A 72,089-nucleotide genomic window follows, 5' to 3' on the forward strand; every position below is an offset into this window, starting at 1 on the left:
GTTTTCAAAGATTATTTCTATCGACAGAACCGCAGCGCAGCCATGGGCGCGGCCTGCGTGCCCTCGTACACCAATCTCTTCTTGGGGTCCTGGGAGAGATCTATTTTTGGCGACGAGGGCCCGCCGGCCGCCTACCATGTGCTGTGCTGGCACAGATATATTGATGATGTTTTTTTCTTATGGGATGGGAGGGTGCGACAGCTCGAGGATTTCATGGAAACGCTGAATCAGAATTCTCTGAATATTCACCTTACGTATACATCTGACCCCAAGAGAGTTTCCTTTTTGGACATTACTTTTGAGGTTGACCATACTGGTCGTATTCAGACCGATGTATACCGCAAATCAACTTCGGTGAATACTTTGATTCATGCGTCTTCCTCTCACAATCCCCCTACAATTAGGGCCGTCCCGTTCGGACAGTTTCTCAGGATGAGGCGGGTCTACTCATCCGAGGCACAGGCCTTGGATTTAAAGGCAAAATTCAGCGCACGTGGTTACTTCATGTTAGGACTGGCGGAACACACCAAGTATAAGGTGAAATAATATAGGTGCGTTCGCAGTCCGGAGTCCACCGTGCAGGTGAAAACCTGCTGCTAGTAAATGGCAGCGCTATATGGCGGTGGAAGCAAACCCTGTTAAGCCACAGGACCGCAATACTGCACTAAAGAGTGCAAGCAAGAAGTCAGCGAACTCAGTCCCAAGACTCAGGGTAGAAGTCCGTTCTGACTGCTTGCGCACAACACCGCAACTGGGTGTAATAACAAAATAGTTTGAGAGCACCGAAGTGCAAACTGTGCTGTGCTGGCAGACACCACCAGACACCCGGACGTGGGTAGGAAGCACACTACTGGCACGTGGTGCCGCACTGACGGTCACAGCAATGGACGCTGATTCGTGTGTAAGACGTAGTGAGGTTAGTCGGGCGCTAGATAGCAGCCATACACCTTACGCGAACAGTCATACAATAGGGTAGGGGTATCCAAGGATGACTTGCACTCACAACAAACACACGTATGCAATTCTACACTAGCGCATGGCCGTGCGGTCATGCGAAGCTTATATAGCTGCTGCACGTTCAGGACCTTCCAATAAAGGACCAATGGGAACCGCTGCAGCATCTGAGCATGTGACCCTCGATCTCCAATGGGAGATCTCACCCTGGGCATGCTCAGAAGGGAAAAAGCAGGACTTAGTCCCAAAAGCATCAATTCGCTGCTGCCCAGCACTGGCATTAATGGCAAAAGATAAAAAAAAGCAACAGCAAGCCTAAGCACAGAGTGAGACTGAGCCAGACGCAAGGACCGACGTCTCCGCTGAGCAGGTTCCACTGCGGCAGGAGAAGAATGGGAGACCGCAGCAGAAATGGCCTGAGATTCCCCCTGTGCAGAAGCGGGAACTCGACCCCTAACACTCCAACAGTTATATAAAGAAGGGCTATCAGAGAGCCAGGGAAACTCCATGGGCGGATTTTTTGAGGCCATCTAGAACTCGAGTAATAAACAAAATTCCGGGGCCCATCAGATTTATCTCCACATACAATCACAATTGGGAGGACATGAGGCAGATCCTTAATAAGCACTGGTCAGTTTTGAGCACAGAACCGTCCCTGGGAGCAATTTTTGGTGGCTGTCCAGCTATGACAGCCAGGAGGTCTAAAAATCTTAAAGACCTCTTGGTCAATAGTCATTATGTTGCCCCCTTAACTAATCCATTTGGCTCTAGGGGCCCTATGTTGGGTTCCACTTCTTGCGGTCACTGTCTTGCCTGCGCAAATGTCCTACGCTGCAACACATTCTCCTCCTCTGATGGAAAAAGGCCTTTGATATCAGGCATCGAATTTCATGCAGTAGCTCAAATGTTATTTACTATGCAACTTGTGGTTGTTTTAAGATTTATATTGGGCTGACATCAAGGCAGTTGAGAGTACGGGTTCGAGAGCATGTGCGGGACATTTGCGCGGCCAAGACAGTGACCGATCTTTTCCTCCTTAAAACTATTCCACGCCATTTTTGGCAACATCATGGGTGTGAGCCATCCACATTTATGGTGAGAGGAATTGATGCCATTCATTTAGGGATTAGGGGTGGTAACTACAAGAAAATCTTAGCACAGACAGAAGTGAATCGTGAGACTGGACACTATGACTCCTAAGGGCCTGAATGAATCTTTATCATTTGCATAATTTCTTTGATCTAAATCTCCTTTTTGATACTTGCATTTTGTAGAATTGTCCGTTTCTGGGTACTCCTTTTCATGTACATATATGTGCATTTATTGTGACTTTATTTTCTATATATCCCTGTCTTTTGGTGTAGGGGGGCTTCAGTGTTTTTATATTATTTTTTATTGTTTTATTATTGTTAATTTTTTTTCTTTCTTTATTTGTATATATTGGTTTGTCAGCAGGTCTCTTTGGCTTTTTCTATGTTTAAACACAAGTGTATGACGGATGGCTGCAATATTGGAACTTACCACTGGATGTCTTCTTTCACCAACACCGACTTCCTGTTATGCATACATACATATGCACTGTTTCTGTTCATATATATATATACACTTGAACTGTGTTGATATATTTATTGTGTAATATGACTTATATATGTATCTACTGTGTGTGAGAGCTGAATATAATGGTGGATGGTTTTCCAGTGGCTGATTATATCTGCTAGCAGCATTATGTGTTTTCTCTTCACCTTTTCTCTATCTGTGATTGTGTGGGAGTGCGCATGCGCCCCGACGCTCTGCACTGCCAACATGTACCGGCGCGTCTCCTGGCCTCGCTCGCATGCATGGGGTTAATTTTTCTTTCCTCCCTGCTTGCGTAGTGATGTGTGGCACTCTGGTGCGCATGCACCGCAAAAACCACCTCCATTAGCCACCCGGACATCACATGTCCGGTCACATGGCCATAAAAGGTCCTGCTCTTCCTGGTAACCTCACTCCTCTTGATAAAGTGGTGCTTTTGCCATGCGAAACGCGCATCGAGGGTTCCCTATACCTGTACCCTGGGTCCTCCGGCTCTGCTCCTGGTAAGCTCTGCCTTCCTGGTGATTTCTGTCCGGTGGCACTAATGATTGAAATATGGACGTACAATGGCAACCTTACCATAGTAACTTAATCTGATGCACTGTCACTTTACCTATGGACTTGTGTAATTACTTATAGGGGCATGTGCAATGGTGGACTTCTTTGGGTATCTTTGTCTATCCTGTATCTATATTTTATTTAATATTGTGGTGTTATGATTAATATATTTATCTGAGATTATCTTTAATAATAAAAAAAATAACTTTTTACCTATTTGCTCCAGTCTTCTCCTTTTTCTATATACAGACGTGTGGGATCGTAATGCGGTCCAACCTAGCCCCGGCATATGCAAATCTATACATGGATCATTTTTAAAAAGAGTACATATATTCCAACCCCATCTTCCAACACCAGGCCCTTGCGTGGTATAGATATATTGACAACGTCTTTTGCATCTGGCAGGGTGACCAAACCAGCCTCCAGGAATTTTACAATTATATCAATACCGTCAGACCAGAATTAACATTAACATTATCATATCAGACTGATGCTGTCATATTCCTTGACACAAAGGTCCTCAAGGACACTAGAGGAACACTACGCACTGATATCTACACCAAACCCACAGATTGCAATAGCCTCCTCTTATACAGCAGCTGCCACCCTCAAGCAACAAAAAATATTCTCCTGAGATCTCAGTTCAAAAGGGTGATGAGGATTGTATCCAACCCTACAACTAGAGGAACTAGACTACATGAGATGGCGGAAAAATTTGGGGTCCGGAATTACCCACAACAACTCCTTGAAGCAGAGTCCATCAGGGCAACCAACGGAACTACAGTTAGCACAGTTAAAAGCAACAAGACACCTAGATTGCATTTTGTTCACAACCATCAACCATCTCTGCTTAGGGACCATAATCTAATTCGGAGACACTGGCCCCTCTTGAACAAAGCTTACCCCAATATCCAGCTATTCAAAAATCCACCACTTACGTGTACAAGACGCCCAAAGAACATAAGCGATAGGGTGGTTAGGGCTGACTTAGGATCATGTAAATCTACATTCAATAGGACCCATAGCGGACACAAAAGGACGGGCACATTCCCTTGTTTAAACTGCATGAGTTGTTCAAATATACTCAAAGGGAAAGAGGTGGTCCATCCACGAACAGGTAAATTTTATCCCATTAAGGACTACTACACCTGTGAGTTCAATTTTGTCATTTACATCATCAAATGTCCCTGTGGCCTGCTATATGTGGGTGAAACAACCCAAGCCATTAGGGACCGCATTTCAGGTCACAAATCGACAATCAGGTGTGAGAAAGCATGGTTACCCCTACCGGCACATTTTAAAGAGGCCAAACACAATGTAGACTGACTCAGGTTTCAGGTGAGAGAGAAGGTCCCAAGACCAAGGAGGGGATGCAACCATATCCAATTGTTAAAACAGAAGGAAGCATACTGGATCTATACCCTCGACACACTTCACCCTAAGCCACATATCCAAGCCCTTGCCTCCTCCTGTCGTCTCAAACTCAAAAATATTTCCCGGATCCGTGCTTTCCTTGACCGCAACACTGCAAAAACGCTAGTGCATGCCCTTATCATCTCCCGCCTCGACTACTGCAGCCTCCTACTCTCTGGACTCCCCTCTAGCACTCTGGCACCACTCCAATCCATCCTACACTCTGCTGCCCGACTAATCCACCTGTCCCCCCGCTATTCCCCAGCCTCTCCCCTGTGTCAAGCCCTTCACTGGCTTCCTATCGCCCAGAGACTCCAGTTCAAAACCCTCACAATGACATACAAAGCCATCCACAACCTGTCTCCTCCATACATCTGTGACATGGTCTCCCGGTACCTACCTACACGCGACCTCCGATCCTCCCAAGACCTCCTTCTCTACTCCCCTCTCATCTCTTCTTCCCATAACCGCATCCAAGACTTCTCCCGTGCTTCCCCCATACTCTGGAACTCTCTACCCCAACACATCAGACTTGCGCCTACCATAGAAACCTTCAGAAAGAACCTGAAGACTCATCTCTTCCGACAAGCCTACAGCCTGCAGTGATCCTCAACCTACTGAACAGCCGCACAGCCAGCTCTTCCCTCTCCTAGTGTATCCTCACCCACCCCCTGCAGACTGTGAGCCCTCGCGGGCAGGGTCCTCCCTCCTTATGTACTCGTGTGCCTTGTTATCTGCTCATGTTTAATGTATTTGTCTATATTTGCCCCGTATTCACATGTAAAGCGCCATGGAATAAATGGCGCTATAAAAATGTATAATAATAATAATAATAATAATAAAAGGGTCTCAATCGGGACATGGATTGGTTAATATAATAAACATTTGGTCTTTTTCTTCTAGATCAATTGACTTTCATGCACATGTAGTCTCGACTCATATCATATCTGAGATGGTAAGATTTAAAGTCCATAAACCCCGCATTCCCCCCCCCCCTTTTTTCTCTCTTCCCCATAGGCTTCTGCATATTTTTACTTTTATTTTCTTCATTTTTATTTCTATATTATCTCTCTACGATTTGGACTCCTCATACGTTTTTTACGCTTTTTTATTTAGCTCTGTTTTGCTGTTTGCATTATCTTGAATTCATCTATCTGCATCCATTTCATATGATTTTCATTTGATTTATTTATTTATTTACTTATCCCTACTTATTAATTTGTATGATTTTACACTCATTAATTCTTCTATCTTTATTTGTTCATTGAAGTTATGTATTCATCTTCATTTAGTAATTTATATTGCCTATTATGACTATTGTATTTTTCCTATATTTTTCATTACCTCCAGGCTTATTTTATAAATGTCCACAACGATTTAACAATGCAATTACTGTATATGCGATGCCTTATCCCCTCCTATACCCCTCCACTACTATGCTGCAATCATACCGCTTCATAACGCATTGAACTACATGAACGCTACCATGGCAACAAATAAACAATGCAGTAAGATGACAAGCAGCATTGGGAAGCGTTTTGCTCCCTACCGTCACTTCCGGTCACCAGACCAGCCAGCGCTTTATACAGTGCGGTGCCGCTGACATTACCTCTTCTGCTCACTAAGGCACAGATCTGCCAGCTCTCCCACTCAACCACCAATGTTGGCTTGCACAGGCACTCATTACTGGATACCGCCGAATGTAAGCTTTGCCTTCGATCCAGATAAGTACTATTTTATATACCATCATCGCACTTATCAATTTACACTTTTACCCCACAGCTTTAGGAGCGCATATAACTGTATTGTGGCCTCAGCACTATCCTCTCTCAATGGGGTAAATATGTATTTCCTTCAGTTCGGGTAAGTACCATTTCATATACTCCCATACTTTTCAGTAAAAATTCTATACTCCACAGCAGCATGAGCGCGTATCATTGATTACATTGCGGCCTCAGCACTTTCTTCACTCAATGTGGTAAATATCTATTCCTTTTTGATCTCCAACTCTCCATGGGTATCTATACAGACATCTGTTTCCCTTTTGCAGCCACATTACCACATATTATATCTATCCTGCAAATCCAGTGCACACTTCATCCAATGTGGTAAAACTTTATTTCATGTTATATTATTTTCATTCCTCCTCCATACCTCACAGTTACCATACCAGCTCTGCACATTACCTCATCTTATATCCCACTACTGATAACTTACCACATCTTTTTATTGCTTTATTTTCTGCTTTTGCATGGTCCACCATACCACTCTCGCTTCATCAATAAACACCATCTACAAGCGGGGTTTATGACACTTAGCAGGACATACTGTACCTATCAAATATATCTTCTTCCCCCCCAAAAAAAAAAAAAGAGGATGTACAAGCACGACTCCTTGATGCACCAATATAACGGTATGTCCTCTTTTCCATTTGTTCATTCTTGGTTCTTTTTATCTTACCATGTCATATAATTATATCTTGTATCAATCTTGATAATTCTTCTCGCCTAGCCTTTAATTGATGCTCTTACACTAATGATACGTGTTCCTTTATCAAATTGTGATCAGTTATTAACCATACTCATTCATGCTTTGATTCTCCCTGACATATTTTCATTCTCTTTGTAAATATGTATTAGGCTATGTGCACACGATGCAGATTTTGCTGCTGATCCGCAGCTGCAGATCTGCGGCAGTTTCCCATGAGTTTACAGTACAATGTAAACCTATGGGAAACCAAAAACGCTGTGCCCATGCTGCGGCAAAAAACGCGCGGAAATGCTGCGTTTTATTTTCCGCAGCATGTCAATTCTTTGTGCGGAATCCGCAGCATTTTTACATCTGCTCCAATAGAAAACTGCAGATGTAAATCTGCAGCGGAATCCGCAATAGAAAATGTAATAAATCCGCAGGAAAAACCGCTGCGGTTTTGCCCTGCGGATTTATCAAATCCACTGCGGAAAAATCAGCAGTGGACCATTCTACGTGTGCACATCCCCTCATATGCCTTGTGTTTATGGATTTCACTGTATATACTGTACATTATGTGTGTATTTTTTTCAGTGACATTGTGAACAAGGCTACAGTGTGGCCGAAACGTCAAGTTACCTGTCGCTTATTTCTTATAAATAAAATATTCACTTGAAGCAAAATTACCGTTATGAGTGCAGTGATTATAGACTTTACCTATTGATGGGACTATTGATTCCGTTCACTAGCACCGTACATCCAAACTCAAGTCGTGCCATTTGTTTCTTCTATGTGTCACACACCACATGGCCAGCTAGGGTTGTTAAATGTTACAATGACATTTCCTATTGAATGCATTTGTAGTGGTTGAAAGCAATGTTAAAGTTGAAAAACGCTTCAAAAACGCAGCATCTGAACTAAGCCTAAGTGGGAGAGGAAATTTTCAGGCTGGGGTTAAATATTTGGCCTTACAGGCAAGTGATTAACCTGCAAAGGATGTACCTTGACATAATTCCAAGCAAAACCCATTTTGGTTTAGTTTTCATGTGTTTTTTGTGACACCAGGAAAAATGGCATGAATCTAGGAAAAAAATTATTAAGGCTGTGAACTAGGAGTCAGGAATGCTTCCAGGGGCGATCCCCATGATGTCCCTGTGTCATTTGAGCATTGTTTCCATCATTTTCAGAAGTTTTTAGACCTTAAAAGGACCCCCGGGGGGGATAGCTGTAAAAATACTCAGGTCTCCCATAGACTTACATTGGGTTTGTTGTTCTGGCCGAGTACCCGAGTATTCCAATTTGCTCGACCCGAGCAACGAGCACCCGAGCATTTTAGTCCCACAGGACAGGACAGGAAGGTCGAGCGAGAAGATGTGGGTCTTCGTTGTTGCCCACTTTCACCTTGCCCACGGCCTCATCCTCTGGATGTACCATCACCATCACTTCCAGTTCTCTGTCCTTTGCCCCTTGTCTTAACCATTTTAAATGGAGTACTGTACTATTTCATATGCTTCAACAAAAAATGTCTTTATTACTAGCGAAATAATATGTGATCAGTATGCCTGCAAATCTACGATTTTTCAAACCCAAACACTAGGCAGGCCTCAGCCTGACCTAACAGACTGTATTCAATTCTTTTTTTTAAGCTAATTTATGCAAAATAGCGCTATATAGAATTTGAGTTTAACACAGCCAAAAAATAAGTACACCGGCTTCCAATGCCCAAACTTGGAGCACAGAGATATATGACGGCTGTAACGGAAATACCACACTGGCAAATCTGTGGCTTTCCAATTTTTTTATGCTAAATAGCTCTGTATAGAATTTGAGTATCACACAGCCAAATAATAAGTACACTGGCCTCCAATGCCAAAACTTGGAGCACATAGCTATATAACGGCTGTAAGGCTGCTGTCACACTAGCAGTATTTGGTCAGTATTTTACATCAGTATTTATAAGCCAAAACCAGGAGAGGAACAATTAGAGGAAAAGTATAATAGAAACATATGCACCACTTCTGTATTTATCACCCACTCCTGGTTTTGGCTTACAAATACTGATGTAAAATGCGACCAAATACTGCTAGTGTGATGGCAGCCTAACGGAAATACCACACTGTTAAATCTGTGGCCTTTCAAATTTTTTTATGCTAAATAGCGCTGTATAGAATTTGAGTATCACAAAGCCAAAAAATAAGTACACCAGCCTCCAATGTCCAAACTTGGAGCACAAAGATATATGATGGCTGTAATGGAAATACCGCACTGCCAAATCTGTGGCCTTTCAATTTTTTTTAGACTAAATAGCGTTGTATAGAATTTGAGTATCACACAGCCAAAAAAATAAGAACACCCGCCTCCAATGCCAAAACTTAAAGCAGAGATACATGACGGTTGATGGCTGTAACGGAGATACCACACTGGCAAATCTGTGGCCCTTCAATTTTTTTTATGCTAAATAGCGTTGTATAGAATTTGAGTATCACACAGCCAAAAAATAAGTACACCGGCCTCCAATGCCCAAACTTGGAGCACAGAGATCTATGACGGCTGTAACGGAAATACCACACTGGCAAATCTGTGGCCTTTCAATTTTTTTATGCTAAATGTTGCAGTATAGAATTTGAGTATCACACAGCAAAAAATAAGTACACGGGCCTCCAATGACCAAACTTGGTGTACGCAGATATATGAAGCCTTTTTCGGTGAATTTAAAACACCAAAAAAAAGGGGCATAAGGGTAGCACACACAACTATGCTACGTATGCCTGACAAACCATTAATTTTCAACAGTCATCAGTCTGACAGAACAGACTGTATATTTTTTTGGGGGGAGGGGTGAATTTGTGGAAAGAAAAATAAAAAAATCGGTATATAGACAGTAAATAAGCTGCAGCAGCAGGCAGTTATAGAGCTTTGGGAGGAATGCAGTGGAACCAATGGACGCACATACAGTACCTGTAGGCCTTGCACTGATGTGGATATGCTGTGCCCTGCTACCTAGCGCTGCAATATCGGGACCCACGAATTAGCCCTAAAAAGGACTGTTGGTTTTTCTGGAGTTGTGGAGGTAAGAGTTGCAGACCTACACTAACTCTAAAACCACGATTCTGACCCTTTCTCGGCAGCAGCTCTCCCTATTCTTGCTGAAGCTGGAACAGAATGCGGCGAGCAGGGTGGCGCCAGGTCTCTTATACTCGGGATGATGCTGTGCTGCCAAGCCAATCACTACACGACCAAAACAAAGATGGCTGCGGCATTTCATGGCCTGGCAAACAATGCCTGCACCATGTTTGGGTCTATAAAGTCCACCACAAAAGCGGGGTGGAGACTGCAGTTACCGCTTAATAATCCCGGAAATGCTTGCTGCTTGGCGAGTACCCCGAGTACCATGATACTCGGGCGAGTAACGAGTAGTGGCGAGCACGTTCACTCATCACTAATTAGGAACAATTTTCAATCACATTTATCCTGCATTCTACACTGACCACTTAGATAAGGGTTTCCATCTTAATCTAAAAATGACATGATTCATATGAAACCCTTGAGGCATCTATTTACTATTATGAGGCAACATAGTTTCTCTGTACTACATCTGGTCTCTGTTCAGCAGTGTTCCTCTTTACAGAGGTGCAGAAAACTGTGGCCAACAGTGCTTCTATGCACGCCTAAAAAACAAACAGCTGAATCTTTGGCGAGACGGGGTCCATAGTGTTAGGGCTATCGGAACACACCGAGTAAATATAAAGATAGTAATAAGGTGCGTTCACGGCCCGGAGTCCACCGTGCAGAGATGGAACCTGCTGCTAGCTAATGGGGGCACTATATGGCGTACTACACCAGAATAGACATGAGTTCTGTCAGTATGAACTGATGTGAACTTTTTGCTTCACAGAGTCGCAGGGAAACAAAGGAAATGCTGTGCCTGTTAGCAGTCACAGGGTGAACCAGATGTTCGCTAGTGGGATCCCTGAAACTCACCCCCACTACGCTGGTGAATGATCTTGCTCTGACACTCGGTGGCTTTTGAGCCCAAGCCTGAGGACGCCGTGAGTCAGATTCTGAGATCAAGCGGGAGTTCCCACCCTACACTGACCGGTAGTCAGGACAGAATAAAGATTACCGCACAGAGTGCGTAACCACGCTAACTAGGGCCAGGAAAGAATACTGATTGAGCACGGTGCCGCACTGGCGGTCACTGCTAACAGACGCAGTATCAAGTGCTAGATGTGTGGGAAATCATTGTCAGGCACTAGGTAGCTTCCACCATTCGCGAGCAGTCAACAACTCTAGGGATGGGAATGATTTGGAGCTTTCTTCCATCGACAGGCATACATCCACACACACACATTTGCAAGTTTATACTAGCGCATGGCCGAGCGGCCATGTGAACCTTTTATAGTAGTAGCGCTCTGGGACCTTCCTGATGGTCCAATAGGAGTCACAACAGGACCTGAGCATGTGACACCCGACCTCCAATCGTAGGTCGACCCATGGGCATACTGAGTCAGATGCTGAGATCAAGCGGGAGTTCCCACCTCACACTGACCGGTAGTCAGGACAGAATAAAGATTACCGCACAGAGTGCATAACCACCCTAACTAGGGCCAGGAAAGCATACTGATTGAGCATGGCGCCACACTGGCGGTCACTGCTAACAGATGCAGTATCATGTGCTAGATGTGCGGGAAATCACTGTCAGGCACTAGGTAGCTTCCACCATTTGCGAGCAGTCAACAACTCTAGGGATGGGAATGATTCGGAGCTTTCTTCCATCATCAGGCATACATCCAAACACACACACATTTGCAAGTTTATACTAGCGCATGGCCATGCAAACCTTTTATTGTAGTAGCGCTCCGGGACCTTACTGATGGTCCAATAGGTGTCACAACAGGACCTGAGCATGTGACCCCTGACAACCAATAGGAGGTCGACCCGTGGGCATACTCAGTATGCGAAAAGCAGGGCTTAGTCCCTGAAACACCTGCTCGCTGTTGATCAGTGCTGGCTATAAAGGCAGGACCTGGAAAAGCAGCAGTAACCAAGTGCACAGTATCAGCTTGAGCCAGATGTTGGGACCGACGTCTCCACTGAGCAGGCTCCACTGCGGCAGGAGGAAAATGGGAGACCGCAGCGGACATGGTACGAGATTCCACCTGTGAAGCAGCGGGTACTGAACACCTATCACATAGTGCCTCCATCTACCTCATTATAGGGAATCTTCCACTGGAGGTTCCATCTGAATCACATATTTCTGAAATCTACATGGAAACTCTGGTGTAAGTAAGCCGAGTCTTACTGAAATCTTTGGGAGGCAGAATGAACAAATCAACAGCAGGTGAAGCATTTGTTTTTTACACCATTTCTTTTGCGGTATAACTGATTAATAACTTTTTTCTTTGAGTCGGTGCCATTACAGCTATACCAAATTTTTATCAGATATTTATGTCTTACTGGTATTGTACACTAAAAGACTCTTTAATTTGCAAAATAAAATTTTTGAATCTCCATATTTTGAGAGCTATAATTTTTAATTATTTTTGTCGACAGAGTCATGTAAGGGCTTGTTTTTTGTAAGATGAGTTGACATTTTTATTGGTACCATTTTTTGGCACATAATATTTTTCGTTAGCTTTCTGTTCCGATTTTTGTGAGGCAGAAAGAACAAAAACCGGCAATTCAATAAAATGCTTTTAGGGATTTTTTTATGCCAGTCACCAAATGGTAAAAGTGATAAGGCAGCTTTATTATGTGTGTAATTTCGATTGCAGCTATACCATATTTATATCTTTTTTTTCTGCTTTGCCGCTTTAACACAATAAAACTGTTTGACAGAAAAAATAATTGTTTTTGCATTGCTATATTCTTAGTACTATACATTATTTATTTCTCCGGTGATGGAGCTATCTGGCAGCTTGTTTTTTGAGGTACAAGATAACATTTTCAGCCATAACATTTTTATTTACATTTGACTTTTTTATTGCATTTTTTTCCACTTTGTTTCCTGGTATGATGATTAAAGCACAGTTTTTTTTTCTCTTTTTATTAATATTTGTTATGAAGTTCACAGAAGATGGTGGCACAGTTTTATCTGAAGGGAGAGGGTACCCCTCCATCTCTCTTACTCTTAAATGCTGTGATCACTATCAATAGCATCATTTAGAGAGCTTAATGGGCTGAGGTGGTGCAGTGACAGGCAAGGATTGGCTTTCACTTAAGCCGAGCTACCGGTATCAACTGTGTGGCCACTGCTCTTGTGCTCCTGTGCTCACATGATCACCATGATGTATGTTTAAGTGATTTTGTGGGAACACATGACTTAAACTTACGTGAAATGTTGTGAAGAGGCTAAATAAAATAATGTCATCAACTCACAGTCACACGGATTGTAGTCAACCAACTCCCTAACACTTGAATCTCTGGATTATTATTCACAGACTGTTACTACCACTCCTATTTTCAATCTGTTTCTGCACTTTAGTTGTAAAACAAATTAGCTCTTTTTCAATCCCTATGTGGATCGAGCCATATGTACTGACCTCGCATCCTTATAATGTAAAAGCCTAAAATACCGCTGCTTGACTATCCCCAATCTTTTATACTTGATATGGTTATGGTTATTCCTTCTGATTGGTTGCACTATACCATGTGATTATATTTGCTTTTCTGTACTAAAATGCATTTTATTTTTGCCTACGTATGTTTGAATTATTACTTTTTATGTCCCTTGTTTTGTTTCTGAGCTGTGTGATATGGTAGTTTAGTTGATCTGCAAAAATAAAAAAAAGTCATATTGATATCTTACCACCAGTGAAAACTATAAGAAAATGCACTCCAAAGACTTGTTCCACTGGCACTCGATAAAGATTGTCAAAAGGAATTTCCAATTTAAAACCACTATTACATAATTTCACTCATCTATGCTTCTTACAAAAAAGAAAAACAATAAAAATAATGATCAAAAGCTGAAATTCTCATCCACTTCTTGCAACGCGTTTTCAACTCACAGCAAACAGAAATAAAAATGACCCCAGGAGTTGTCAGTCTCGATTGAGCTTCCAGATCAATGACATCTTCTTTTTCTCTAACTTGTTTCTGAGTAAGGTTTAAGAAAATAAAAAACACAATGCTGGAGGGTGAGCTCTGCTCCAAGTGAACCCCTCCTCTCTCTTACATACTCCTTGTCTTTATTATGCCACTGATGTGTTGCACCCACCCAAACTGCAATAACAAACCCCTGTAGTTCCACTTGCAGAAACTAGCTGCCAATCTATAATGTTCCTAGCGATGATTAATCTGATAAATAATAAATATATCAATCTACTCTATCAGACAAGGACAAATTCTCACCAGCGGGGAGGCACAAAGCATCTCTTATAGCTGCCTATAGTGCTGAAATTAATTATTTAATGTTTAATTCTTGGGGAAATGAGAAAGTTCTGATTAATGTTGTCCAGTGTCATTTCTCGCTTGTTTGATATGTGTCACATAATTTTTCCTTGGCAATAGCTCAGAAGAAGCCAGAGGCTATTGTCATCGGTTTCAGCCACTGAAATTTAAAGATTAAATTAAACTATATTTTAGGATAAGAATTGCTTTTTAAAATAGTTAACTTTATGATCATATGCCAAGCTGAGCTATAATGAAAGATTCAATATTATCAGTAATGAACAAGCGAATAACATTTTAATGGTTGAACTTATTGTATAAAAGTAGTGAATTATTTAATCAAAACGAAAGAGATTTGTTGCTATATTTTTATGTTTTTCAGACCTATTATAAGATTATAAAAAATGTATTGCTATCTTATATATTTATGACTTATTTACAGTATACACAACACATTTGAGACAGGTGAGGCTCCCTCTTCTATTGAAGTCTATGGAAGGTAGATTTTAAACCAACAGAACACAGCTTTTTTTATACTCACATAAACTATAATGGGGAGAGAGCCGAATCCAAGAACAGCCACCTCCCAATTGATGTATCTAGATAATGTTGCAACAATGAATCACTAAATAATAGTGTTGAGCGATGCCGTCCGATACTTGAAAGTATCAGTATCGGATAGTATCGGCCGATACCCGAAAAATATCGGATATCGCCGATACCGATATCCGATACCAATACAAGTCAATGGGACATCAAGTATCGGAAGGTATTCTCATGGTTCCCAGGGTCTGAAGGAGAGGAAACTCTCCTTCAGGCCCTGGGATCCATAGGGATGTGTAAAATAAAGACTAAAAATAAAAAATATTGATATGCTCACCTCTCCGGCGGCCCCTGGACATCACGCTGCTAACCGGGAGGCTTCTTTGTTTAAAATGCGCGCCTTTAGGACCTGCGAATGACGTCCCGGCTTCTGATTGGTCGCGTGCCGCCCATGTGACCGGCACGCGACCAATCAGAAGCCGCGACGTCATTCGCAGGTCCTTAATTCCTAGAATTAGGAGTTTTTGTGAATGAGAATGACGTCGCGGCTTCTGATTGGTCACGTGGCGGTCACATGGGCGGCACGCGACCAATCAGAAGCCGCGACGGAACCTGAAACCTTCAGACGGAACCTGAAAACCCATCTCTTCAAGAAAGCCTACAGCCTGCAATAACCATTCTGCCACCTCGCCATCGCCAGAGCTGCCGCCTCGCCATCGCCAGAGCCGCCGCCTCGCCCCTACCTTCTGTCTCTTCCCCACTTTCCCATAGAATGTAAGTCCACAAGAACAGGGTCCTCTCCCCTCTGTACCAGTCTGTCACTGTATACCTGCTTACTGTAATCGATATTTATAACCCTGTATGTAACCCCTTTCTCATGTACAGCACCATGGAATTAATGGTGCTATATAAATTAATAATAATAATTATAATAATAATGAAAAATGATAGTATTTCTAAGATTTCTAAGAACTCTTGCATTACAAGAATTTGCCATGCATAATTTTGCTGTCAGATGTTTTTCATATACCGTATTTTCCGGCGTATAAGATGACTGGGCGTATAAGACGACCCCCCAACTTTTCCAGTTAAAATATAAAATCTTAAAAATCGGGGGTCTTCTTATACGCCGTATGTCATCTTATACGGCCGGTGACTAATGTGCCTTTTTTTTGGGGGGGGAGTGGTCCCGATGACGGAGGGGGCGTCTCACAGGGAAGTGTGAGTATGCCCCATTACCTCATATTGTAGCTGCAGCGTCAGCGTGGGGTGCTGGGGAGCGGCGGCGGCTGCTCCTTTGTGCCGCGTGGGTGCTGTGGGGCGGCGGTTCCTTTTGGTACAGTGCCGGGGCTCTGTGCTGTGGGGCAGCAGCGGGGGCGGCAGCGGCGGCGTATCTTCAGGGAGAGTCAGTCGGGGCTCCTCCGGCATCTCCCGAAATCCCGGAGGCGCCGGCAGCTCCATTGCTGCGATGCGGTGGCCTCCGGGAAAATGGCCGCTGGGGGCGGCGCAGGCTCAGATTCAGATCTCGTCTCCCGAGATCTCAGGACGAGATCTGAATCTGAGCCTGTGCCGCCCCCAGCGGCCATTTTCCCGGAGGCCACCGCATCGCAGCAATGGAGCTGCCGGCGCCTCTGGGATTTCGGGAGATGCCGGAGGAGCCCCGACTGACTCTCCCTGAAGATACGCCGCTGCTGCCGCCCCCGCTGCTGCCCCACAGCACAGAGCCCCGGCACTGTACCAAAAGGAACCGCCGCCCCACAGCACCCACGCGGCACAAAGGAGCAGCCGCCGCCGCTCCCCAGCACCCCACGCTGACGCTGCAGCTACAATATGAGGTAATGGGGCATACTCACACTTCCCTGTGAGACGCCCCCTCCGTCATCGGGACCACTCCCCCCCACCCACCATAGATACCCGGCGTATAAGACGACCCCCGACTTTTAAGAAGATTTTCAGGGGTTAAAAAGTCGTCTTATACGCCGGAAAATACGGTATATATATATATATATATATATATTTATATATATACATATAGATATATATATATATATATATACACACAAATATAATAATAATATATATAACATAAAATAAAATCCTAGAACATATAAACTACCTTAATGATCGATGACATTCCTTTCTAAATCAGCATACTGTATATATACACACACACACACACACATATATATATATATATATATAAATATATATATATATGTACTGGATGGTAGCCCGAATCTAACGCATCGGGTATTCTAGAATATGTATGCATAGTGTATAACAGCCCACGTAGTGTATAGCACAGCCCACGTAGTATATAGCACAGCCACATAGTATATTGCACAGCCACGTAGTATACTGCACAGCTCACAGAGTATATTGCATAGCCCATGTAGTATATTGCACAGCCCACATAGTATATTGCACAGCCCACGTAGTATATTGCACAGCCCACGTAGTATATTGCACAGCCCATGCAGTATATTGCACAGCCCACGTAGTATATTGCACAGCCCATGTAGTATATTGCACAGCCCATGTAGTATATATCAATGTGGGCATCATATTCCTGTTAAAAAAAAAGAATTAAAATAAAAAATAGTTATATACTCACCTTCCGTTGGCCCCCGGATCCAGGCAAAGCGGTTACCGGTGCTCCTCGTGCACTCCGGTCTCAAGAGTGCATTGCGGTCTCGCGAGATGATGACATAGCGGTCTCGCAAGACCGCTACATCATCATCTCGCAAGATCGCAATGCATGGAGCGGTCATCGGAGCGTCGCGAGGAGTGGAAAAGGCCTTTTCTGGATCCGAGGGGCCGACGGACGGTGAGTATATAACAATTTTTTTTTATTATTATTTTTAACATTAGATCTTTTTACTATTGATGCTGCATAGGCAGCATCAATAGTAAAAAGTTGGTCACACAGGGTTAATAGCAGCGTGAACGGAGTGCATTACACCGCGGCATAACGCGGTATTCTAGAATATGTAGGTAGTATATAGTACAGGCTACGTACTATATTGCACAGTGGCATAATATATAACACAACCGACGTAGTATATAGCAGAGCTACGTAGTATATAACACAGCCACGTAGTATATAACATAGCCACGTAGTGTATTGCACAGGCACGTAGTATACTGGTCAGCCACGTAGTATATAGCAGAGCCACGTAGTATATAGCAGAGCCACGTAGTATATAACATAGCCACGTCATATATCGTAGTATATTGCACTGCCATGTAGTATATAACAGAGCCACGTAGTATATTGCACAGTTGATGTAGTATACAACAGAACCGACACAGTCACATAGTATATTGCACAGCTAGGTAGTATATAGCACAGAGCACGTAGTATATTGGATAGTCACGTTGTATATTGCCCAGTGACATAGTATATAGCATAGAGATGTAGTATATAACAGAGCCCACACAGTATGTAACATAGCCCACGTAGTATATAGCAATGTGGGCACTATATGCGTGGTTAAAAAGACTTAAAATAAAAAATGAACATATACTCACCTTCCGAGGGACCCTTGCAGTCCTGGCGCCTGTGTGCGGTGCACACGATAGCTTCCAGTCCCAGAGTTGGTATGAGCGCAGGACCTGTGATGACATCTTGGTCACATGACCGTGACGTCATGGCAGGTCCTTCTCGCATAGCATCCTTGGCACCGGAACCTACCGCTTGCACTGCCGAGGACGGTGCGCGACCTCGGAGGGTGAGAATAACCTTTTTTAATTATTATTATTTTTAACATTAGATCGTTTTACTACTGATGCTGCATACGCAGCATCAATAGTACAAAGTTGGTAACACAGAGTTAATAGCAGCGTTAATGGAGTGCGTTACACCGCGGTCCGTTAACACTGGCATTAACCCTGTGTGAGCGCACAGCGCTGACTGCAGGGTAGTAAAGCAGCGGGCTTTTCTCTGCCAGACTCTGGCCGTCGCTGACTGGTCGTGGCAATGGTCGTGGGTGTTTTGCCACGACCAATCAGCGATTTGTATTTCCATGACAGACATAGGCCGCGACCAATGAATATCCGTTACAGGCAGACAGAAAGACAGACAGACGGAAGTGACCCATAGACAATTATATAGTAGATAGATATATATATATATATATATATATATATATATCTTTGTGGTTGTCCTGAGCTACTTTAGGATTGTACTGATAGCTTGTTAAAGTTTGGTAAAATGGTATAAGATTGCAGTTTTCAAAGAAAACGTTTTTTGATGTTTGCACATTTTTTTGTCTGATGTGTCAGGGTATTATAATCTCAATTGTATTGGAAAACATTTTTAATTGCACTTAAAAAAATCTCTCTCTCTCTCTCTATATATATAAATATATATATATATATATATATATATATATATATACTTACCTTGCCCATTATCTGTCCAAGATGTTATAGATTAATACTCAATAAGGCACACACTCTTTCCATATGTTCTCTCCTCTCTGACTCTTCCGGCGCAGCTATTTTGTCATGATGTGACAATGGCAATGCACGTGAAGACATCATGAAGTCATAACATGTATCAAAGTCTGTCACACCAGAAGCAATGGTGAAGAGTGCAATGAAAACCAGCATGGTTGCCTTGCAAAATGAGTGGAGGACTGATGGAGAGATGTCGCAGTAGGAACAGAAGAGAATCAAGCTGAATGTAATACTTTATTGTTTCTTAACATATTTAACTGTCGAGGGGAAAGTCAGGAAACCAATTAGACTGTCAGACAATCCTTTCCATACACCCAAATTCAGACAACTTTAGTCTAATGTATAAAGGGGTCTTTAAACTAAAAATTGTGTCTAAACTTTTGACTGAATCATGAGATTTCTAGTCAGCGCAAGACTAAATAATAATGGCTGAATTGATGATTCACATTTGTCATTGTGTAGGTCAAGACAAGAACAGATGATCATATATATAGAATACTCTATTTTTCAGACTGTAAGATGCACCGGACCATAAGTTGCACTTAGGCTTTAGAGGAGGAAAATTAATAAAAAAAATTGAAGCAAAAAATGTGGTCATGACGCACTGTTATGAGGGGAGATCTGCTGCTGACACTGTTATGGGGTAATGTCCCCCAATTTTGTACTAATATCCCCCATCCTAGAATATACATATCCCCTTTTTGGTATATATGTCCCCACCCAGGTATATACAGTACAGACCAAAAGTTTGGACACACCATCTCATGGTGTGTAGGTAATCTCCCAGGGGTTCTGTCTTGGTGTTGCTTCTCTGATATTTAAGATGGATGATGTTTAAAAGCCTCTTGGTGATGATCTAACTACAGTACAGATCAAAAGTTTTGACACACCTTCTCATTTAAAGATTTTTCTGTATTTTCATGACTATGAAAATTGTACATTCACACTGAAGCCATCAAAACTATGAATTAACACATGTGGAATAATATACTTAACAAAAAAGTCTGAAACAACTGAAATTATGTCTTATATTCTAGGTTCTTCAAAGTAGCCACCTTTTGCTTTGATGACTGCTTTGCACACTCTTGTACAATTTTCATAGTAATGAAAATACAGAAAAATCTTTAAATGAGAAGGTGTGTCCAAACTTTTGGTCTGTACCGTGCATCCCACAATCCAGGTATATATGGCCTCCAATCCAGGTATCCATCGCTCCCACACCATCTTGGTATGCATGGCCTCCAATCCCCTTCCTGTTATACATGTCCACCATCCCCATCCTGATATACATGATCCCCTCATCCCCATCCTGGTATTCATGGTTCCATCTCATCCTGGTATACATGGCCTCCATCCTTATCCTTATATTCATGGCCCCTATCTTTATCCTGGTATACATGGCCCCAATCCCCAAACTGATATACATGGTCAACTCATGCTAATTCTGGTATTTATGGCCACCATCCTCATCCTGGTTTACATGGTCCCCATCTCTATCCTAGTAATCATGGCCCCTATCCCTATCCTGGTATACATGGTCCCCTTATTCCCATTCTGGTATACATGGCCCCCATCCTAGTATACATGGTCTCCTCATTCCCATCCTGGTATAGATGGCCCTTTCTTTCCCATCCTGGTATACTAGGTCCCCTCATTCCCATTCCGGTATGCTGGGTCCCATCATCCTCATCCTGGTATATATGGTTCCTCATCCCCATTCTAGCATACATGGCCACCATCCCAATCCTGGTATATACATGGTCCCCTCATCTCCATCCTGTAATACCTGGCCCCCATCTCACATGGGTGTGGAGAGCAGTGAATATTCATTCTCTTTAATAGCGGACACATGTGATTGGCCAGCAAGAAATCGGCAGCTGTGGCTAACAGTGTGCCTGCTATTTAAGAAGATGAATATTTACTGCTCTCCACTCCCAAAGTCCCTCCAGCCTCTCAGTGCCTGCTTCAGTGCATAGAGGTGGGAGGAACTAGGGCTATGAGGAGCAGTGAATATTAATTTTCTTTAACAGGGCACACGTGGCTCCTGCCTTCTGTGGCCCGCTGCTCCGCTGCCGGCATTCCCCTTTTACCATCCACAGCTATACTATAAATGTATATCTGAACTATAAGACGCACCCTCTCACTTTCCTCCAAAATTTTGGAGGAGAAAAGTGCGTTTTATAGTTCGAAAAATAAGGTAGTTATCTCAACAAATGTTTTACACAATCTAGTCATAAGCTAATAAGTAGCAAATAAAAAAATACATCATAGAGAATACAGAAATGCACAATGAATGTAACAATAGAAAACAATCAAAATCACTTTTCATTTCGTGGAGAGCAACAGATGGAACTTGCAGAAAAGCCACTGTTCTGCTTCTTAAAGTTTGTAGAACCTGAAAAATCATGAGACTGGCCAAAGTAAACATAAACGTGGTCAGCTAAGACTTTCAAATTGTAAAATATTTAATGCACCTCTTCTATATATACAAATCCATTATTTGGTACAATGTAAAAAATATATAAGATCCTTTAACTCAGTACACCTAAACTCCATTTCTCATGGCTCCCTAACAGATCACATTTTCAGGATTTCCTTAGTATAGAAGAAAAGATGATTTTATTAGCAAAACATCAGAAAATTCCACAGCTTCTCTTATATAACATACCAAAAAACATGACCTATTTGGGGGCTTTGAGAACTGGAGTTGAGAAACACATAAACATATTTGACATACAATATTTCTGTCAAATTTACTGATAAACCATAAATAGCTCAGACAGTGAGAAAGGGGAGGCCATGTTGAGACCAGAGCACTATTGAATTGTTCACAAGCACTGGCACTTAGACCCATGTAGAGAGGGCGGATTTTTCTTAAATGTAACAGAAAAAACAATAATTGATACAAGTAGTGACTGTTGTCCTGCACCTAGCATATTTAATCTGTGTAAGAGACAGAGGCATACAAAAACTTTACCCCTTAAAGGGGTTGTCCACCAACAAAATTCATTTTAATCAAAAGATAATCAAAATAATTACAATTTCAACATTTGGATGTGCTAAAAATGTTTCCTGTGCTAAGATAATCTTACAAATGTACCCAGCTATGTACTGTGCAATTGCTGTGTCTGACCATATAGGGACATGGTCAGCATGTGCCAGAGCTCATCACCAGGGGAGGATGCAAAAAAGAGTATAAAGACATTACAACAAGGGATTGCAAATTATCTTTTTCTTTGAGGTAAAACTGCAGCACCCCAGGGTCCTGGTCATTGCAGTAATGTCATTTTCCTCTAGGGGAAAGTGGTGTTATGTTTGGAGGCAAAGAAGGACAACTGCATCCTGGTATCACAAACATGCAACACATTTCACACTCCAAGCCACCAGGGGGAGCTCTTGCTTTTATTTATTAGGTCACTCCCCACATTGGTAAAACTGGTCCCCTGTAGGGAAAGTTAGTTAGTTGCTGGCTGAGCTCCGCTCAGTTAGTTGGTCCCTGGCAGGGGTGGGATCCTGTCAGAGAGCGAAGGAGAAAGTACACAGAGCTGTGCATGCTCTAATAGCTGCAGCTCATAGAAAGAGACATCGAAGGAGAATTGTATTGCAGAGAGGGTGAAGGAAGTCATAGCAAAGAATTGGATATCAGAAGGGGACCAGCCCTATACAGGCTGCCTCCTGAGGCACAGAAGCCCGGTAGCCAGAACACCGAGGGAGTACCGACCTTTATGCCTTGCTCCAGAGACCAGCAGGACAGCTAATTTCACGCTACCTGTCGGCCATACACCCAGGAGGCACGGTGGCAAACTGTTTAGGCCGGGGCATGATACAGTCCCTATAAACAGCCTCTAGCCACCAGTCATACAGGTTTGTCCTATCCTATATGGGGGACAGAGAGAAAGACATTACATCTGTGAGGACCTTATGTGAAGCCTCAGGCAGTAAGAAACTACAACACTGCAGCGCAAGGGAAGGCTACTGATTTCCACCTGGACAAGGGGACTCTGGACTTGCCTCCAAACTGGCCAGACTCTGCCTGCCCTGTGATCTGGTGCCCTGAACTGTGGATGCTGAAGTCTTCAGTAAAAGTAAAGAGACTGCAACCTTGTGTCCTCGTTCTTCACTGAGCCTCTCACCATCCACCATCTACATACTGTGAAGCCCTGGGGATATACTTCACCAGTGGGAAGGTATACCATTTAGCTGCCATAACATCACCCCAGCGGAACCTTTACAGCAGCGTTGATCATCCTGACCGAATACCACAGGTGGCGTCACGAACATTTCCCTTTTAAAGACCTTTCCCTTTTACATGGAAATCCCAGGGCCACGGACCGGGTCAGCCACCATGACATCCCCAAAAAAACTGAAGGACCCAGTACTGAGTACCCCACGGCCCCATGGGGGCTCTCCAAACTATTGCTTAAAAACAGGCAATGAAATGTTGTAGCTCAATAAAAGAATCAGCTGTGATCCCGTACTGCCCTGTCTCTATGCTCTCTTTTGCATCTTCCCCTGGCCAGGAGATGTGATATGATTAGACATGTTCCTGCATGGTCAGACTCAGATATTACACAGCACATAGCAGTGGCACATTTATAAGATTATGTCAGCACAGAAACATTTGTTTAACACATTTAAATGCAGAAATTTATTTTATAAAAAAATTCTAGTGATTAAAATGTACTTTAATCAAAGGATAACCTCTTTTTTGCTATTTGACGTATATACAGTATATTCATCATGAGTAGGGATGGGCAAACTGCTGGATTTTTTGGTCTAGCAGGTTCAACTGAACAGTTTAAAAAGTTTGGTTGGGGTACCAGAACAGCATCCAAATCCAGACGCCATTCACTTGAATAGGGGGCCTGAACATCTAGTGTTTGCTAATGTAAAATCATTACCACCAGTCAGAGAGCCTTGGATCGCACGCTGTTAGATTATATTTAGATGTGGCATGGCAGGGTTCCTTACCACGGGCATTGACACTAACCAATGGGCTTCAGAGGCCAAAGAAGTTTTTTCAGATAGAACTTATATTCAAAAGAAATATGTACCTTCTTTTAATGCGGCTTTTAAAGAGCTTACAAAAACATATAAAGAACAAATAGCTTCATGGTGGGAGGTACAAAGTTTGGACAATTATATTGAACTAGATGGCAGCCCGATTCTAAAGAATCGGGAGTCTAGAATCCATATATACTTTATTTATTCAAATGTAAGAATAATACAATTAATAAATAATAGTAAGAAAGAACAAACATAATAGGCAGTATATGGAGAAAACACCAAACAAAAGTTCAAAATTGGTGTGAAAATGTCACTGAACCACTTCACAACTAAATATATATAGTTTTGGTAACTGGTATTATCATTTTTTTGACGAAATTCGGCAGGAGCTTGAAGAGCAACGTCACTGGGCCCGCCTCCACGCAGTAGAAACTTGCTGTGAGGTAAAAATTCAAAAATCACACCAAAATGGCGGGCGGAGTGTGTCACAGTACGGCACGTTTCTGATTGGTCGCTCGCAGCAGGCGGCAACCAATCAGACACTGGACACTGTTGACGTCACTTATCTCCGGACATTAGCTCCGGACATTAGCTCCGGACAGGAAGTTGGCACAAATTGCAGGAAGTAGTATTCTAGGCAATTATATATTAGATCAGGCATTGTCCCCAGACATTTAAGAATTACTCTAGCACCAGGGTACCGCTACAAAAGTCCAGGTCTGTTGGCGAAGTGGGAAAAAGAGGCCACTGATAGTTCATTGAGGTTAATGAGACTGCTGTTAGAGGAGGAAAAACAAAATTTGAACGTACTGAATGACTCATTAAAAGAACAGGTGGAAATCACAAAGAAATTTGCTTCTGAACCTGATTTTTCTAAAAAAGAGACACAGTTGCAGAATACGGTAGAGAGGTTTCAGTACCATTTAAAAGATAAAAAACATAAATTCTTCATAAGAGATCTGCAAGAATTTAAAGAAAATAAAGCATATTCCTTTTCCACTAGCAGATTCCCACGCCGGGTAGAGACAGACATTTCCTCTTCCGAAGCAGAGGCCTCAGACAGTGAAGTAAGACCAGGTGGACAAAGAGGCAGGGGTAAAGGCAAAGGAAGGGGTAACAGTTGGGGACGAGGTGCCAATAGAAGATCTCCCCCTAAGAACAGTTTTTTAGACCTAAGTTACCCGCTCCGAAGCCGATCCAACCCACCCACATAAGTACGCAGGTTGTCAACCTGTCCTCTAGACCTTTGAGTAGGGAGGAGCACAACCTACTTAGCAAGGGTCTGTCCTTTGTACCAACATCAGACATGGACACTTTTGAAGTAGTCAAGGACCTTAATCTGTTTGTCAGATGCCTCAAATGGAAGAAATTCTTCCTTAGGGAAAACAAAAAACAATGCACGGAATTGGGTATTCCAGATGATCTGCTCAGAGACGTGCACTTTTTATTCCATCTTGGGGACCCTGATCCCAACTTGGATGGGCTGGGCCCCTTCACGGGACTAAAAAACAAAAGCTCGAGAATGCCCCCACCAACGGGGGATCTGAGTGCCATGGATATTTTCCTAAATTTAGTAACTGAGGATATTATGAAATTGTCAGACAGACGACACAAAAATCCACACAATTTGTCCAGGGGTGAAATGGCCTGTTTATGTAATCTGGAGAAAGACCACAGTATTACATTAAAACCTTCTGATAAAGGGGGCAATGTGGTCATTATGGATACCACCGACTACCGTGGCCTATGTCTTTCCCTGCTGGACAAAACAGAGGATTATAGGGTCCTGACAGGTAACCCTTGGGTGGGTCTTGGGGAAAAATTAAAGTCCTTAATTGTTAAGGGTTATGATGATGGTGTTTTGGGCAAGGATGAGAAAGATTTCCTGCTTCCAAAAAATCCAGTCATACCCACCTTCTATTGTCTTCCTAAAGTGCACAAGGGCACCAATCCCTTGAAAGGAAGACCCATTGTATCCGGCAACAACAGTCTAACTGAAAAACTTAGCATGTATATTGACAAAATTTTGAAACATTTTGTAGGCTCCCTGAATTCCTTTGTACGTGACACCACTGACCTTTTAAGCAAACTGGACGGTATATATCTAGACCCCGACATGATATTGGGGAGTATTGATGTAGAAGCGTTATATTCATCCATCCCACATGAAAAAGGTCTGGCGGCTGTGAACCATTATCTGAGCACAAGAGGGATACAGTACGAAAAACACAATAAATTCATTCTGGAGGCTCTGGAGTTCTGTTTGACCAGTAATGTGTTTCTGTTCGATCGTAAGTACTTCCACCAGCTCAGGGGTACAGCGATGGGCAGCCATTGTGCGCCCTCGTATGCAAATTTGCTCCTGGGCTGGTGGGAGGAAACAACTGTCTTTGGTAATCCCAATGCAGGTCCAGATGAGAGGATAGTACTTTGGCTAAGGTACATCGATGACGTCCTGGTAATTTGGAGGGGTAATGCCATTGAATTTGGTACCTTTGTGAATGGCCTCAATACTAATGATCTAGGTCTTCACTTTACGTATGAGGCAAATTCAACAAAACTGGCGTTCCTTGACATCTGTATTGAAAGAAAACAGGACGGTGAGATCAGCACAAAAACACACAGGAAGGAAACAGCGACCAATTCCCTCCTTAGATGAGAAAGTAACCACCCCATTACACTAAAAAGAGGTATACCAAAAGGACAATATTTGAGAATCCGTAGAAATTGCTCCAATCCTGACACCTTCCAAGAACAAGCGGCTGACTTGAAAAATAGATTCTTAGAGAGGGGCTACCCGGAAGGGATCCTTAACAGGGCCTACAAGGAGTCCCAAAAAAAGGAGAGAAAACAGTTACTAATTCCCAAACCTAATGTTGAGGATAATGATGTCATTCGCTTCATTACCCGGTTTTCTAACGGAGCGGGGGACGTCAGAAAGATTTTGATGAAACACTGGTCAGTAGAGTTGAGCGACCTTGACCTTTTTAGAGTCGAGCCGGGTTTTGCGAAACCCGACTATGTCCAAAGTCGGGTCGAGTGAAATCGGCCGATTATGACGTAAAGTCGGGATCGACCGAAACACGAAACCCAATGCAAGTCAATGGGGCAGCATAGTCGGCAGTGAGTGGGGGCCAGGAAAACACCTAGAGTGGCCATTTTAATGTCAAAACCATCCATTCTTCTTAATGAAGCTTGTCAAGCGTAATTTACCTTATAATAATTGGAAGGCATTTGAAATTGGGGGTCATTTGGCTAAAGTTGTGGGGGGTAGGGCTGGTTCAAGTAATTAGTGGGCCCAGGAAATCTGGACCACGTCACGGCAGTGGAGCAGGGAGAGGTAAGTATTTCAACTTTGCAAGTGCTGTGAACCTGAGCAAGCAGGGGGGGCCCACTCGTTGGCATTGGCACTGGCACAGGGCCCCTCAAAGTACAGCGGTGTGTTTGCACGGCGGGGGCGCCTCCCACCGGCAGCAACACTTTTGCGTACTATGAGAGGCCCTGTGCCAGTGACGTCGCCAACTAGTATTCCTCCCCCCACCTGATGAAGGAACCTGCACTTTCATCTGCACCTTCCTCTTTGTCCCCATGTAAGGTGGTATGGTATGCGGGAAGAGCAACCTGACTTTCAGCAGGGTCACAATGTTGTTGTGTAGCGTGCACGGGGAATGTTGCGTTATGGGTCAATGTACCAGCAGACTCATCTATCACTGGCTGGGCAATGGGCACGATGAAGTGGAAACACAGATATAGGCCCAAAGAAGAAAGTGGGCTAAATGCAGTTCAAAATTGGTAACACAGGAATAACCAGGGGGCATTGCAGTGGAGGACAACTGGAATGAGAGGCTGACACAGAGAGTAGGGCCAAATCAGTAAGTAGTCGAAATGCAGTTCAAAATTGGCAACCGTAGTAAACAGGCGGCACAGCTTTGTTCAGTGGAGGAGAACAGCAAGGAGTGGCAGACACCGATAGTAGGCCCCAAACCAACTAGTACGCCAAATGCAGTTGTTCCATTTAACCACAATTTAATGAGAGCCTGAAGATAGAAGCTCAGGAAAGGCAACCTGGGGAACACCTTGGAGTGTAACACACCATCTCTCTCCACCCCATACCCATTTTGTATGGCCTAATGCAGTGTACTTTTCTACAACTACTAAACGAGAGTCGGAAGACCGAAGCAATGGCAAGGAAACCTGGGGAACACCTTAGAGTGTAACACACCCTCTCTCTACACCCCATACCCAATTTGAAGGTCTAATGCAGTGTAGTTTCCAAGAACTACTAAACGAGAGCCGGAAGATCGAAGCTCAGGAAAGGCAACCTGGGGAACACCTTGGAGTGTAACACACCCTCTCGCTACACCCCATACCCAATTTGAAGGCCTAATGCAGCGTAGTTTCCAACAACTACTAAACGAGAGCCGGAAGATCGAAGCTCAGGAAAGGCAACCTGGGGAACACCTTGGAGTGTAACAAACCCTCTCTCTACACCCCATACCCAATTTGTAGGCCTAATGCAGCGTAGTTTCCGACAACTACTAAACGAGAGCATGAAGATCGAAGCTCAGGAAAGGCAACCTGGGGAACACCTTGGAGTGTAACACACCCTCTCTCTACACCCCATACCCAATTTGTAGGCCTAATGCAGCGTAGTTTCCGACAACTACTAAACGAGAGCATGAAGATCGAAGCTCAGGAAAGGCAACCTGGGGAACACCTTGGAGTGTAACACACCCTCTCTCTACACCCCATACCCAATTTGTAGGCCTAATGCAGCGTAGTTTCCGACAACTACTAAACGAGAGCATGAAGATCGAAGCTCAGGAAAGGCAACCTGGGGAACACCTTGGAGTGTAACACACCCTCTCTCTACACCCCATACCCAATTTGAAGGCCTAATGCAGTGTAGTTTCCAAGAACTACTAAACGAGAGCCGGAAGATCGAAGCTCAGGAAAGGCAACCTGGGGAACACCTTGGAGTGTAACACACCCTCTCGCTACACCCCATACCCAATTTGAAGGCCTAATGCAGCGTAGTTTCCAACAACTACTAAACGAGAGCCGGAAGATCGAAGCTCAGGAAAGGCAACCTGGGGAACACCTTGGAGTGGAACACACCATCTCTCTACACCCCATACCCAATTTGAAGGCCTAATGCAGAGTAGTTTCCAAGAACTACTAAACGAGAGCCGGAAGATCGAAGCTCAGGAAAGGCAACCTGGGGAACACCTTGGAGTGTAACACAACGTCTCTCTACACGACGGAAGGGCTGATTCTTAGGAAGGAAGGCTGTTGGAAATAAGCATTGCGCGTCCGAGGGTGATTATATTCTTATTAGGTATATACTCACCCTCGGACGCGCCCTGCTTCTTTATTTGGAATGAATGTTTATTTGCAATGTGGTGTTGACTTTCTCTATTATTTTGGTAATTAATGATTTTATTATTTTCATTATTTTGCATCTTCTCGGCAATAATATAAAGAAGACGCGACAGGACAACACTCGGTGGATGCCATATGTGTGTTTTCAATTTAAAAAAACTTTCAGTTAACTACTTGCAGGAGAAAGTAATTGTAGCTGGTGGCCATTTTTAGTACTGTACCAGATTTTAGTTGTGTGTTTGTTTTTAATGTTAAAATGTCTGCATTTGATATCTCACCAGTATTTTCTTTTTTATAAGCAAAATACTTATTTTTATATTTTCTGATGTTGGTTCCAGGGGTACACGGCCAGCAGTGCCCTGGTCAGTGTAGTAGTAGTTGAAAGAATGGACCGCAGACAGGCATCGAAGGCCTAAAATAATAACACATGGCTGTAGGCAATTTTAAATTGGTTCCAGGGGTACACGGACAGCAGTGGTGTGGTCAGTGGAGGCCTAGTGGAAGGAGTGACCGCAGACAGGCATCGAAGGCCTAAAATAATAACACATGGCTGTAGGCAATTTTAAATTGGTTCCAGGGGTACACGGGCAGCAGTGACCTGGTCAGTGTAGTAGTAGTTGAAAAAATGGACCGCAGACAGGCATCGAATGCCTAAAATAATAACACATGGCTGTAGGCAATTTTAAATTGGTTCCAGGGGTACACGGGCAGCAGTGACCTGGTCAGTGTAGTAGTAGTTGAAAGAATGGACCGCAGACAGGCATCGAAGGCCTAAAATAAAAAAATTGGGCTGGCTGTAGGCAATTTTAAATTGGTTCCAGGGGTACACGGGCAGCAGTGACCTGGTCAGTGTAGTAGTAGTTGAAAGAATGGACCGCAGACAGGCTTAGAAGGCCTAACATAACAAACTTGGGCTGGCTGTAGGCACTTTTAAATTGGTTCCAGGGGTACACGGGCAGCAGTGGTCTGGTCAGTGGAAGTCTAGTGGAAGGAGTGACCGCAGACAGGCTTCCAAGGCCTAACATAACAAACTTGGGCTGGCTGTAGGCACTTTTAAATTGGTTCCAGGGGTACACGGGCAGCAGTGGTCTGGTCAGTGGAAGTCTAGTGGAAGGAGTGACCGCAGACAGGCTTCCAAGGCCTAACATAACAAACTTGGGCTGGCTGTAGGCACTTTTAAATTGGTTCCAGGGGTACACGGGCAGCAGTGGTCTGGTCAGTGGAAGTCTAGTGGAAGGAGTGACCGCAGACAGGCTTCCAAGGCCTAACATAACAAACTTGGGCTGGCTGTAGGCACTTTTAAATTGGTTCCAGGGGTACACGGGCAGCAGTGGTCTGGTCAGTGGAAGTCTAGTGGAAGGAGTGACCGCAGACAGGCTTCGAAGGCCTAACATAACAAAATTGGGCTGGCTGTAGGCACTTTAAATTGGTTCCAGGGGTACATGGGCAGCAGTGTATGGTCAGTGGAAGTCTAGTGGAAGGAGTGACGGCAGACAGTCTTCGAAGGCCTAACATAACAAAATTGGGCTGACTGTAGGCACTTTTAAATTGGTTCCAGGGTAACACGGCCAGCAGTGGCCTGGTCAGTGTAGTAGTTGTAGAAAGAAGGGACCGCAGACAGGCTTCGAAGGCCTAACATAACAAAAATGTCAAAACAATGGTATTGTCAGTGCCAGGCATTGAAGGATGTCAGCGGCTAGACTACACATTGGTGAAGCTGTGAGAGATAATTTTGCTAGTGGTAGAGCACTGTTTGAGCTGGGGGGGGGAACTGTCTTGTGGCCGGCGGTACAGGCACAGGGCCCCTCATATTACAACGGTGTGTCTGACGTTGGGTGCGCACCACCACCGCCAGAGACACTTTATTGTACTATGAGGGACCCAGTGGCAGTGCCGTCGACCAAAAGCGGCCACACCCACCTCTTCAGACAAACAGCACTCTCAAGGGTCCAAGCGCAAAGTGGCGATAGCACGGCCCCGTGTGGGGAGTTTGGCCATTTCGTGAGGTGGAAACATGTCGTATGCTGGACAATCAGGTGAAGAAAATTACGAGATTGGAAAAGTCATTCAGAATAGTCCACAGGCAAGACCTTTTCATAGGAAAGCTAGGTGTCAGCCGGGCAGGGTGGGGCAAAAGATTTTGAAATCCAGTTGTGGTTCATTTTAATGAAGGTTAGATCATCTACATTTTGGGTAGCCAGACGAGTCCTTTTTTCTGTTAGTATTGAACCTGCAGCACTGAATACTCTTTCTGATAGGACACTAGCTGCCGGGCAAGCAAGCTCCTGCAATGCATATTCTGCCAATTCTGGCCAGGTGTCTAATTTGGATGCCCAGTAATCAAATGGGAATGACGGTTGAGGGAGAACGTCGATAAGGGATGAAAAATAGTTTGTAACCATACTGGACAAATGTTGTCTCCTGTCACTTTGAATTGATGCTGCAGTACCTGTCCTGTCTGCGGTCATAGAAAAATCACTCCACAACCTGGTCAGAAAACCCCTCTGGCCAACGCCACTTCTGATTTCTGCCCCTCTAACACCTCTGGTCTGCTGGCCCCTGGAGCTCGTGTGAGAACGATCACGGGCGCTGTGTGCAGGGAATGCCAGAAGCAAACGGTCAACAAGAGTTGATTGTTTTGTTGCTAATATTAGTTCCAAGTTCTCATGTGGCATAATATTTTGCAATTTGCCTTTATAGCGAGGATCAAGGAGGCAGGCCAACCAGTAATCGTCATCGTTCATCATTTTTGTAATGCGTGTGTCCCTTTTGAGGATACGCAAGGCATAATCCGCCATGTGGGCCAAAGTTCCCGTTGTCAAATCTGCGGTTGTGCTTGGTTGAGGGGCAGTTGCAGGCAAATCTACGTCACTTGTGTCCCTCAAAAAACCAGAACCCGGCCTTGCCACGCCACCAATTTCCCGTGCCCCCGGGAAAGCTTCCTCATTAAAAATATACTCATCCCCATCATCCTCCTCATCCTCCACCTCCTCTTCGCCCGGTACCTCGTCATGTACACTGCCCTGACCAGACAATCGCTGACTGTCATCAAGGCTTTCCTCTTCCTCTGGTGCAGACGCCTGATCCTTTATGTGCGTCAAACTTTGCATCAGCAGACGCATTAGGGGGATGCTCATGCTTATTATGGCGTTGTCTGCACTAACCAGCCGTGTGCATTCCTCAAAACACTGAAGGACTTGACACATGTCTTGAATCTTCGACCACTGCACACCTGACAACTCCATGTCTGCCATCCTACTGCCTGCCCGTGTATGTGTATCCTCCCACAAAAACATAACAGCCCGCCTCTGTTCGCACAGTCTCTGAAGCATGTGCAGTGTTGAGTTCCACCTTGTTGCAACGTCTATGATTAGGCGATGCTGGGGAAGGTTCAAAGAACGCTGATAGGTCTGCATACGGCTGGAGTGTACAGGCGAACGGCGGATATGTGCGCAAAGTCCACGCACTTTGAGGAGCAGGTCGGATAACCCCGGATAACTTTTCAGGAAGCACTGCACCACCAGGTTTAAGGTGTGAGCCAGGCAAGGAATGTGTTTCAGTTGGGAAAGGGAGATGGCAGCCATGAAATTCCTTCCGTTATCACTCACTACCTTGCCTGCCTCAAGATCTACAGTGCCCAGCCACGACTGCGTTTCTTGCTGCAAGAACTCGGACAGAACTTCCGCGGTGTGTCTATTGTCGCCCAAACACTTCATAGCCAATACAGCCTGCTGACGTATGCCAGTAGCTGCCCCATAATGGGAGACCTGGTGTGCAACAGTGGCAGGTGCGGATGGAGTGTTTGTGCGACTGCGGTCTGTGGACGAGCTCTTGCTTCTGCAGGAGGACGAGGAGGAGGAGGAGGAGGAGGAGGGGGTGCGAACGGCTACAGACAACTGTTTACTAGACCGTGGGCTAGGCAGAACTGTCCCAAACTTGCTGTCCCCTGTGGACCCTGAATCCACCACATTTACCCAGTGTGCCGTGATGGACACGTAACGTCCCTGGCCATGCCTACTGGTCCATGCATCTGTTGTCAGGTGCACCTTTGTGCTCACAGATTGCCTGAGTGCATGGACGATGCGCTCTTTAACATGCTGGTGGAGGGCTGGGATGGCTTTTCTGGAAAAAAAGTGTCGACTGGGTAGCTCGTAGCGTGGTACAGCGTAGTCCATCAGGTCTTTGAAAGCTTCGCTTTCAACTAACCGGTAGGGCATCATCTCTAACGAGATTAGTCTAGCTATGTGGGCGTTCAAACCCTGTGTACGCGGATGCGAGGCTAAGTATTTCCTTTTTCTAACCATAGTCTCATGTAGGGTGAGCTGGACTGGAGAGCTGGAGATCGTGGAACTAGCGGGGGTGCCGGTGGACATGGCAGACTGAGAGACGGTGGGAGATGGTATTGTTGCCGCCGGTGCCCTAGATGCAGTGTTTCCTACTACGAAACTGGTGATTCCCTGACCCTGACTGCTTTGGCCTGGCAAAGATACCTGCACAGATACAGCAGGTGGTGCGCTAAATGGTGGTCCTACACTGCCGGAAGGGATGTTGCGTTGATGACTAGCTTCATTGGCCGAGGGTGCAACAACCTTAAGGGACGTTTGGTAGTTAGTCCAAGCTTTCAAATGCATGGTGGTTAAATGTCTATGCATGCAACTAGTATTGAGACTTTTCAGATTCTGACCTCTGCTTAAGGAAGTAGAACATTTTTGACAGATGACTTTGCGCTGATCAATTGGATGTTGTTTAAAAAAATGCCAGACTGCACTCTTTCTAGCATCGGATACCTTTTCAGGCATTGCAGACTGAGCTTTAACCGGATGGCCACGCTGTCCTCCACCAGGTTTTGGCTTTGCCACGCGTTTTGGGCAAGATACGGGCCCGGCAGATGGAACCTGTGGCGATGTTGATGCCTGCTGCGGCCCCTCCTCCTCCTCTGCTTCAGAACTGCTGCCGCCTGCACCCTGTTCCCCCAATGGCTGCCAATCGGGGTCAAGAACTGGGTCATCTAATAACTCTTCTTGTACCTCCTGCGCAACTTCGTCTGTGTCACCGTGTCGTTCGGTGGTATAGCGTTCGTGATGGGGCAACATAGTCTCATCAGGGTCTGATTCTTGATCAGCACCCTGCGAGGGCAATGTTGTGGTCTGAGTCAAAGGACCAGCATAGTAGTCTGGCTGTGGCTGTGCGTCAGTGCACTCCATGTCAGATTCAATTTGTAATGGGCATGGACTGTTAACTGCTTCACTTTCTAAGCCAGGGACGGTATGTGTAAAGAGCTCCATGGAGTAACCCGTTGTGTCGCCTGCTGCATTCTTCTCTGTTGTTGTTTTTGCTGAAGAGGACAAGGAAGTGACTTGTCCCTGACCGTGAACATCCACTAACGACGCGCTGCTTTTACTTTTACCAGTTTCACGAGATGAGGCAAAAGAGCTAGAGGCTGAGTCAGCAAGATAAGCCAAAACTTGCTCTTGCTGCTCCGGCTTTAAAAGCGGTTTTCCTAATCCCAGAAAAGGGAGCGTTCGAGGCCTTGTGTAGCCGGACGACGAACCTGGCTCCACAGCTCCAGACTTAGGTGCAATATTTTTTCCCCCACGACCACCTGATGCTCCACCACTACCACTACCCTCATTACCAGCTGACAATGAACGCCCCCGGCCACGACCTCTTCCACTAGACTTCCTCATTGTTTTAAAAACGTAACCAAACTAACGTTATTTGTTGCAGTCACACAACTTACACGGTGAGCTATAACTTCAGTATGATTTAGCTACCCCTTTACAGGTTGGTGAGACCACAGCGAAAATCAGGCCCAATGTTACACACTCTTTTTTTGGTGGCTGCAAATTAGAGAGATGCCCCACACGCAGGACTGTCACTGAAGCACAAATGTTAATATTAATGTCACACTATTATTTTTTTTTTATTTTTATTTTTTTCAGGAACACTTTAGAAACCCCCCAAAAAAAAAAAAATAGATTTTTGCAGGGAGAATTTAGAAAACAAATGTAACAAACTATATGCTTTCTATGGGCCACTGAGTGAGAGATGACGCACACAGGAATCAGGAGTGGCACACAAGCCCAGAGGCCAATATTTTTCTACCAATGATTGATGGAGTTATTTTCTCTGGTAGATTTTGGAACCCAAATCAAGGAAAAAAAATATAGGCTTTCTATGGACCACAATTGGAGAGAGAGAGAGAGAGAGAGAGAGAGAGAGAGAGAGAGAGATGGCACACCCAGGAGTCAAGACTGGCACACAAGCAGAAAGGCCAATATTAATCTTCCACTGTTTTTTTGGGTTGTTTTCTTTTTTTTTTTTTCAGGGAGACTTTAGAAAAAAAAATAATAAAAAAAATATGATTTTATCAGGAAGAATTTAGAAACCAAATAAAATAAAATGATTTTTTCAGGGAGAATTTAGAAAACAAATAAAACCAAAAATAGGCGTTCTATGGCCCACTGACTGAGAGAGAGAGAGAGATGGAACGCTTAGTACTGGCACACAAGCCCAAAGGGCAATATTAATCTCCCTTTTTTTTTCCAGGGAGAATTTCTAAAACCCAAAAAAAAAATAAAATAGGCTTTCTATGGCCCACTATTTGTGAGAGAGATGGGACGCTCAGGACTGGCACAGATGGCACGCTCAGGACTGGCACAGAAGCCCAGAGGCCAATATTAATCTCCCTTTTTTTCTGGGAGAATTTATAAAACCAAAAAAATATTTAAATAGGCTTTCTATGGCCCACTATTTGTGAGAGAGATGGCACGCTCAGGACTGGCACAGATGGCACGCTCACAACTGGCACACAAGCCCAGAGGCCAATATTAATCTCCCTTTTTTCAGGGAAAATTTATAAAACAAAAAAAAAAATTAAATAGGCTTTCTATGGCCCACTATTTGTGAGAGAGATGGCACGCTCAGGGCTGGCACAGATGGCACGCTCAGGACTGGCACACAAGCCCAGAGGCCAATATTAATCTCCCTTTTTTTCAGGGAGAATTTATAAAACCCCCAAAAAAAATAAAATAGGCTTTCTATGGCCCACTATTTGTGAGAGAGATGGGACGCTCAGGACTGGCACAGATGGCACGCTCAGGACTGGCACAGAAGCCCAGAGGCCAATATTAATCTCCCTTTTTTTCTGGGAGAATTTATAAAACCAAAAAAATATTTAAATAGGCTTTCTATGGCCCACTATTTGTGAGAGAGATGGCACGCTCAGGACTGGCACAGATGGCACGCTCACAACTGGCACACAAGCCCAGAGGCCAATATTAATCTCCCTTTTTTCAGGGAAAATTGATAAAACAAAAAAAAAAATTAAATAGGCTTTCTATGGCCCACTATTTGTGAGAGAGATGGCACGCTCAGGGCTGGCACAGATGGCACGCTCAGGACTGGCACACAAGCCCAGAGGCCAATATTAATCTCCCTTTTTTTCTGGGAGAATTTATAAAACCAAAAAAATATTTAAATAGGCTTTCTATGGCCCACTATTTGTGAGAGAGATGGCACGCTCAGGACTGGCACAGATGGCACGCTCACAACTGGCACACAAGCCCAGAGGCCAATATTAATCTCCCTTTTTTCAGGGAAAATTTATAAAACAAAAAAAAAAATTAAATAGGCTTTCTATGGCCCACTATTTGTGAGAGAGATGGCACGCTCAGGGCTGGCACAGATGGCACGCTCAGGACTGGCACACAAGCCCAGAGGCCAATATTAATCTCCCTTTTTTTCAGGGAGAATTTATAAAACCAAAAAAAAAAATAAATAGGCTTTCTATGGCCCACTATTTGTGAGAGAGATGGCACGCCTAGGGCTGGCACAGATGGCACGCTCAGGACTGGCACACAAGCCCAGAGGCCAATATTAATCTCCCTTTTTTTCAGGGAGAATTTATAAAACCCCAAAAAAAATAAAATAGGCTTTCTATGGCCCACTATTTGTGAGAGAGATGGCACACTCAGGACTGGCACACAAGCCCAAAGGCCAATATTAATCTCCCACTGTATTTTTATCAGGGAGAATTTATACACCCCACAAAAAAAAATACAGAAAAATGAAAAGGCTTTCTATGGCCCACTATGTGAGAGAGATGGCACACACAGGGATGGCACTCTAGCAGAAATGCCAAATTGCCAATCTTAATCTCCCACCAAAAAAAAAAAAAAAAAAAAAACAGGGAATGTCCTACAATTACTATCTCCCTGCCTGCAGTAATCTCAGCCAGGTATGGCAGGCAGCTACTATCTCCCTGCCTGCAGTAATCTCAGCCAGGTATGGCAGGCAGCAATAAGGAGTGGACTGATGCACAAATGAAATAAAAAGTGTGGACAAACAAAAAAGATAGCTGTGCAGAAAGGAAGGAACAAGAGGATTTGTGCTTTGAAAAAAGCAGTTGGTTTGCACAGCGGCGTACACACAGCAATGCAGCTATCAGGGAGCCTTCTAGGGCAGCCCAATGAGCTACAGCGCTGAGGGGAAAAAAAAAAAAAAAAAAACTTCCACTGTCCCTGCACACCGAGGGTGGTGTTGGACAGTGCAAATCGCTGCAGCACAAGCGGTTTTGTGGTTAATGGACCCTGCCTAACGCTATCCCTGCTTCTGACAAAGCGGCAGCAACCTCTCCCTAAGCTCAGATCAGCAGCAGTAAGATGGCGGTCGGCGGGAACGCCTCTTTATAGCCCCTGTGACGTCGCAGACAGCAAGCCAATCACTGCAATGCCCTTCTCTAAGATGGTGGGGACCAGGACCTATGTCATCACGCTGCCCACACTCTGCGTTTACCTTCATTGGCTGAGAAATGGCGCTTTTCGCGTCATTGAAACGCGACTTTGGCGCGAAAGTCGCGTACCGCATGGCCGACCCCGCACAGGGGTCGGATCGGGTTTCATGAAACCCCGACTTAGCCAAAAGTCGGCGACTTTTGAAAATGTTCGACCCGTTTCGCTCAACCCTACTGGTCAGTACTCCAGATGGATAATGATATAAGTAAACACATCCCTGAATGGCCTCAGATCACCTACAAAAAAGGTAGATCTTTATCTGACAGATTGGTTCACAGCCACTATCAACCAGAAAACAGACCTGGGTGGATGAATCAAACAAAAGGATGCTACAAATGTGGCGCATGTAAGGCCTGTGCCTCCATTACATCAACAAAAACTTTCCAGAGTAATGTTACTGCCACGTCATACTCCATCCGACACTTTATTAATTGTCGTACTAAAATTGATTTACAAAGCCACTTGTGGGTGTGGTTTGGAGTATGTGGGCAAAACAAAGAGAGAATTTCGGAAAAGGGTTGGTGAACATCTCCGGGACATCGCCAATAGAAGAGATACTCCAGTGGCAACCCACATGAATAATTTCCATCGTGGTAATCTTAAAGAAATTTCTTTTATTAGGATCGACAAAATAATCCCTCCAGTAAGAGGAGGAGATTGGGACAAGTTGATCCTACAAAAAGTGAGCAGGTGGATATTTACCCTGAGAACCGTGCAGCCAGCTGGCCTGAATGAGGTACAATCTTACAGTTGCTTTTTATAATTGTCATCTCCATCACATTCCATTGATTGAGGGTTTTGCAATGAGGGAAAGCCGCCATGGAGTGGGGGCGCCATTTGAGCAGGTTTTTAGGGTGCCAACCCCTGCGCTAGGTAGGCCATAGTCGGTAGGGAAAGATGTCCCCACCTTCTAGAGAAATCTTTCTTGGAATTAACCACCGTATCCTTTTCTATCTCCCATGCACAATTTAGGGACAAAATAGGGCTATGCAGTTAGGGATAGCCGCCGTTGAGTGGGGGCGCCATTTCTCTTCGTCTTTCTCTTGTAGGGTGCCAACCTCCGCGATAGGCAGGGTACAGATAGAACAATAGGGTCTAGTTCTCTATAGGGCCTGCAGGTTCCCCGGCACCACCCCTGCACTCTCTGTTTCCTATTGGCACATGGATCCGTGGTGTCACGTCCAAATAAATGAATTCATAGCCAACTTATCCCCTTTTTTTTTTTTTGGCCGTGTCTTTCTTGGGCCTATTATGTAAACTTCTGTCCCTATTTGATTTTTCTTTTTTGTCATCTTAAGCCTTATCCTAGGCCATCTGTCTTTCCTTTTGGTGTGTCACACCATTATTGATATAGGTTAATTCTGTATCATGCCGCTTGGGTGATGGGTCGGCGCTAGATTTTTATGCGTCCGCCTCTTCTTAGGGTCTGCCCATACGGGGTTTTTGTATATACTTATTGGTCCACCCTTATTTGGTGCAGCCCTATCAGGGATCCTTTATACTTTATAGGGTTCCATATTATAAGTACGGTAGGAGGGTCAGAGACCTTTTCTGGTTTATGGCGCAGGCGCACTTTGCGGGAGCTATGCGTCCCACAGTGATGCATTGCGTGCGTTCCAAGCATACCAGACGACTGACCCATCATACCGGAAGTACTCTATATGACCTCAGACGCGTCACACGCCATGGGCGGAGCATCGCTCACGCGCTGTTGGTCCGAACACACAAATGACACAGGAGTGAGGGAGATCGGTAAGGCTACGTTCACATTGGCGTTCCACCAATGTGCGTCGCTGTTGCGCCGGCGACGCAGCGGCGACGCGCCCCTCTGTTTAACATAGGGGACGCGTGCGTTTTTAGGGTGGCGTTTTTCGACACTTGCGTCGTTTCCGACGCTAGCGTCGGACGCAAGAAAATGCAACAAGTTGCATTTTCTGTGCGTCCGATTTTGGTCAAAAAACGACGCACGCGTCACAAAACGCAGGGCGGCGCAACGCTAGTGTGAACGTAGCCTAAGGCGGATCAGTCATACTTTGCTCCCCTGATGATTCCGGTAGGATGAAACGCGTCGGGAGACGCTGTCTTATGTCACGGCCTCACCATTACCTTACCACGGCAAACGAAACCGACGGACTCTGGTGAGATCCACCCACAACAGTGGGTTAAATGTGTGGTGATTCTAACCCGCAATAGAAAGCGGGATCTGTCTGTGCAATTCTATATGTCTGTACAGTAATCGGGTTGCATTCAGATATAATGTTGTATCCACACTAAAGGTATATGGTCTGCACTGACCACTGTTATAACGCTCATTAGCTAGGCTATGGGTGAGATACAGATTCGCTATACAAGTGTCTAGTGCATTATATATTTTCTTATGAGGCTTCGGTGACTTACTGCTTTATTATTGACTGTTTTTACACACCCAGTACATCTTTTGTTGTTGTATACAACTAGCTTAGGGTGGTGGCGCTATATGCGCCTGGTAGCAATATCTGTATATCAACAAAGGGGAATGCTCTAAGTGATTACTCTCGACTTATGGCTGTGGCATGTGTCAGTTATGGTTCCTAGTGACGATATAAGGGACACCACATTACCATAATAACATACCGAGAGGTATATATTGATTAGTACTTCCCAGTTTTTTCGGTACTATATGCTATCTATTTTGGTCTCTATTCAATACATTTGGACCAATAAACACAGTCAATTGTTTGTTGTATGTTTACGTCTATTTGTCTTCCCCTTGCTGTGTTTGGTTTAGGGCACACGTACCACAGATCCCTGGTTTTTTGTATTTTGTTTCTTTAGTGGTCATTTATATTTTATTTTTAGTATCAATAAAAGTTACTTTTTATCCAGTATCCAACTGCTATTGCTTTTGCATTTTCTTATTTGGATTACTACCCAGCTAGATTATAGACAGTGTGAGTCTGCAGCTGTGGCTCGAGGTTAAACGTTTACCTTCAGTCACTGGCATCAGTTGATGGGACTATTACTATACCAGCCTCCAGCTGTCTTTTTTTTAGCTTGGCTAGCTGTCAAAAATTAGGGGGACTCCATGCCATTTTTTAAATTTTTTAATTAATTAATTTAAAATAAAAATTGCATAAGGACCACTCTATTCTTGATAACCAGCCTTGCTAAAGCTGACAGCTGAGGGTTGCACCTGCAGCTGTCAGTTTTGCCTGGCTGGTTATCAATAATACAAGGGAACCCATACTGTTTTATTTTTTAATTATTTATTTAGAGTGTAAGGGCCAGCTGATGAATACTCTCATCAGCTGTAACCTGCTCTTGCTGTTAGAGCCAGCAGGCATAGGCTGATGGGAGCAGTAGTACAATCAGCTGACGCCAGTGACCGGAGGTAAACTTTAGACCTCCGGTCACAGCTGCAGGCTCACACTGTCAGCATGAGAATCACAGATCTCTTATGGGTAGTATTAATCTTACTGCTAATCAGATGCAGATGACAGCTTGAAAAACACCTGGTATTTAGGGGGTGAACCTGAATAGTAAAATGGACTTCCTGATGAAGTCCGTGTTCGTGGTCCCTCCTCTAACAGTAGGTGTTCGGTATGGAGCCCAAACTTTACTGTTCAGTGTGCCCATCCCTAATCATGAGTTTGTCATTATGTGCTCCATGATGTCTATGTGTTCCACGGTAATAACAAGGCACAGCTTCTGTATCAGTGTGATCATCTGTGTGAGCCTGACTGATATGCAGCTGATCTCTTGCTGTAACTCTTAGAATTGGTGTTCTTGATGATTCCAACAGCTTTTGTTATTCTGTAGCATTCTTAAGTAGGGGAGAGGGGCCTCAAACTGTCTCTGGAATTTGAACCCAAACTATCCCAGTCCCGGGGGTACTCACTATGCTTCCGTTAAATCCCTGGTCTGTCACCTCCTCCTCCCCATGAAGCCTGGGACTGAATTATGATGTGAACAAGACACAAAAGACAAAACAGGGGTAACATAAACCCTCTATCACACAAAAGCACAAACCAACAATAGGGAGGAGGATAGGGACACAGAGGAATAAATTAAAGGGGAACAGGGACCAGGAGACAAACATAGGCGTACTACAGATCAACTCCACAACAACCTCTCTCCAAACACATCATTTAAACACACAGGACAGGAAGATGAATTCAGGTCTGTAATGATGTGTACTTATCTATAATATAACGCTGGGAGCGTCACTCTGTCCGAAGCCTTTATAGACTGCGCAAGCGCTAGCGCCGGCGCAGTCTGGCCCCCACAGAGTGACGCTCCCAGGAGATCGCGGTATGCGTAAACACTGAACGCACACCGCGATCTCCACCGGAGAGTCAGGGACCGCCAGGAGGGTAAGTATATTCACCTGTCCCCCGTTCCAGCGCTGCGTGCGGCTCCGTCTCCCGGGTCCTCTGCTGTGACGTTCCCAGTTCAGAGGGCGCGATGACGCGCTTAATGCGTGCCGGCACCGCCCTCTAACTGAACAGTCACAGCCAGAGGAGCCGGAAGATGGCGGCGCACAGCGGTGGAACGGGACAAACAGGTGAGTATAGGAAGTGCTGGGGGCCTGAGCTAGCGGTGACTCCGGCACCTGACCCCCACAGCGCGCCGGTGTCCCCGCCTGCTCAGGCCCCCCAGCACTCGGCGCCCAGCGACGATAGGTGAGTATGGTATTTTTTTTTATATATGACAGTAGAATACGGGGCATATACAATGAAGCATCTTATGGGGGGCATATAATACAATGGAGCATCTTATGGGGGGCATATAATACAATGGTGGCGCAGGATGGGAGCAGCACATGACAGAACAGGGGCGCAGGATGGGAGCAGCACATGACAGAACAGGGGCGCAGGATGGGAGCAGCATATGACAGAACGGGTGCAGGATGGGAGCAGCACATGACAGAACAGGGGCGCAGGATGGGAGCAGCACATGACAGAACGGGGGCAGGATGGGAGCAGCACATGACAGAACAGGGGCGCTGGATGGGAGCAGCACATGACAGAACGGGAGCAGGATGGGAGCAGCACATGACAGAACAGGGGCGCAGGATGGGAGCAGCACATAACAGAATGGGCGCAGGATGGGAGCAGCACATGACAGAACAGGGGCGCAGGATGGGAGCAGCACATGACAGAACGGGCGCAGGATGAGAGCAGCACATGACAGAACAGAGGCGCAGGATGGGAGCAGCACATGAAAGAATGGGGGCACAGGATGGGAGCAGCACATGACAGGATGGGAGCAGCAAATGACAGAATGGAGGCGCAGGATGGGTGTAGAACATGTCAGAATGGAGGCGCAGGATGGGTGCAGCACATGTCAGAATGGGGGTGCAGGATGGGAGCAGCACATGTCACAATGGGGGCGCAGGATGGGAGCAGCACATGACAGAATGGGGGCGCAGGATGGGTGCAACACATGACAGAATGGGGGCGCAAGATGGGTGCAACACATGGCAGGATGGGTGCAGCACATGACAGGATAGGGACACAGGATGGAGCAGCACATGTGAGAATGGGGGTGCAGGATGGGAGCAGCACATGTCAGAATGGGGGTGCAGGATGGGTGCAGCACATGACAGGATGGGGACGCAGGATGGAGCAGCTCATGACAGGATGGGGACGCAGGATGGAGCAGCACATACCAGGATGGAGACCATATACCAATATAGATGCTAGCCACCCGGGCATAGAACGGGTTCAATAGCTAGTATTATAATAATAATAATAATAATCTTTATTTATATAGAGCCAACATATTTCGCAGCGCTTTACAGCTTAACAGTTTCAAGCACAACAGTCATAAGTAACAACGTTAACAATACAATAATTAAAGCGAAATAAGACGACCCTGCTCGTGAGAGCTTACAATCTACAATGAGGTGGGGGAGATACAAAGCACAGGTGTGTATTTACAATGATGTATTTACAATGATGGTCTAGCCATCTTCAGGGGTGACGGATAGATGGAGATAGTGAATGGGCTACACACACACAAACATAAAATTACTTTGATTAGTGAACGTGGTACGTCGCTCTGAACAAATGTGTTTTGAGCGAGTGCCTAAAACTATGCAAATTGTGGATGGTCCTAATATCTTGGGGTAGAGCGTTCCAGAGGATTGGCGCAGCACGGGAGAAGTCTTGGGAGTCGGGAGTGGGAGGTACGGATTAGTGCAGAGTTTAGTTGAAAGTCATTTGCAGAACGCAGCCGTCGGTTAGGCTGATAGACAGAAATGAGGGAGGAGATGTAAGGGGGTGCCGCATTGTGAGAGCTTTGTGGGTGAGAACAAGTACTTTGAATTGTATCCTGCAATGAATGAGCAGCAAGTGAAATGACTGGCGAAGAGCGGATGGGTCCGAGTAATGATTAGCCAGATGGACGACCCTGGCTGCTGCATTAAAGATGGACTGGAGAGGGGAAAGTCGAGTGAGGGGGTGGCCAATTAATAGAACGTTACAGTAGTCCAGGTGGGAGTGGATCAGGGCGACAGTGAGGGTTTTTGTTGTTTCCATGGTGAGAAAAGGGCGGATTCTAGAGATTTTCTTTAGGTGTAAGTGGCACGAGTGGGCAAGAGATTGTATATGGGAGGTGAAGGAGAGATCTGAGTCAAACATAACACCCAGACAGCGCGCCTGCCACCGGGGTGTTATTATGGTGCCACTCACGGAGAGGGAAATGTCAGATTTAGGGAGATTAGTAGATGGCGGGAGCAGAAGAAGTTCAGTTTTGGAGAGGTTGAGTTTCAGAATGAGAGCAGACATGATGTTAGAGACTGCAGACAGACAGTCAGTGGCGTTCTGTAGTACAGCGGGGGTAAGGTCAGGGGATGATGTGTATAGTTGTGTGTCATCAGCATAAAGATGGTACTGAAAGCCAAATCTGCTGATGGTCTGTCCAATTGGGGCTGTGTAGATAGAGAAGAGAAGGGGGCCAAGAACTGAGCCTTGAGGTACCCCGAAAGTGAGAGGAAGAGGAGATGAAGTGGAGCCAGAAAACAGAACACTGAAGGAGCCATCAGAAAGATATGAGGAGAACCAGGAGAGAGCAGTGTCCTTAATGCCTAGTGACTGGAGCCTAGAGAGTAGAAGAGGGTGGTCAACAGTGTCAAAAGCTGCAAAAAGGTCGAGAAGAATGATCAGAGAGTGGTCACCGTTACGTTTTGCTGTCAGAAGGTCATTGGTCACTTTGATGAGTGCAGTTTCTGTCGAATGTAGGGGTGGAAACCGGACTGTGAAGGGTCTAGGAGGGAGTGAGTGGAGGGGTAAAGGGTAAGGCGGGAGTATATCAGGCGCTCCAAGAGTTTAGAGATGAAGGGGAGATTGGAGACTGATCTGTAGCTGTTTGTGCAAAATGGGTCGAGGGTGGGTTTCTTTAGTAATGGAATAATGATAGTGTTTGAAGGAGGAGGGGAAAATGCCAGAGGAGAGGGAGAGATTAAAGATTGTAGTTAGGTGAGTTGTGACGACTGGAGAGGGGCTGGAGGAGGTGTGAGGGAATGGGGTCGGTAGTGCATGTAGTCGGACGAGACGAGGAGAGGAGCTTGGAGACTTCTTCTGTCATGGGACTGAATGTGGAGAGTGAGCCAGGGGACATGCAGGGCTGTTTCACTCTGTGCTTGGAGATTCTGTGGGTGAGGGGAGCTACTTGGTTAAGGGTGCTTCTATGAGTGTTATTGAAGTGATATACAGCCAGATCAGGACAGGAAAAAGAAGAGATTGGGGACAATGATGAGCGTAGGGAGTATGAAAGTGTATGAGGGTTAATGGCTTGTAGATTTCTGACTGAATGGTAGGTAGGAGGGTGCTGGGGTGAGCAAGGATTTGTGAGTGTGAAGGAGAGAATGTTGTGGTCAGAGAGGGGAAGTGGTGAGTTATCTAGGTAGGAGATTGAACAGAGCCAGGCAAAAACCAGGTCCAGGGTGTTACCGTCTTTGTGTGTTTCAGAAGTTAAGAGCTGTGAGTGGCCTAGAGAAGTGGTTAGTGATAGAAGCTGAGATGCAGATGTGGAAGTGGGGCTGTTAATGGGGATGTTGAAGTCTGCCAGGATAAAGGTTGGTAGTTCTGAGGACATGAAGTGCGGCAGCCAGGCAAAGAAATGGTCCAGGAAGTGGGTGGGACGCTTGCGTGCACCTCCACATGCGCGCACCCCTAAGGATGTTTCTAAATTTATACAATTAAATTTATAAATTTATACATCTAAAATTATACATTTATTTATTCTACTTAGTAAACATCACAAAAAATTAGAAAAAAACTCAAAACTGTCAAAATTGTTTTTTTTTTGTTCATCCCACTTCACAAAAAAATAAGAAAAAAGAGACAAAATGTTGTGTGCATCCCAAAATGGTATTGTTGCAGAAAAAATAAGATTTTATAGAGCTCTGTATATTGACCTGTACAATAAAACTATATATTTATTTATCTTTTACAGTGAAGGCTGTGATATAAAAAAAAGAAAAAAAGAAAAAAATTGTTGGTTCTTGCTTAGACCACTTCACAAAAATTAAAGAGAAATTATGAAAAAGTCAAATGTACCCAAAAAAGTGGATCCAGTGAAACCACACCTTGTCTCCCCCCCAAAAAAAATTAAAAAATAAAACCTCACACAATTTTTTACATAAACTGGAAAATGTTATGGTCCTTGAAGTAACCCTCCAATATTTATTTTTTTCATTTTTTTGTGTAAATATATTAAATCATACCAAACTATATACATTTGGCATTATTGACATTATTGTTTTTCAGAGGCTAAAATTATTATGTCAATTAAATTTAATATTAAATCGTGTAAACATGCAGCACTCCTTATACACCATCATAGTGTAAACACTCAACATATGACATTTTACATAGAGTTTTCCTGCTGTTTTGTTTTCATTAATTTCATCTAGAAAATAACATCACAAGACACTAAGGATTTACATGAAATAGCTCATAATGCATAGTTTGGGTCTTCATTGAGTAAATTACATTTTACTGCTATGCGAAAAAAAGCTGCAGTGGATAAAGCTCAATCAAAATGCTGTGTGAACTTGACCTTTAACTTTTCTTCATGAAATTAATCATTTTGATTTGTGAATTGCAGGGGGCATACGAATGTGTGTATATATTTATTTATGGCATTTAACAAATTATGATTTTCACAAAATAAGCAAAAGCATGGTAAAATGTAAAATAAAAATGAGTTAGATTGTAATCCACATACTGCATAATGTGCAGGTATGTCAATTTGTTTAGTAGTCAGGTTTACAATTATGAAAACATTTTTGAGAAGCTCTATAAAATTGACCCATTTGACATATAACATGAACCATCCAGGTAAGTTCTTAATAACATGGAAGATCTCCCGCAGCTATTATCTAATTCACGCTTTTTTTCATCCAAAGCTTACATATGTCTCTTGCAATCTGAATTCCCCATGTATCCTCAGGGAGTCTTTATATGATTATATAGGCAAAAATAAATATATGACTCTCCTTGTCCCAGCATCTTATTGTAAGAAGGGTTAATTTGAAAAATAAAAGGTGCAAGGCAGAATTCATGTGGAGAATGACAGAACACTTTGTCCAGCACAGCTTTGGCTGGTTGTAACAAGCGTCAGGACATTAGACGCAACAAAAGCTGGATTGGCAGTATCATCAATCACCTGCATGACAGTCAACTTCAGTTTGTTTGTTCCACTCTGCATAATAAGTGATTGGATCAGGTTTAATTAGATATTGGGTAATCAATCATTGCCAACAAGGCAAACCAGCGTGGGATCCAGCTGCCGGAAGAGGTGAAAAATAAAGAGCTTCTTGTCATCTATATTGGGTGTAATATGGCATGAGCGTATGTTGATGTTTGATGAATAAATGGATATATTTATAAGATGGCTTAATATAATCATTTACATCTGGAATATTTGTTGGCATGTCACAACAGAATTGTATGGATGTTTATGCTTTATTCATAAATGGTTTATGCTCGAAATAAAATTCACTGACCTCCGATATATATATATATATATATATATATATATACTGCTCAAAAAAACAAAGGGAACACTAAAACCCTACATCCTAGATATCACTGAATGAAATATTCCAGTTGTAAATCTTTATTCATTACGCAGTGGAATGTGTTGAGAACAATAAACCTAAAAATTATCAATGTAAATCACAACTAATATCCCATGGAGGTCTGGAGTTGGAATGATGCTCAAAAGGAAAGTGGAAAATGAAGTTACAGGCTGATCCAACTTCAGTGCAAATGCCTCAAGACAGGGAAATGATGCTCAGTAGTGTGTGTGGTCTCCACATGCCTGTATGACTTCCCTACAATGCCTGGACATGCTCCTGATGAGGCGGCTGATGGTCTCCTGAGGGATCTTCTCCCTGACCTGGACTAAAGCATCCACCAACTTGTGGACGTCTGTGGTGCAACGTGACATTGGTGGATGGTGCGAGACATGATGTCCCAGATGTGTTCAATCGGATTCAGGTCTGGGGAACGGGTGGGCCAGTCCATAGCTTCAATGCTTTCATCTTGCAGGAACTGCTGACACTCCAACCATATGAGGTCTGGCATTGTCCTGCATTAGGAGTAACCCAGGACCAACCACACCAGCATATGGTCTCACAAGGGGTCTGATGATCTCATCTTGGTACCTAATGGCAGTCAGGCTACCCCTGACGAGCACATGGAGGGCTGCGCGGCCCTCCAAAGAAATGCCACCCCACATCATTACTGACCCACTGCCAAACCGGTCATGCTGAAGGATGTTGCAGGCAGAAGATCACTCTCCATGGCATATCCAGACTCTGTCACGTCTGTCACATGTGCTCAGTGTGAACCTGCTTTCATCTGTGAAGAGCACAGGACAACAGTGGCAAATTTGCCAATCCTGGAGTTCTGTGGCAAATGCCAAGTGTCCTGCATGGTGTAGGACTGTGAGCACAACCCCCATCTGTGGACATTGGGCACTCAGACCATCGTTATGGAGTCAGTTTCTAACCGTTTGTGCAGACACATGCACATTTGTGGCTTGCCAGAGGTAACTTTGCAGGGCTCTGTTATTGCTTCTCCTGTTCCACCTAAACCAAAAAAGAATGGGGCAAATATTATGAGCTGCACCATATAAAAACTACAAAAACCCAAAAGAAAATGGTTACTATTATTTGCTCTAGCAAATAAAAAATAGTAAAAATTTATTGAAATATTCAAATTATTCAAACAATAATGACAATTAGGGTTGAGCGACTTTTACTTTTATAGGATCGGGTCGGGTTTCACGAAACCCGACTTTCTCAAAAGTCGGGTCGAGCGAAATCGGCCGATCCTATAGAAAAGTCGGGGTCGGGGTCGGCCGAAACACGAAACCCAATGCAGTGCAATGGGATGCTATGGTTCCCAGGGTCTGAAGGAGAGGAAACTCTCCTTCAGGCCCTGGGATCCATATTTAAGTGTAAAATAAAGAATTAAAATAAAAAATATTGCTATACTTACCCTCTGACGCGCCCTGGTACTAACCGGCAGCCTTCCTTCCTTAGAATCAGCGCGTGAAGGACCTTAGATGACGTCGCGGCTTGTGATTGGTCGCGCAACCGCCCATGTGACCGCTCACGCGACCAATCGCAAGCCGCGACGTCACCGAAGGTCCTTCAAGCGCTGATTCTTAGGAAGGAAGGCTGCTGGAAAGAAGCAGGGCGCGTCCGAGGGTGAGTATATTCCTATTACCAGATTCCGATACCAGATTCAGAAGATCGCCGACCTCATGGCCGACCCCACACAGGGGTCGGGTCGGGTTTCATGAAAACCAACTTTGCCAAAAGTCGGCAACTTCTGAAAATGGCCGACCCGTTTCGCTCAACCCTAATGACAATTAAATAATTAATTACATTAGGACATAATTACAAAAGGGATGAAAAAAGGCCAGAAAAAAGGTTGCAGGATTTCATAGATAAATTACTACGTATATCATCTAGGCTGCACACAGAAATTAATTGGTAATTTCAAAATCTCTCAATAATGTGAATATAAATAGCAATAATTGCATATAGTCAGATAATTCAAGATGGTACAGTAGTTCAACCTCAAATAAGTAGATATCACAATAAAGTGCCAATCGTGCAAAATACAAGGTAAACGGACCACTAGCAGCCATACATTAAAGTGCCAATAGTGCACTGCATAAATTCATCGTGGATGTAGCAGTAATTACAAGATGTCAAATGATTGAAAATAATTGAACGGTTCTATATTTCACATCAGATAGTTCGGAAAAGTGCCAGTAGTGCAATATATGCAATACGCGCCACATTTATAGCTACAAAAAATAAAGTGCTAATAGTGCACTACATAACCCCACAGTAGGTACCACATTTGCAGCTGCATTTAGATAAGTACCTCACTAAAGGCGCATATTGAAAATTGAAAATTTTGTATACTGAGAGAAGAAAATAGATCCTATAGCTATAATAGTCCTCCTAATAGTTAACAATAGATCCAGACACCTCCATAAGCAATATATAACCCGGGTAATGAGGTATGAGGAGGCCACAAAGGAAAGCCAAGCATAAAGGGAGAAAGACAAAGCAATGGAGAAGAACCAATGTGAATGATAGGACCGACCTGCTCCCAGATGTGGCGTGAAAGACCCCAACGTGAGATTCGCACCTCTGGTTACTTCGGGGGGCGTTGTCTTTTTTCTGGCCTGTATGTGGCACTATGTTGTCGTCCATCCCTTTTGTAATTGCATCCCAATATAATTAATTATTTAATTGTCATTATTGTTTGAATAATTTTGAATATTTCAATAAATGTTTCCTATATTTTATTTGCTATAGTATCCATTTTCTTTCCTGTTCCTCCTTACATAAAGGCTGAGGTAGCGTTCCTGCTGCTGGGTTGTTGCCCTCCTACAACCCCCTCCACGTCTCCTGGTGTAATGGCTTAGCTCCTGGTAGCACCTCCAGCCTCTGGACACTCTGCTGACAGACACAGGAAACCTACTTGCCACAGCTCGCACTCATGTGCCATCCTGGATGAGCTGCACTATCTGAGCGACCTATCTGGGTTGTAGAGTCCGTTTCATGCTACCACAAGTGTGAAAGCACAAACAACATTCAAAAGAGACCAAAACATCAGCCAGAAAGCAGTGGTACTGAGATGTGGTCTTAGGTCGCCACCTGCAGAACCACTCCGTTATTGAGTGTGTCTTGATAATTTTAAGTGTTCTAGTGTTCCATTTATTTTTTTGAACAGTATATATATATATATATATATATATATATATATATATACACACACACACATAGTCCATTTCAGGGATCACTGGATATTTTGTTTTATCATGCATACATACAAGCCATTTAATGGCTTGTCTCCTGGTAGCGCCTCCAGCCTCTGGACACTATGCTGACTGACACAGCAAACCTTCTTGCCACAGCTCACATTGATGTGCCATCCTGGATGAGCTGCACTACCTTAGCCACTTGTGTGGGTTGTAGAGTCCATCTCATGCTACCACGAGTGTGAAAGCACAAACAACATTCAAAAGTGACCAAAACATCAGCCAAAATGCATTGGTACTGAAATGTGGTCTGTGGTCCCCACCTGCAGAACCACTCCGTTATTGAGTGTGCCTTGATAATTTCCATCTGTTGTCTATTCCATTTGCATAACAGCATGTGAAATTGATTGTCAAGCAGTTTTGCTTCCTAAGTGGACAGTTTGATTTCACATAAATTTGATTTACTTGGAGTTATATTCTGTCGTTTAAGTGTTCTAGTATTCCTTTTTTTTTTTGAGCAGTGTATATACAGTGGGGCAAAAAAGTATTTAGTCAGTCAGCAATAGTGCAAGTTCCACCACTTAAAAAGATGAGAGGCGTCTGTAATTTACATCATAGTGTCGGGATCACACTCAGTCGGAGCAGCCTTTGGAAGTGGGAAATCACCAGAAATAATACACAAGACACGTCTTGTATAGTGTATCACTGGGAAGTCTCTGAAGCACGCCTGCCTTCAAAGTGCTATCCCTTCTTTATATAGTTGTTTCAGTAGGTTTAGTGGTTATACAAGTTTTGCATGTTTAAACAAAGAGACAAAACAGGAAAGAAAGAAAAGAAAAGAAAACAGTTTCGTGGGCGGCAGTTTCACAACAAACAGTACAAAGGCAATTCCACAGACAAGAAAAACAGGATTTCATACTATAGCTAAAATGTCCTTGAATGGACAGGTCAATATTTATCACAAATTCTTTTTTTTTTATTTTTGTTCATTGAGGTAATCATTTTTGTTCTGCTCTTCACAATCCCCCCTTTGACATATTCCATTCAAAACCTTGTCGATCATTTTAGTCATTCTTTTTGTGATATTACAAAAAAAAAAACTTTATATTCTCGCATCCATTACACAAAATTTATTTGTGCATACCGAGATACCCTTGAGTACAACCTTGAATAATACATATATAATTACAATAACCATAACTGTATGTATTAGGCTTTGCATAATCCCGGTAACCCACCCACCGATCCCTCTGAACCAATTGGCCGGGTTAAGAAAAGAAAAGGTATCTGACCACCAGCTATCCTTATTTTGGTCATTGTCTTTGTCATACTGATCCCTGAGTCGTTGTACGTCTTTTAATTTAAATCTCATACTCATAGTACTATTCGGGTCTATATAATGACAGCAGGTGGGTCCGATGATTTGACACATACCCCCTTGTGAGGCAGTTAGGTAATCCAATACCAGGGTATGTTGGTTAGTGACTATTATAAGCTGATTCTGTACAGCTATACTAGTATTTAATATGTCCAATATATCCCAAATCTGATCATCTAGATAATCCGTGGCTCTAACTAATTTATCCCACATTTGTGTTAACATAGGATAAATAAAAATGGTTCAAGCAATTTTGTTGGGAATTCCCATTTGTACTATATGCGGCCTCCCCGAGGGACGTGGTGAGTTATCTGCAGCTCTTTTATACAGTGTGTGCTTGGGCACGGCTTGCATATTCACTTGTTTATTTGAAATTATGAAAGTAGCCGGGGTTAGGCGTCCTAATGTACAAGTACCCTTTATACCTACGGGAAGCCATTTATATGCTCCTTCTCCGCATATCCAAAATGTACCCTCAGGCAGATCCCACAAAGCTGAGTGCTGCAATACCAATCTGTGAGCCAAATCCACAAAACTAGATACATTCTGAAGCATACACCAAGAGGGTTTTTGTCCCAAGGGGCTACAGTACCCGGCTGCGGGATTCCCACATACATGCATTCCGTTGACATACTCATTGGATTCATTACAAACCAGGTTCCCCGGCTTACTTGTACAACTGTTTGCATCACCTTGGGGGAACAACTCAGAATGTTCCCATTTTCTATTATGTATGTATCTTTCCAATACTGTAGGTTTGAAAGCATCAGAGGAAGGGGTGGTTGTACTGAAACTGAGCTGTAGATTTTCAGTGGGGACCTGTCCTAAATCAGTTAATCCAGTCTTATTCCTAGGTACCCATTTTCCTCCCTTGAATGCTAAATATTGTAAGTTGTCTATTTTTCCTGTAAGATTGCCCTGCCACCAAGGAAATTCTACCCATCCCACAATTGGTATGGCGATTGTAGTATTCCATAGTCTAGTATTGCCAGGTTGGTTGTTGGCCAGGTTGTCTGAACAATTAGGCCAAGCGAATATTTCTTCAGCTGACATGGGAACTGCTAGAAAAGGTATACTTGTGGCTGATACTGGTGAATGGGTACAGATCCAACAATCTGCCAGGGGTTGCGTATTATTTAACAAGTCATGCACTAATTTTCTATGATGTTGTACGAATCTATTGTTCAAAGGAGCTAGAGAATTCAGTCTTTCCCATGCCTCCGTTGAGGTTAACATTATTAACATCAATATCATGAGTCTTATACTGCTTTTTTGCAATGGCTTGCATGTATCCATGATGCCTTTCCTTCAAGCTTGACTGCTGTTGGAGTTGTTAACAGGACTTGGAAAGGTCCGTCAAATCTCGGTTCCAGAGTCTTTCTGGTGTATCTTTTCACGTAGACTTGATCACCAGGTTCCAACTTGTGGCCTCCTTCGAGATTTTCTGGATCTGGAAGGGAAGCAAAAACTTGCGAATGCACTTTAGTTAAACGTTTTTGTAATTCTTGTACATAAGCAGTTAAAGTCTCAGTATTCAACATCAGTTGTTGTGGAAAATAACAACCCAAATTTGCTGCTCTACCAAAAAGAATCTCATGTGGTGACAGCTTAGCCTTCCCCCTTGGGGTGTTTCGGATGGAATACAGGGCAAGTGGTAGACACTCGGTCCAAGGCTTTCCTGTTTCTGCCATGGCCTTCTGGATTTTTAATTTTATTGTCCCATTTAATCTTTCCACTTTACCTGAACTCTGTGGATGATATGGAGTGTGAAACTGGTTTTCTACTCCCAACATTTTCATAACATTCTGGAATATTTCCCCAGTAAAATGGGTACCTCTATCTGACTCGATCACCTCAGGCATGCCGTAACGGGGTATCAGTTCATGTGCTATTTTAATGGCAGTAGTTTTTGCTGAGGCTTTACGAACTGGATAAGCCTCTGGCCACCCTGAGAACATGTCCACACACACAAGCACATATTCGTATCCATTGTACCTAGGAAGTTGGATGTAGTCGATCTGGAGTCTTTGAAAGGGATACAGTGGTCTTACATGATGCTTGGTTGGGGTTTTAATGGCCTGACCTGGATTGTGTGCCAGGCATATATCGCATGCAGCACACATGTTCCGAGCAAAATTACCAAAGCCTGGAGCCAACCACCTTTCTTTTACCTTGAGCGTCATACCATTTGCCGACACATGCGTGGGTAGGTGGAGGTCACTTGCCACTGCGGGGTACCAGGCTCTGGGTAAACACAACAAAGTTCCTTTTTTCCATAATCCTTGCTGATCTTCTGCCCCTTTTTTCTGCCACTGCCCTCGTTCTTCGTCGTCTACCTGTTTCTGAGCTTCCTTCAATCTTTCCTCATCATCTTCAGAGCTATCTAGTGTGTGGGCATGATGTAAGGGTTTACGTGCTGCCTGTTTTGCTGCCTTATCGGCTTTATCGTTACCCCTGGCTTCCTCGGTGTCGAGTCTCACATGTGCAGCTACCTTTATCACCGCTATTTCTTTAGTTTCTTGTGCTGCCTCCAGAATCTGTCTAATGAGGGAGGCATGTTTAACAGGTTGGCCTGAAGCAGTCATATAACCTCTGGCTCTCTATATTACGCCAAAATCTAAAATAATGCCATGTGCATATCTAGAATCAGTGTATATGTTTGCTGTCTGATCTTTGGCTATTTTTAGAGCTTCAACTAATGCCGTAAGTTCTGCTTCTTGTGCAGACTGATTAGCAGGGAGAGGTTCTGCTTTCAGCACTTCATGCTGAGTTACTACCGCATAACCTGTATGAAATTGTCCATTCATATCTGCATATCTACTGCCATCTATGAAAAGTTCAAATGTAGCATTACAGAGTGGCTTGTCACGTACATTACATAAGCCCTGAGTCTCTTGTTCCATTAATTGTACACAATCATGCATTGACTTTGATGGGTCAAAGGAGTTGGAGAGTGCAGTTGCAGTTTCCTCAGGTATGGTACCCCCCTCAGACTCTAAAGGGAGCAAAGACGCGAGATTAAGAGTCTGAATCCTGGCAAAGGAAATGTTGGGCGGCAGTAGTAGGGAACATTGGAGACGGAGGTGTCTGGCCATTGAAATATGTTTAGGTTGGACCTGGTTAAGAATGCCATGTACATCATGAGTGGTCTGAACTAGAAGTGGGTGATCAAGAACAATCTCAGAAGCTTTATCTAATAACAGTGAAATTGCGGCTACTACTCTTACACAAGAAGGTGCGGCTCTAGCTACAGGGTCCAGATGAGCTGATATGTATGCCACAGGTCTCTGTTTGTTTCCATGTTTTTGTGTGAGCACCCCTGTAGCATGTGAGGATATCTCAGCTGCCATCAATTGAAAAGGTTTAGTGTAGTCTGGGAGTCCCAAAGCCGGAGCTGATACCAGTGCTGTTTTCAAAGAGGAAAATGACTGTTTAGCCTCTTCACTGAGTGAATATGGTGTGTTGGCAATACAGTCATATAAAGGCTGCATGAGTTGACTTGCATGTATGATCCACTGTCTACAGTGTGAAACAATACCTAGGAAAGCACGCAGCTGTTTGTGATTCCTGGGTTCAAGCATGTTACGTATGGCTTCCGTACGTTGAGGTGTGAGGTGTCTGATGCCCTGTGATATGCAGTGACCTAAAAACACGACTGTTTGTTGACAAGCCTGGAGTTTCTGTCTATTTACTTTACAGCCTTCTTGCGCTAGGAAAATTAAGAAATTAACAGTTGAGGTAACTGCCGTCTGCTCATCAGGGCAACAAATAAGTAAGTCATCTACATACTGTAGAATGACTACTCCTGGTTCTGGGATGAAATTTTTTAGCACGGTCTGCATTGCTTCAGAGTACAAAGTTGGTGAGTGTACCATACATTGTGGCAATCTTGTCCATGCTAATTGTTTACCCTTGAATGTAAAGGCAAACAAATGCCAACAGTTCTTATGTAGTGGCACAGAAAAAAATGCGTTTGATAAGTCAATTACCGTAAAATATGCAGCAGTGCTGGGAATTTGAGACAGTAAGGTATGAGGATTCGGTACCACAGGGGTGACCGGTGCCAAAACCTTATTGATTTCCCGTAAGTCGTGCACCATGCGATATTTCACCATAGTTTCTTTGGAGGACACTTTCTTTTTAACAGGATATAAGGGTGTATTGGCGGGTGACCTGATTTCTACCAAAACACCTTGTAACACATAATCCTGAATTTGTTGAGAAATCGCCTGTTCTTGCTGGGCGCTGATGGGGTATTGCCTAAGCTGAGGTAATATGGTTCCCGGGGCAGTTTCTAACAGTATAGGAGCTACTGATAAAAATCCTACATCAGTGTCTCCTTTTGCCCATAGGCTGTCAGGAACCCGAGACAAGTCAATTTTTGCTTGTTGAGTGTAAATTTCGGGAAAATCCTCCATTGCCTGTATTCTAACATATGGTTCCAGAGTTTCTGCATCTTCAGGGATGGTCAGCATAACTGTGCCATCTTCTCTAAAATGGATGTTTGCATGCATTTTACTTAAGACATCAGTACCCAACAAGCAGGTAGGTGCACCTTTAGCAAATAAAAATTTGGATACAAAAGTTTTAGGGCCAAAGCTCACATTTAAAGGTTTTGTAAAGGGCAACGCCTGAATTTTACCATCATACCCTTCTGCATATGTAACCTTTGAGGATATATTGTCAGGATATGGTTAAAAAGTCCTGATTTAAAATGGAGGATGTTGGTCCCGTATCTATCAGAAAAGGTACATTTTTACCCTCAACTTCAACTTGTATTATTGGTCTTCTAGAAGGAAGAGAGACCTGCATAACTTTCAGTCATTCTGAGCTGTCTGTTTGATCAGGCACTGGGTTATTTATCCTATTTTGGGGTACAAAGGTTCCTGAATCTATATCTGTTTTTCTCTTCCTACATTCCCTTTGGAAATGTCCTGGCTTCTTACAGTAATGACAAGTAAACTTTTGATTAGCAGAGCCAGTATTAGCCTGTACAATTCTTACTGGCTTAGAATTTTCTCTTAAGTCCATTTCTATCCCTACAGCTTTCTGTCTAGCCAGGTGTGGGTCTTCCAAGGTTCTCCAATCAGGGGTTGCGGCCTTAAGCTTTTCCTTCACTTTTGGAGACAATCCATCTATAAAGGTTTTTGTAACTAACCTCATCATTCCTGGAGCGGTTAGATCCATGCCTTCATCTCTGAAATTATTTTCTACACTTAGATAATATTCGTCTACTGATTGTCCAGATTTCTGAGCCACCACTCCCGTTGTTCCTCTCTGCCTCTGTCTCTCCCTCATGAAAACCATTAAGTGATCTACAAATTGTGTACCTGATTCTATCGTTTGTAAGGCACCATCTCCTGCTTGGGGCCTATGTACCTGTAGATTTGCTAATAGCTCCTGGAAGAGTCCAGGAGTCATTTTCATTCTACATAATTCTTCTCCATCTGCCCAAACTCCAGCGTGAGTCTGCATAATTTGCTGTATATATTGTGCAAATCTAACTGGACACTGGGTGGGATCTGGTGCGTTATGCAAGAGAGACATGCCTTCAGCGGGGGACCAAGGGAAATATTGTCGAGTTTGGTGATATCTAGTTCCCATTACTCCGTCAGCACCAGGTTCCCTAAAGGGTCTTGGTACTACCCTAACAGGGGCAAGTACAGCGCCATGTCTAGGTGTACCACAGGCTAGGCAATCATTTCTCCAGTCTGGATTTTGTTGTCCACAGTGCGGACATACCCATCCTCCTGGTCCGGCTAAACTTTGAGGTGGTGTTTGGAGAAAAGATGGGGCATGTGGGTTAAGGTATGGGGGTGGGGTATTTTTAGATTCCACATTTTGTTTTTCTCCACAGCCTGTGGGTCTAATACACCACTTTTTACTCTGTTGATTATATGTCCATCCCTCATTTTCTGCTACCCTAGAGACATCAATCAATGCTTGGATCTGATCTATCCATTTCTTGTCTCTGATTATGCCTTTTTTCCTTTCCTGAATTCCTTCCCATAGTTTTCTACTAAAAGCTTCTGCCCTAGTAACTCCAAACTTACTAAAAATCTTTTTCAGCCCCTTAGTGGCATCTTCACCACTTCTCTCCTTTATGATAGTATAGATATCTAATTCTTCTGGTTCCGACTTTGTTTGCTTATTCCCCATTTTCTTATCCTGAGCTTTCTTGCCCTAGGTGGCGTTTGGGTATGAGAATACCTCGTTACCTTCTTCCTAAGGAGCTAGGATGTCTTTTTTCTTGCCCTAGGTGGCGTTTGGGTATGAGAATACCTCGTTACCTTCTTCCTAAGGAGCTAGGATGTTTAAACTGTGTTGATGTAAGAAAATCCTGATTCCTACACCTATAGCAAACAACACAAATGCAACCAGACAGAAAAAGAAAAAGAACATACAACGTATCTTGTCCCAGGCTAATTTATCTGATCAACAGTGGGAGCAATAATTAGAAAATGGAAGACATACAAGACCACTGATAATCTCCCTCGATCTGGGGCTCCACGCAAAATCCCACCCCATGGGGTCAGAATGATCACAAGAACGGTGAGCAAAAAATCCCAGAACCACACGGGGGGACCTAGTGAATGAACTGCAGAGAGCTGGGACCAATGTAACAAGGCCTACCATAAGTAACACACTACGCCACCATGGACTCAGATCCTGCAGTGCCAGACGTGTCCCACTGCTTAAGCCAGTACATGTCCGGGCCCGTCTGAAGTTTGCTAGAGAGCATTTGGATGATCCGGAGGAGTTTTGGGAGAATGTCCTATGGTCTGATGAAACCAAACTGGAACTGTTTGGTAGAAACACAACTTGTCGTGTTTGGAGGAAAAAGAATACTGAGTTGCATCCATCAAACACCATACCTACTGTAAAGCATGGTGGTGGAAACATCATGCTTTGGGGCTGTTTCTCTGCAAAGGGGCCAGGATGACTGATCCGGGTACATGAAAGAATGAATGGGGCCATGTATCGTGAGATTTTGAGTGCAAACCTCCTTCCATCAGCAAGGGCATTGAAGATGAAACGTGGCTGGGTCTTTCAACATGACAATGATCCAAAGCACACCGCCAGGGCAACGAAGGAGTGGCTTCGTAAGAAGCATTTCAAGGTCCTGGAGTGGCCTAGCCATTCTCCAGATCTCAACCCTATAGAAAACGTTTGGAGGGAGTTGAAAGTCCGTGTTGCCAAGCGAAAAGCCAAAAACATCACTGCTCTAGAGGAGATCTGCATGGAGGAATGGGCCAACATACCAACAACAGTGTGTGGCAACCTTGTGAAGACTTACAGATAACGTTTGACCTCTGTCATTGCCAACAAAGGATATATTACAAAGTATTGAGATGAAATTTTGTTTCTGACCAAATACTTATTTTCCACCATAATATGCAAATAAAATGTTAAAAAAACAGACAATGTGATTTTCTGGATTTTTTTTTCTCAGTTTGTCTCCCATAGTTGAGGTCTACCTATGATGTAAATTACAGACGCCTCTCATCTTTTTAAGTGGTGGAACTTGCACTATTGCTGACTGACTAAATATTTTTTGCCCCACTGTATATATATATCTATATATACATATACTCATAGTCCATTTCAGGGGTCACTGGATATTTTGCTTTATCATGCATACATACAGCAGAGCTATGTGTAAAATGTGAGCAGGAGCAACCAACAGACAGGCAAACATTTAAGAAAAGTAATGATTATATGGCTGCCATTGGAGCATGTCACAACTTTTGTTCTGTTGGAATGTTATGAAATCTGACATAAACACTCTGACCTCTATATCTTTGGAAAAAATATGGAGGTACAATTAAGTCGTACAGTAGAGAAATTCTACAGGTATATATTATTAAATGTACAGTATGAGACCGTGAAAATGTGGTGACTGTGAACCTATAATGGGGTTATCTTTTAAATAATTTCTATAACTATATATATGCTGCTCAAAAAAATAAAGGGAACACTAAAATACCACATCCTAGATATCACTGAATTAAATACTCCACTTGCAAAAATGTACTTATTGCATAATGTGTTGAGAATAATAATATATAAAAATGATCAATGTAAATGAAAATTAATATCCCATGAACGTTTGGATTTGGAATTATACTCAAAATCAAGGGGGAAAATCAAATTACAGGCTGATCCAACTTCGGCGGAAATGCCTCAAGACAAGGAAATTATGCTCAATAGTATGTAGCCTCCACGTGCCCATATGACCTCCCTTCAATGTCTGGGCATGGTCCTAATGAGGAGGTGGATGCTTTCCTGATTGATCTTTTCCCAGACATAGATTAAAGTATCAATCAGCTTCTGGACAGTGTGTGGTGCAACGTGGGATTGGGGGATTGATCAAAACATGATGTTCCAGATGTGCTCGATTGGATTCAGGTCTGGGGAACGGGCAGGCCAGTCCAGAGCATCAATGTCGTCATCTTGCGGGAATTGCTAACACACTTCCGCCACATGAAGCTAAGCATTGTCCTGCATCACAAGGAACCCAGGGCACATTGCACCTGCATATTTTCTCACAATGGCTCTGAGTACCTGGTACCTAATGGCAGTTAAGGTACCTCTGGCTAGCACATGGTGGGCTGTGCAGCCCTCCAAAGAAATACCTTCCCATACAATTACTGACCTCCTGCTAAACCGGTCATGCTGGAGGATGTTGCAGGCAGCAGAATATTCTCCATGGGGTCTCCAGACTATGTTATATTTGTCCTATGTGCTCGGTGTGAATCCACTCTCATCCCTGAAGAGCAAAGAGCCCCAAAGTCGAATCTGCCAATTTTGGTGTTCTCTGCAATTGCTAATTGCCCTGCATGGTGTTGGGCTGTAAGATGTGCCATCTTGGATGAGCTGCACTACCTGAATAACATCTATGGACTGCAGACATTGCCTCATGCTACTGTACAGTACTGGTAGGGGTGAGAGCAATTACAAAATCCAAAACTCACCAAAACAACAGCCAAAAATGATGAAAACAGAGAAATGGTCTGTGGTCACCCCCTGCAGAACAACTCGTTGATAGCTTCAAGTGTACTGTACAACAGCAAGAGAAATTGATTCACAATCGGTGTTGCTTCATAACTGGGCAAGCTGATTTCTCAGAAGTGTGATTGACTTGGAGTTACATTGTGTTGTTTAAGTGTTCCCTTTATTTTTTGAGCAGTGTATATCCAGTATATAATCTTCACAAACAGATATTTGGCTTTTGGATGAAATTTCAGGATGATCCTAAAATGCACTCTAACATTTTCAGGTAAACTTAACCCCTTAAGCCCCAAAGGTAGTTTGCACGTTAATGACCGGGCCAATTTTTACAATTCTGACCACTGTCCCTTTATGAGGTTATAACTCTGGAACGCTTCAACGGATCCTGATGATTCTGACAATATTTTCTTGGAAATTTGAATAAAATTTAGAAAATTTCGCAATTTTCCAAATTTGAATTTTTATGCCCTTAAATCACAGAGATATGTCACACAAAATACTTAATAAGTAACATTTCCCACATGCCTACTTTACGTCAGCACAATTTTAGAAGCAAAATTTATTTTTGTTAGGGAGTTATAAGGGTTAAAATTGACCAGCAATTTCTCATTTTTACAACACCATTTTTTTAGGGACCACATCACATTTGAAGTCATTTTGAGAGGTCTATATGTTAGAAAACAACCAAGTGTGACACCATTCTAAAAACTGCACCCCTCAATGTGCTCAAAACCTCATTCAAGAAGTTTATTAAGCCTTCAAGTGTTTCACAGAAATTTTTGGAATGTTTAAAAAAATTACCTTTTTTTTCACAAAAAATTTATTTCAGGTTCAATTTGTTTTATTTTAACAAGGACAACAGGAGAAAATGGACCCCAAAATGTGTTGTACAATTTGTCCTGATTATGCTGATACCCCATAAGTGGGGGTAAACCACTGTTTGGGTGCATGGCAGCACTCGGAAGGGAAGGTGCGCCATTTGACTTTTCAATGCAAAATTGGCAGGAATTGAGATGGGAAGCCATGTTGCGTTGGGAGCGCCACTGATGTGCCTAAACATTGAAACCCCCCACAAGTGACACCATTTTAGAATGTAGACCCCCTAAGGAACTTATCTAGATGTGTGGTGAGCACTTTGACCCACCAAGTGCTTCACAGTAGTTTATATTGCAGAGTCCTAAAATAAAAAATCATATTTATTCACAAAAATGATTTGTTCACCCCCAATTTTTTATTTTTCCAAGGGTAATAGAAAAAATTGGACCCCAAAAGTTGTTGTGCAATTTGACTTGAGTACGCTGATACCCCATATGTGGGGGTAAACCACTGTTTGTGTGCATGTCAGAGCTCTTAAGGGAAGGAGCGCCGTTTGACTTTTTAATGCAAAATTGACAGGAATTGAGATGGAATGCCATGTTGCGTTTGGAGAGCCCCTGATGTGCCTAAACATTGAAACCATCCACAAGTGACTCCATTTTGGAAAGTAGACCTCCTAAGGAACTTATCTAGATGTGTGGTGAGCACATTGACCCACCAAGTGCTTCACAGAAGTTTATAATGCAGAGACGTAACAATAACAAATTATATTTTTTCACAAAAATGAAATTTTTGCTCCAATTTTTTATTTTCCCAAGGGTAAGAGAAGAAATTGGACCAAAAAAGTTGTTGTACAATTTGTCCTGAGTATGCTGATACCCCATATGTGGGGGTAAACCACTGTTAGGGTGCATGGCAGAGCTCGGAAGGGAAAGAGCACGATTTGACTTTTCAATGCAAAATTGACTGGAATTGAGATGGGACGCCATGTTGCGTTTGGAGAGCCACTGATGTGCCTAAACAGTCAAACCCCCCACAAGTGACACCATTTTGGAAAGTAGACCCCCTAAGGAATATATTTATATGTGTCGTGAGAGCTTTGAACCCCCAAGTGTTTCACTACAGTTTTTAACGCAGAGTCGTGAAAATAAAAATTATTTTTTTTTCCACAAAAATTATTTTTTAGCCCCCAGTTTTGTATTTTCCTAAGGGTAACAGGAGAAATTGGACCCCAAATGTTGTTGTCTAATTTGTCCTAAGTATGATGATACCCAATATGTGGGGGGTAACCACCGCTTGGGCTCATGGCAGAGCTCGGAAAGGAAGGAGCGCCGTTTGGAATGCAGACTTAGAAGGAATGGTCTGCAGGCATGACATTGCGTTTGCAGAGCCCCTAATGTACCTAAACAGTAGAAACCCCCACAAGTGACCCCATATTGGAAACTAGTCCCCCCAAGGAACTTATCTAGATGTTTGGTGAGAACTTTGAACCCCCAAATGTTTCACTACAGTTTATAACGCAAAGCCGTGAAAAAAAAAAATTTTTTTTCCACAAAAATTATTTTTTAGCCCCCCGTTTTGTATTTTCCAAAGGAGAAATTGGACCCCAAAAGTTGCTGTACAATTTGTCCTTAGTACACAGATACCCAATATGTTGGGGTAAACCCCTGTATGGGCACACGGGAGAGCTCGGATGGATGGAGAATTGTTTTACTTTTTCAATTCAGAATTGGCTGAAATTGAGATCAGATGCCATATCGTGATTGGAGAGCCCTGATGTGCCTAAACAGTGGAAACCCATAATTCTAACTGAAACCATAACCCAAACACACCCCTAATACCATCAACACCCCTAACCCCAACCACACCAATAACCCCAACCACACCCCTAACCCCAACACACCCCTAACCCTAATCCCAACCCTAACCACACCCCTAACTCCAACACACCACTAACCCTAATCCCAACTATAACCCTAACCACACCCATAACCCTGACACACCCCTAACCCTAATCCCAACTGTAAATGTAACCCTAACTTTAGCCCCAACCCTAACCCTAACTTTAGCCCCAACCCTAACTGTAGCCCTAACCCTAACTTTAGCCCCAACCCTAACCCTAACTTTAGTACCAGCCCTAACCCTAACTTTAGCCCCAACCCTAACTGTAGCCCTAACCCTAGCCCCAACCCTAACCCTAACCCTACCCTCATCCCTAACCCTAGCCCTAGCCTTATCCCTAACCCTAACCATAACCCTAGCCCTAGCCCTAACCCTAGCCCTAACCCTAGCCCTAACCCTAGGCCTAACCCTAGCCCTAACCCTAGCCCTAACCTTAGTCCTAACCCTAACCCTAGCCCTAGCCCTAACCCTAGCCCTAACCCTAGCCCTAACCCTAGCCCTAACCCTAGCCCTAACCCTAGCCCTAACCCTAGCCCTAGCCCTAACCATAGCCTTAACACTAACCCTAGCCCTAACTCTAATGGGAAAATGGTAATAAATACATTTTTTTTCTCATTTTATTGTTTTCCCTAACTAAGGGGGTTATGAAAGGGGGTTTGATTTACTTTTTTAGCAGGTATTTTTGTGAAATTTTATGATTGGCAGCTGTCACACACTAAAAGACGCTGTTTACTGAAAAAAATAGTTTTGCGTTTCCACATTTTGAGAGCTATAGATTTTCCTGATTTTGGTCCACAGAGTCATATAAGTTCTTGTTTTTTGCAGGACGAGTTGACATTTTTATTGGTATCATTTTCGGGCACGTGACATTTTTTGATCGCTTTTTTTTCCGATTTTTGTGAGGCAGAATGACCAAAAACCAGCTATTCATGAATTAATTTTTTGGGGGGCGTTTTTATCATTCCATGTTTGGTAAAATTGATAACGCAGTTTTATTCTTCGGGTGAGAACGATTACAGCAATACCTCAATTATATCTTTTTTATGTTTTAGCACTTTTATACGATAAAAACTATTTTATAGAAAAAATGATTATTTTTGCATCACTTTATTCTGAGGACTGTAACTTTTTTATTTTTTCGCTGATGATGCTACATTGTGGCTCATTTTTTGTGGGACCAGATGACGTTTTCAGCAGTACCATGGTTATTTATATCTGTCTTTTTGATCGCGTGTTATTCCACTTTTTTTTCGGTGGTATGACAATAAAGCGTTGTTTTTTGCCTAGTTATTTTTTTTACGGCGTTCACTGAAGGGGTTAACTAGTGGGACAGTTTTATAGGTGGGGCAGTAAACTATGGCACAGGTAGGTTTGCCTTGCCCAAAATAAACCTCACGTATGCAGTGATTATGCGGTGGCACCCTATAGGGCCGGCAAACACTTACCACGGGCAGAAGTTGGGGGGACCTGGGACCCGTAGAAAAAGCCCGACGCGCGTTTCGCATCTTCAATAGACCGCTTTCTCAACTTACCTTCTGCCCGTGGTAATTGTTTGTTGGCCCTATAGGGTGCCATATTATGCATATCCTTTAATCACCGCATACGTGAGGTTTATTTTGGGCAAGGCAAACCTGCCTGTGCCATAGTTTACTGCACATGCACTTTATGACTAAATGGACTGTTTGGCACTAAGGGGCAAACGCTGTTGGTGGCTCCTGGTTACCCTGGTATTGTCTGCACTTGTATCACTTTATCTGATTCTCTTTCTGTAATTACTTTCGTCTATGATATGTAATGTGAACTTTCAATAAATTCTGGCTTTTACCCTTATTACCCAAGAAAACTCAATGTGGAAGGTGCAGCTGTGCTGGGGAGAAAATGGCTAGAGGAGTGTTTAAAGTTGGAGGAGTGTTTAAACTAGGGATTGGGGGGAGGGTATTCATTTTATAGGAGGCAAAGACAGTGCAGATAGAGACCTGGGCACAAATAAGGAATTTGGGGGTGGCGGTGGCATAAGGGGTGGGGTTAGAACAATTAATAATTTAAGAAAGAACAGAAGTACAGAGAGATACATAAAGTGCATGTATACTAATGCTAGAAGCCTCGCCAACAAAATGGACGAGTTAGAATTAATGTTGTTGGAGCATAATTATGACATGGTGGGGATATCTGAGACATGGCTGGATGAGAGCCATGACTGGGCTGTTAACTTGCAGGGCTATAGTTTGTTCAGAAATGACAGAACGGATAAGCGAGGGGGAGGGGTGTGTTTATATGTAAAATCATCCTTAAAACCCATCCTGTGTGATAATATAGGTGAATCTAATGAAAATGTAGAGTCCCTGTGGGTGGAGATAAGGGGAGGGGGGAAAAATAATAAATTACTGATAGGGGTTTTTATAAATCCAAAAAAACAACAACGGAGAATATCCTCATAAAGCAAATAGATGAAGCTGCGACTCAAGGAGAAGTCATTATTATGGGGGACTTCAACTACCCTGAAATAGATTGGGGAACAGAAACCTGCAGTTCCAGCAAAGGTAATCGGTTTTTGACAACTATGAAAGACAATTACCTTTCACAACTGGTTCAGGACCCAACAAGAAGGGGGGAACTGCTAGACCTAATATTAACTAACAGGCCAGACCCCATAGCAAATATAAGGGTTGGGGGTCACTTGGGGAATAGTGATCACAAAATAATAGGTTTTCATGTATCCTTCAATAAGATGTGTAGTAGAGGGGTTACAAGGACACTAAACTTCAGGAGGACATATTTCCAACGGATGAGAGATGATCTTGGTGAATTTAACTGGGACGATATCTTGAGACATAAAAATACACAAAGAAAATGGGAGACGTTTATTAGCATCCTGGATAGGACGTGTGCACATTATATACCGTATGGGTATAAACATACTAGAAATAGGAGGAAACCAATATGGCTAAATAGAGTTGTAAGGGGCGCAATAAGGGACAAAAAGAAAGCATTTTGAGAATTAAAGGAAGTAGGTAGTGATGAGGCATTAAATAAATACAGAAAATTAAATACATTCTGTAAAAAGCAAAGAAGAGCGATCAAGGTTATTAGAGGACTGGGGGGTCTGCAATACCAAGATAGGTTATTACACTTAGGGCTATTTAGTTTGGAAAAACGAAGACTAAGGGGTGATCTTATGTTAATGTATAAATATATGAGGGGACAGTACAAAGACCTTTCTGATGATCTTTTTAATCATAGACCTGAAACAGGGACAAGGGGGCATCCTCTACGTTTGGAGGAAAAAAGGTTTAAACATAATAACAGACACGGATTCTTTACTGTAAGAGCAGTGAGACTATGGAACTCTCTGCCGTATGATGTTGTAATGAGTGATTCATTAGTTAAATTTAAGAGAGGACTGGATACATTTCTGGAAAAGTATAATGTTGCAGGGTATATACACTAGATTCCTTGATAGGGCGTTGATCCAGGGAACTAGTCTGATTGCCGTATGTGGAGTCAGGAAGGAATTTTTTTCCCCAGGGTGGAGCTTACTCTTTGCCACATGTTTTTTTTTGCCTTCCTCTGGATCAACATGTTAGGGCAAGTTAGGTTAGGCTATGGGTTGAATTAGATGGACTTAAAGTCTTCCTTCAACCTTAATAACTATGTAACTATGTAACTATGTAAATCAAGGCAGCAAAAATTGAGACAGAGAGACTCATTGCCAGAGACAGTAAAAATAATCCCAAAATATTATTTAACTACGTAAATAGTAAGAAACTAGAAAATGATAGTGTTGGCCCCCTTAAAAATAGTCTTGGTGAAATGGTGGATGAGGATTAGGAAAAAGCTAATATGCTAAATGACTTTTTTTCATCAGTATTTACACAAGACAATTCCATGGCAGACAATATGATCAGTGATAACAAATATTCCCAATTAAATGTCACCTGCTTAACCCAGCAGGAAGTACGGCGACGTCTAAAAATCACTAAAATTGACAAATCTCCGGGCCTGGATGGGATACACCTCCGAGTACTGCTGGAATGAAGTATAGTCATTGATAGACCATTATTTTTAATCTTTAAAGACTCCATAATAACAGGGTCTGTACCACAGGACTGATGTATAGCAAATGTGGTGCCAATATTAAAAAAGTGGACAAAAACTGAACTCGGAAATTATAGGCCAGTAAGCTTAACCTCTACTGTGGGTAAAATCCTGGTGGGCATTCTAAGGGATGCTATACTGGAGTATCTGAGGAGGAATAACCTCATGACCCAATATCAACATGGGTTTACTAGGAACCGTGCCTGTCAGACAAATCTGATCAATTTCTATGAAGAGGTAAGTTTCGGACTGGACCAAGGGAACACAGTGGACGTAGTGTATATGGACTTTTCAAAAGCTTTTGATACGGTGCCACAGGAAAGGTTGATACGTAAAATGAGAATAATGGGGATAGGGGAAATTTTGTGTAAGTGGGTTATGAGCTGGCTCAGGGATAGGAAACAAAGGGTGGTTATTAATGGAGCACTCTCGGACTGGGTCGTAATTAGCAGTGGGGTACCACAGGGGTCAGTATTGGGCCCTCGTCTTTTTAACATATTTATTAATGACCTTGCAGGGGGCATACACAGCAGAATTTCCATATTTGCAGATGACACTAAACTCTGCAGGGTAATCAATACAGAGGAGGACAATTTTATATTACAGGATGATTTATGTAAACTAGAAGCTTGGGCTGACAAATGGCAAATGAGCTTTAATGGGGATAAATGTAAGGTCATGCACTTGGGTAGAAGTAATAAGATGTATAAATATGTGCTTCTAATTCTAAAACTCTGGGCAAAACCATCAATGAAAAAGACCTAGGTGTATTTTCACATTTAGAGTCCAGTGTCAGGCAGCTGCTACAAAGGCAAATAAAATAATGGGATGCATTAAAAGAGGCATAGATGCTCATGAGGAAAACATAATTTTACCTCTACAAGTCACTAGTTCGACCACACTTAGAATACTGTGTACAGTTCTCGTCTCCGGTGTATAAGAAAGACATAGCTGAACTAGAGCGGGTGCAGAGAAGAGCGACCAAGGTTATTAGAGGACTGGGGGGTCTGCAAAACCAAGATAGGTAATTACACTTGGGGCTATTTAGTGTAGAAAAACGAAGGCTAAGAGGTGATCTTATTTTAATGTATAAATACAGTGGGGCAAAAAAGTATTTAGTCAGTCAACAATAGTGCAAGTTCCACCACTTAAAAAGATGAGAGGCGTCTGTAATTTACATCATAGGTAGACCTCAACTATGGGAGACAAACTGAGAAAAAAAAATCCAGAAAATCACATTGTCTGTTTTTTTAACATTTTATTTGCATATTATGGTGGAAAATAAGTATTTGGTCAGAAACAAACAATCAAGATTTCTGGCTCTCACAGACCTGTAACTTCTTCTTTAAGAGTCTCCTCTTTCCTCCACTCATTACCTGTAGTAATGGTACCTGTTTAAACTTGTTATCAGTATAAAAAGACATCTGTGCACACCCTCAAACAGTCTGACTCCAAACTCCACTATGGTGAAGACCAAAGAGCTGTCAAAGGACACCAGAAACAAAATTGTAGCCCTGCACCAGGCTGGGAAGACTGAATCTGCAATAGCCAACCAGCTTGGAGTGAAGAAATCAACAGTGGGAGCAATAATTAGAAAATGGAAGACATACAAGACCACTGATAATCTCCCTCGATCTGGGGCTCCACGCAAAATCCCACCCCCTGGGGTCAGAATGATCACAAGAACGGTGAGCAAAAATCCCAGAACCACGCGGGGGGACCTAGTGAATGAACTGCAGAGAGCTGGGACCAATGTAACAAGGCCTACCATAAGTAACACACTACGCCACCATGGTCTCAGATCCTGCAGTGCCAGACATGTCCCACTGCTTAAGCCAGTACATGTCCGGGCCCGTCTGAAGTTTGCTAGAGAGCATTTGGATGATCCGGAGGAGTTTTGGGAGAATGTCCTATGGTCTGATGAAACCAAACTGGAACTGTTTGGTAGAAACACAACTTGTCGTGTTTGGAGGAAAAAGAATACTGAGTTGCATCCATCAAACACCATACCTACTGTAAAGCATGGTGGTGGAAACATCATGCTTTGGGGCTGTTTCTCTGCAAAGGGGCCAGGATGACTGATCCGGGTACATGAAAGAATGAATGGGGCCATGTATCGTGAGATTTTGAGTGCAAACCTCCTTCCATCAGCAAGGGCATTGAAGATGAAAAGTGGCTGTGTCTTTCAACATGACAATGATCCAAAGCACACCGCCAGGGCAACGAAGGAGTGGCTTTGTAAGAAGCATTTCAAGGTCCTGGAGTGGCCTAGCCAGTCTCCAGATCTCAACCCTATAGAAAACCTTTGGAGGGAGTTGAAAGTCCGTGTTGCCAAGCGAAAAGCCAAAAACATCACTGCTCTAGAGGAGATCTGCATGGAGGAATGGGCCAACATACCAACACAGTGTGTGGCAACCTTGTGAAGACTTACAGATAACGTTTGACCTCTGTCATTGCCAACAAAGGATATATTACAAAGTATTGAGATGAAATTTTGTTTCTGACCAAATACTTATTTTCCACCATAATATGCAAATAAAATGTTAAAAAAACAGACAATGTGATTTTCTGGATTTTTTTTTCTCAGTTTGTCTCCCATAGTTGAGGTCTACCTATGATGTAAATTACAGACGCCTCTCATCTTTTTAAGTGGTGGAACTTGCACTATTGCTGACTGACTAAATACTTTTTTGCCCCACTGTATATGAGGGGACAGTACAAAGACCTTTCTGATGATCTTTTTAATCATAGACCTGAGACAGGGACAAGGGGGCATCCTCTACGTCTGGAGGAAAGAAGGTTTAAGCATACTAACAGATGCAGATTCTTTACTGTAAGAGCAGTGGGACTATGGAACTCCCTACCGTATGATGTTGTAATGAGTGATTCATTACTTAAATTTAAGCGGGGACTGGATGCCTTTCTTGAAAAGTATAATGTTACAGGTTATATATATTAGATTCCTTGATAGGGCGTTGATCCAGGGAACTAGTCTGATTGCCGTATGTGGAGTTGGGAAGGAATTTTTTCCCCAATGTGGAGCTTACTCTTTGCCA

Source organism: Ranitomeya imitator, chromosome 6, assembly GCF_032444005.1.
Source record: "Ranitomeya imitator isolate aRanImi1 chromosome 6, aRanImi1.pri, whole genome shotgun sequence".
NCBI classification, from domain to species: domain Eukaryota; kingdom Metazoa; phylum Chordata; class Amphibia; order Anura; family Dendrobatidae; genus Ranitomeya; species Ranitomeya imitator.